General features: G+C 40.7%; 1 protein-coding gene across 2 annotated transcripts; it reads left to right on the forward strand.

Annotated features, from left to right (window-relative positions):
* The first annotated feature begins 29912 nt into the window (after positions 1 to 29912).
* Positions 29913 to 51333, forward strand: TRIB2 (tribbles pseudokinase 2). 2 transcript variants are annotated; one of them, XM_032683344.1, is made up of 4 exons: positions 29913 to 30191; positions 31381 to 31799; positions 35788 to 36080; positions 48982 to 51333. In XM_032683344.1, exons 2-4 carry the CDS (start codon positions 31530 to 31532, stop codon positions 49448 to 49450), a joined length of 1032 nt encoding a protein of 343 aa, XP_032539235.1. In that variant the 5' UTR covers positions 29913 to 30191; positions 31381 to 31529; the 3' UTR covers positions 49451 to 51333. The 2 variants fall into 2 exon arrangements, with proteins under 2 accessions (XP_032539235.1, XP_032539234.1); XM_032683343.1 differs by lacking the exon at positions 29913 to 30191 and adding an exon at positions 30417 to 30484.
* Positions 51334 to 72089: the final 20756 nt, after the last annotated feature.

Raw genomic sequence — 72089 nt, forward strand, 5'->3', positions numbered from 1 at the left:
TAGTTCTTGTTTTTGTTCTGTCTTATCAGGAGAGAGATGTAGTCCATGGAGGGAGATGATGACAATAAGCTCTCTAGAACATACCAAGCCGGGTGATTCAGCAGTGTCTCCACACACTGTAATTAAAAGGCAGGCAGACACACATTTGCAATAATGTGAAGGAAAGTGTTTTCTAATTGCTGGCTTTTTTCCACCTGAAATACACTTGTTTAATCTATAGTACAACCCATCCCTTCCTACCATTATGTGTCATCAGTGAATCTGAAGGTTTATTCAAACTCTGTACTATACTCCCCCAACCATTTAATACCAGGAAACTTTAAAGTATGTGTTCTCATTTTGCAAAATTATCTCAGGCAGTCTATACAAGCCTTTTCAATATCTTTACTAAAAATTCAGAAAGAATGGACAAATCCATTTGAAATTAGGGCTGAGAACATTTAATGATTATACATAAAAATCATGTTACCAGCAGGTCCTATGTGGAGTATATGCATCTATTTACACCTCTCTATGTAGGCGGAGTGGTTTGTTCTCACATATCCTTGCAATGATACATTTACATACAGAGCCTACTCACAGTCCATATCAACTCTGAAGCATTTGGCACCATGTTGCATTCTATTTAATGTTAACACTTATGTTAAGAAAGGATATACCAGGAATACAGAACAGCAGTGTAAAAGCATTGCTTTCTTTCAGTTTCTCTCCCTTTCTAGCTTGCTGTCACCATATTATTCTCTGCAAACCAACACTAATTAATATTAAATTCTAAATTTTCTTTCTATAGAGCATAAGTAAGTCCTTTTTTCCTCTTTGCTTTTATTTTGATAATTCCAAATGCTCCAGTTGTCGTTTATTGCTGGTAGATGTCATTACTTTGTGAAGTTTTTTTCATTCACTAGTATTTGCACAGATGAATATATTTAGCTTTGGCTTTCTTGTAATGTTCCACAGGCAAACTTTTCATGACCTTTGCTGAGGCAATTATGTTGGCTAAATTAACTGAAGAACCCTTCTACTGCTGCTGATTCAGGGGATCTTGACTTTTCAACCACTCTTCAGCGAAGACCCAGGAAACAGTTTCTAGATTGAGATTTTGACCTGAAATTAAATAAAAAATGGAAGCAATGCAAAGAGAAGTAATAATTTTAGTGATTATTTTCCTCAGAAATATAAAATAAACATTCCTTTTAAACAAAGGGATTCTTTCAGCTGTAACTTAAAACATGTAGAATAACTGTATATAGTAAAAAAAAAAAAAAAAGGGTGAAGAGTTACCCAAGGAAGAGGAAAGTTCATTACTGGCATTTTGACCACTATTGAACGTGCACTGATAACACTGAGGTTTCAACTATAGCCTAACAGAGGCTCCTCTCCTATTATTTGAATACTTTGTGTTAAAGATTATTTTACTGAGGAATCATGATGGAATTTAAAGTCTAAAAACCATTATTCCCATTACTAAATAATTTTCCCCTATGATCAGTGTTGACTGAATAAAGCCTGAGGTTGTAGAGGAGCTTGCACAGAGGAAAATTTTGCTGCAGCTCATTTTGTTCCTAACTAATGAGGGGTAAGAGAGCTCTTCTCTATGATGACTCCACTTAGTGATGTTCAGGTCCAGGTTTTTACTGAAAAAGCCCCAGGCAGTGGAGCTGTAACAGGTAGATTAGGTGAACAAACCTCTGCTAGGTTTCTGATGTCTACTTAGTTTACAATCAGCAATAAATATTAAAGATCATCCTGGCAGGTCACACAAACAGCCTCGGGCCATATCTACAGTGGGGATTTATTCTTTTATCGGTCATTAGTAACTGTCCCATGGAGCTGCTGCACCAACACTGTCCTCAGGCTCCACAGGCAGGGCTGGAGCGTGAACAAAGGTAGCTCAGATTGGCTGCAGGCAGAAAGGGCAAATCACTGCTTGTATACAACGGGTGTGTGTGCCTACCACAACCCCCCAAAACAAACAGGGACAGATACCCAAATGGGATTGCTTTTTCTGTTGACATAGATTTACCACTTGGTTTCCAATCTTCCTGGCAATTCCTCTGCACACATTTGAAGCACTGAGAGTACCTAATGCTGAAAGCAGGCTTGGTCCTGCTCTTAATGAAATCACTAGAAATGTTGCCACTAACATTGACAGGTGCAGGACTGGGCCTGTAGCACACATGTATCATGTTTCCTGAAATATTAGCTAGACCACGAATTGCAGAATGCCACACAGCGTCCCTGCCAATTCCTGTCCCTTCAGGAGCTGTTTATGTGGAAATCACCTTGGCACTCCTGATCTGCTTTAGCTTACCAGAGGTTAAGGGACTTCACAGACTTTAATTGAATGAAGTCTATAAATCATTATCATTTCCTGCACCTGGGGTTGAAAAGGTGGCTTGGAAAGGATTTTACTTTTGTTTTGAAATTATACTTGCTTTCTTCCTGACTTCTTTAAGAAGACCTCAGTGCAAAAGCTGAAGTTTTCATTGTATTTTTAGATCATGATATTTGACAGCTCTTGGCCTTCTTTTATGTACAGAGCAGAATCTCCTGACTGTCTCACGGAATGAGCATTAGTTCCCACAATTTAGCAGCTAAAAGCTCAATACACCCACTTACTTACTTCCTCCAAACTACTATTGAAATAAAATAGATGTGAACAAGGGCACCAAGAGGTGAAGAAGTAAGAAATTTGCCTGCTTTGCAAAGGCATTTGAAAGCACACCTCCCTTAAACAGTCTTTTCTTCTACCCCATGTGAGCAAATTGGGTGGAGTAAACATGTCTGTGCAGTGATAATACAAAGAGAGCCATGTATCATTTCATCCCGAGGGAAGGAGCATCTGGTGCATCACAGATTTGTCAGGAATTAGGTTGGAAGTCACAGTACTATGCTTTTTAATCTTGTTTGACTTAAAACTGTGTTTTGTAATCAGTGTAATAGAAAGGTAGCACTGAGACTCAGGGATTAACTATAGAGAAGAAAAACAATAGTACACATAGTGCTTTGATGTGTTTCTATTTGAATTAGAAAGTGGCACTTTAACAGCTCAGAGAGCTGCATACAAACTCTCAGCTTAGCAGTCACACTGTCCAGCACTTGAACTTCTTGCAAAGCACTGTCAAAGCCAGACAGAAACAAACTTTGAGCAATTTAGAAGTGCAATAAAGGATTCAGTGTGTAATAAATCACAAGAAACACAAATCTTAATGACTGGCTACAGCTATCAGTGATGTCAAGCATGTGAGCAGAAAGGAGCATTCAGTAATGAAAATGAAATGTTTAATAGAAGATATTTAATGACAGAGTGCCTGTTCTTTGATTAGAGAGAGAGGAAGGGGATCAGGGCAAACACTACATATAACTTTAGACTTTGCTTTTGTGTGATTTTTCTGAATCCTGGCTTATGAACACAGGCAGAATGATCATGGAGACCTTCTGTCTGTGAAACATAAACTGGGATTTATCACCCTAGAGGAACTGCCACTGTAGAAATGCCTGTTTCAACATTGTTAAAAGCTGAACATATTTGGCAACAGAGTAAAGCATTAGGAATTCTTTAAAACCCATCTTTTGATCCAAAGTTGTATTGTAAATAACACAGCAGCAGCTGCAAAGGATTCTCATTTTCCACCATGAACTTGGTAGGCAGAGATTTTCCTTTTAAAAGAAACTTGCTGAGCTGATTCCATGAAGCTTATACACATTTGTAAGACCAAATAAAAGCAAAATATATGCTTATTATTTTTATTGTTTTAGTGGATCTGCTCCTACACATATTACACTAGCAAAGTGTATTAGAAGTAATAGAAGTTTTGCAAGAATTTAAGCTACAGAATCAAAGCTAAATGTACACTGAATGGTTCCTTTCTGCTGATAGTCAAGTTACATGCCATCAGAATTCCACGGAAAACCAAAAATGTTTAATTTGGAGTTTAATAAATTAAATTTTAAGGAGTGAATATTGGCCTAAAACCTGCCTCTTCATGCCACAAAATCTCTGAGAAAGCAGGTGGTTTGAAAAAAAGGGCTAATGAGACTACTGCTGGAAATCTGGTTTTGGATGTATAAGAGAGAAAGATCCCGAAGTTTAACTTAAGCAGAAAACCTAAGACTGTACTCCCTGAGGTATGAGCCAGCAACCAGTTCAGCTGTGGCCAGTTCTGTTTCTATCCATGTTCAACCACATCCCTTTCTTCAAGTGCTAAGCAACTTAATACCTGGTTCATGACTTAGCCTACAGAAATATGTGATCTAAACAAAGTCTTTTCTGCCTCCCAAAGGATTGTTCTTTCCTTCTAGCAGAGGCAGAGACTTAATTTTCCCTAGTAGCTTAGTCTTCAACTAAGAAAGCATAGTTCCTTTGCTCACAGAAGGAACTGAAATCCACACCATTGTTTATTAGGAAAGGACACTCAACACCCAGCTGCCGACTGGCATAATGTAGGTGCATGGCAGACACCTCTCTCCTCATTACTTTGATGTTCCAGTGGGCCTGTATCCATTAAAGACAATTGAGTAAAGTTGCTTTCTAGTGTGAAGACATGAACTTAGTTCTTATTCAAAAATATGAAATTGTTCTTTGAGTAAGGAGTACAACCCAGGTTGCTTCCATCTTCTAAGGAACCTGGTCTATAAACCATACACTTGGAAAAACTGACTCCACTGAACATAAGATAATTGTTTTTTCTCACCTAAGCTGACTTCCATTTTTTCTTTTTCAGGATCTGGAAATGATCAAGTCACTCCATGGTCCATCAGCATCTCTAGGAATTGACCATCTCAGACATTAAACTTGCCACTTCCCCATTCTATAAGCCAACAGTTTTGCTTATAAATCAAATCCTTTTAATGGTCAGGAACATCAAATTGCCTCATAAAGCATGAGGGTTTGGGTGGGATGCCTGCAGGAGCTCTCCTGGCAAGGCTGAGTGCTTCCCATGCCCAGTAATGAAGACAGTCATATACAATAATACGCTGAAGCTGTACAGGAAATTGTAATTGCTGCTAAGAAAGTTTTACCCTACTCCTGGAAGCAATCAGAGGTGAAATAGACCCTTTTTATTTCCACATAAATTCAAAGACTTCTTACACAGGAAGAATGCTGGATCTCAGCAGAGAATTGATGCGAACTATGAATCTAGAGGCATATATAAGGAGGACTTTGATTTTCTTCTTTTATGAGATTCAGGGAACAAAGCAATTAGCAAATATTTTGTATACCTAACACAAAAAATATAGATATCTTATTTTCCCTTTGATCTGTCACAAAAACTTTGTCTTTCTTAAAATTGCTAATATGCACATACTTTAATCTAATTCTGACTTGTGATTTTACCTTGAACTCTTATTAATCAATAAAGACAACTTTTACCTGTTTCATGACTATTTTGTAGCACAGGTACCTTTTTAACTGTATCCACAGTAACATTAGGGATGTTTGGGTGGATGGCTTGTTCATTAGTAGAAAAGTATTATATCTCTAAGTTTTTTCAGGTCCAGTCTGAGCATATGGAAACCTGTGTGGATCAAATGGGTGACTAAAATCTAGATCTCAATGAACCAGTTCCACGTAACATAAAAATCTTTTTATCAGGAGCTAAGGCTAAACACGGTGCATCACCTGTTCTGGTTACTATCCATGGAGAGAGATGAGGCATATGCTAAGGAAGACTCCTGGATCCAGTCAGAGAAACTAGTATAGTTTTTTCAACAACGTTGTTGACAGACTGCCATTCAAGAGTGTTATATGTAAATGAACAGAGAAGTAAACACAAGGAATATGCTACAATCTACTTATATGTGAGATTCCACAACACCTATCCTTTGACTTTTCTGATTCTCAGATGGAGATCAGAGAAGTCACCCTTCATGCTTCTCTTTCTTTCAAGGCAAATTCAATGAGGCTATGTTAGTTTTCACCTGATGGGGATTTGGCTCACTGAATATGAGACTAATGGCTTCAGAAAAAGCTTCAGCCTTGGCAATGATAGTGAATAGTGTTTCATGTTAGTTATGTATACCTCACACACTTAGCTCTAACTTACTGTAAATAGAACGAAGAGTGCTTTGTTGCTGAATAATTTATTACACATTAAATACGGCCCAAGGCAATAGAGTTTTCAAGTTCTACAAAGGCCTTATATATTTCCTGCTGTTATAATTATGCAAAGGAAGTACTGACAGTCTGAATTATGAAATATAGATTATCTATTCAGCAACAGTTCAAAGATGTATTGTATATGAGGGTAGTGAGCAAAGATAAGGGATTTCAAACATCGTGTGTACTCTTACGGAAGGTACAGGATTTATTTAAGTACCTCCTTGCTGCATAGCAAAGTTTTAGAACATGAAGAGACCTTCAGTTACCCCAACAAACAGGTATGGATGACACTACTGACTCATATACCCTTTAAAGCCACATTTTTTTCTCTTTTCTTTGTTTCTTAGTCTCACTTTATCCTTCTTTTCATGTTTAATGAGACATAAAAATACCCTTACTTCACTGAACATCTTTCATCCAAGCAGCTCAAAGAATACCACATTAAGGCTCACGACACCTCTCTGAGGTACCCAGGCAAGAGGTACCCAGAGATTTTTTTCATGTGCTATAGGTGTATGTATCTCTGAAATGGAGGGTAGTAACTCTTCTGAGAAGCAATGTATCTCAAAATTACTCTTAAACAGCATAATACATTAATCTAAAAAGGTGCTGCAAGACAGATCTTTCCTAAGTTAAGAAAAATACTCAATACTTGTGCTTAAATTAGATGTGTAGATTTGTTGAAGCTACATGTTCTTAAAATGGCAGGTGATTAAAAGTTTCATTTCTATACCTCACAGAAGTAAATATTTTAGGAAATCAGGATCAATGGATTATGAAGCACCAGTGGAATCTGAAGAAAATACCAAGCAACATGGATGGGTTTTCAGCTATGGACAAATTTTAAGAATACAATTTTGCAATTACTTCCATCAGAGTTCAAAATGCATTATAAAAGTTATGAAGCACATTAGCTCTGTTTTACAAAAGAGGAAGCTATGCACAAACAGATGATTTGATTTCCAAAGGTTGACAAAAAACTAGCTTGGCACAAATGGGAACACCCTGCTGGCTTTCCGACTGCTACTTATTACACTGGGTCATAATTCCTCTCACATACTTTTTACATAGACTTAGGTGCTCTCTTTTGAATCTGGCAAAGATATGAATTGATCTTAATGCTGGAAATTCTGATCTAGGATTTATGCTTTATTTTTTAAAAAATCTTCAGGCAGGGGACAAAGATTTTGAAAATTATAAACATGTAGATTTAAATATATTTTGATTATTCAGGAGTGATTTTTCTCTGGGTGTGTTTATGTTTCTATGCTTTTGAAATGGAAGGCTTTCAGAAAGCCCACACCTTTGGTAGGAAGTTTGCTTACTTTTCCAGATCCTCTCAAAACATCTCTTTCCAAATGGAATTATGAAAGTTTCCTATGATATGTTTGAGTGACGTATCATATTACCCGTGGAGATGATGCATCATAAGATTTCTGTTATTTTACAGGATAGGAAAAGAAATAGTTTGACAATCAATGACATGCCGACATTCTAATACAAAAGCTACTTGTTCTGAGTGACATTTACTATATGAATATCAGATCAAATGCACTTTGTTCTATATACGTCATATATCTACCCTTAGTCATGGAACTTCACCCTTGCTACAACACTGTATGAAAGGAAAACAGTCTGAGAAAGCAATTCCAGCTTTCATAATAAGGGTAGGTTGGATTAAGTTTAACTGAATCAGAAGTGCACTGCAGCCACTGGGAGGGGAGAGTGAGAGAAGGCATTCTTGGCACCTGTGAAAAATAGCAAAACAAATGTGGTTTGACTAAATGGAAGACTTAGGGAAGGGGGCTTGATTTGTCCATACAGAGTCTCTGCTCTTCCTTGTACTTAAGCATTATTACTGAGTCTTTAATTATATTGATCGTGTACAATTTTTTTTTTTAAATTTTGCAGAATCGCTGCCTCATTTAGTGGGTGGTACTCAGTAAACAAGGCAGCTGTTCAATATTCCTTTTTATCCACTTCATTCACTGTGTGTGGTCTCATGCCTTATTTAGTTCACACAATCCCAAATCAGCCCTGGGTCTGGAATTATTCACCAAATAGTATGTGATTATGCAATTAAAGACTGTATCAAAACACACAAAAGGGTAGAATTAGGATTGCACACAGCTTAATTTAAGTTAGTTGAATTCCCTACATTTTGTGTCCTTGATTTTTCCACCTTAGTAAACTTCTTTATGTAGTTTTGTTTTTATTTTTGCTAAACTTCTGAGGAAATATCTGCGGTGGACCCTCACAAACCTCAGTTACTAGAAATGCAAAACTGTGGCCTAACTTGTGAATGGTTTGCTATGTGGAGCTAAAAAGTCTTAATTCTCAGTGTATCCCCATAAGAGTCTTAGGACTTTCTCTGCGGGGTCATTGCTTGATGCAGCAGCATTGTTATTTCCTACGCCATTCTCCTAGTAGAGCCTTCTGAGAAACAACCTCACCTTTGCTGAAGGAGTAAAAAAGGCTCATTGTAGATCTTACCTAATATAACACTGTGCCTTACACAAGGAAACCCACACGGATCTGGAGAGAGATGACACATCCCGTTCAACAATCCCTGGTCAGATGGGGATACCTCAGACATGATGGCATCCCTGATCACAAACTATGGCCTATGTTTGCAGATTACCAGGGTCACTCTTTGTTCCTCACTCAGCAAACAAAAGGTACAAGCTGACTCTCTATAATATTAGACATAAAAGACTTATGCTGTCACCTACTTCATTTACACTGTGGTTTTCACTCATTTTTGCCTTATTCCCATGTACAAGGGATCTTACTGTTAGCGTGGCTGTTTTATTCATGCTGCTTTTTTTTCCCTTCTATTTAATCCAAGTCTAATTATACCCAAGTATGTCTAATTATATCCCCTAATAGTAGGCTAAATAATTTCCAACCATTTTTGGCTTTTACCCTGTTCAAATATTTAAAACCAGGGCCAGAATCTCCTCTCATTTCTACTAGGTTATGTCAGTGAGTAAAATTTAGCTTAGACCAATGGAGCCACAGACTCACAGTAGTGGTGGCAACGTGGTGTGAGAAGAGGGGAGCAGCTCATTCTCCAGGATAGTTCTAGGATACAATCACTTTGGTAATTGAGGCCTAAATGGGTTCAATTTGGCAATTTTCCATTACCCAAACTTCTGAGGCTTTGTGGGGTCTGGGAGAGAGGAGGTGGAAGGGAGCAGGAGGATTAACTCATCAAAGAGTAAACTGATTATTTTGAATTTTAAGTGAAGAGGCTTTGGTAAATGAATGAACAGAGGGCTCCAAGCCCACACTTAGAAACACTGATTTGTGGGCACTACAAAGGGCTAACTGTTAATTAATTATTGTCAAATATGTTGTGTGGATTGTTAAACCACAATTATTTTACACTGGGGTCTAGCTGGAAATGCTACCCTTGTCCTTGCTTTATATGACCTGATGCGAGACACAGATGAACATTCATCTAACTTGTGTAAAGTAGCCTGTGTGTTGGCTGCTGCTCACATTTTTTTCCTCTTTATGTTGGCTGTCTTCCTAAATCTATTGCAAAATCCAGCGTCCTGCACTTACCACCACTGCCTCCTCTTCCTGCTGTTCCACCTCAAGCTATGAATAAAGGCAGGTCAGTGGATTTTCTACCACTTTACATATTTAACAACTATGTAAATTTACTTCAAAACCACCCACCACCCACCCAAGACCAGACCTTGACAGTGGCCTGAAACTATTCCCACAGAAGGAATCCTAAAAAATCACACTGATCAGCATTCAATATCAATTATTCAACACCAAAACTGAAAAGATAAAGTAATACCAAAGGAGCCTTTCTGTTGAATAGGAGCTGAAGTCCTTGTTTTGAAATAAACAGAGTCAGAGCAGAATACCGGAAGTTCTTGTTTTCTAACCTTGCAGGGAAGGATTTTCCCATAAATTTATTGGGAAATTACATCTTTGGAACAGGATGTTGAGGAAACAGTCAATAAAAATATTTTTAGCCAACATTAAAAAATTTCTAGATCTATCTTAGGAATCCCTCTGGAGATTTCATAAAGATTGGTCTTCATGCACGAATATAAAAGATTTATTGAACAACATAGTATGAAAATGTATGAAAAATACAGTATTTCAACTTTTGTCTTTGACTCAGACTGAAATGCCCAAGAATATACAAACGAATTAGTACATGTGTAAATTTAAATTAATTTTCAAACACAGCTTTTAAAGAACTGTGGACTTTGTATCTTTCCTTTTTAAAGTACTTTTGTAAGAAGGCTTTGTAAGAGGAATATCAAACCCAAGCCAGAGGGTTGGGTCCATTTTGCAAAGCAGTACACCTGGCCCACCCCATTCCCTGATAGTCCCTTTCCAATCAGCCCTTAGTCACGACCTTAACAAACACAAAAGTGTCGCCTTCAGCTGAAATTGACCCTGAAATGGAAATGCAGGAAAGAGGGCACAATATCACAATATGTTTCTTCTGCTCTTCTCCTCTTGGCCTCCATCAATTTCTGGTGTCACCCAGTACTAGCATTGTTTTATATTAATTTGATTGACAAATTCCCTTTTAGTCTCCAAATGAAGGTATGTGGACTGCACTGACCAGAAGGGTGGACATCCAACTGCTGTGAACCACTAACACAGCCAAAACTCACTAAAATTTTCTCTTTCAGTTGCATTTCAAACAAGGGATGTGGAAGAAGGAAGAAATTAATTACTTTATCATTACATTAATAATTATATAAATGTCTTCCATAGAATAGAATCATAGAATCAACCATGTTGGAAAAGACCTTCAAGATCATCAAGTCCAAACCTTGATCCAACACTGCCGTGGTTACTACATCACGGCATTAAGTGCCACATCCAATCTCATCTTAAAAACTTCCAGGGATGGTGAATCCACTACCTCCCTGGGCAACTCATTCCAATGCCTGATTACTCTCTCTGTAAAAAATTTCTCCTAATATCCAACCTAAACATCCCCTGGCAGAGCTTAAGACCATTATATAATTATGTTATATTATTGTGTATCATATTAGTCTTCTTTATAAATATATTTATAAAGTGTTCCTAAATGACAGGAAACTTGGAGTTGACTGTTCTTTCACGGAGAATTCCACAAATAACTTATTTTTTTCAAATTAGTTATTCAAAAGTCACTGTTTTCCAGAGGAATGAAGTTGCAGAGCTTCCATTGGCAAACACTATTTTTTGAAAAGGATTTTTTCTTCATCCTCCTATCCCATATTAATGAAAACAACTCACTTGGAAAATATGGTAGCCCAATGTATTGGGTTTGAGCAGCAAGGTTTTTGTAGGAGTGAGGCTACAGGGGGGACTTCTGTGAGAAGCTGCCAGAAGCTTCCCCTATGTCTAATAAGGACAGTGCCAGCCAGCTCCAAGACAGACCCACTGATGTCCAAGGTCAAGCCCATCAGTGATGCTGGTAGCACCTCTGGAATAGCACAGTTAGGAAGAGGAAATAAAACCGACCAGACAACAACAGAACAGAGAGGAGTGGAGGCAACAACTCTGCAGACCCCAAGATTAGTGCAGGAGGAGGGGCAGGAGGTGTTCCAGGTGCCAGAGAAGAGATTCCCCTGCAGCCCGTGGTGAAGACCATGGTGAGGCAGCTGTTCCCCTGCAGCCCATAGAGGTCCATGGTGTAGTAGATATTCGCCTGCAGCTCATGGAGGGCCCCATGCTGGAGCAAGGGAAAAGTTCAAGGAGTCCTCCCCTCGAGGAGGAAGAAGTGGCAGAAATGAGGTGATGAACTGACTGCAATCCTGAGTCCCTGTCCCACAGTGCCTCTGGGGGGAGAAGGAGGGAAAGATCAGGAGTGAAGCTGAAACCTTGAAGAAGGAAGGGTTGGGAAAGAAGGTGTTTTAAGGTTTGGCTTTGTTTCTCATTATCCTTCTCTGATTTCATTGGCAATAAATTAGGCCAATTTACCCAAGTGGGGTCTTTTTGTGTATGAAGATAATTGGTGAGTTATCTCCCTCTGCCCTTACCTTACAACTTGCATTTGTGCTTCTCTGTGCATACTAACTTCCATCCAGCATCATGGAAGTCTTATCTGGGAATTTCAATAGAATTCTATGATTCCCATGCACTACTTAATATGCATCTCACATACACTTTTCAAGTCTGGAGTGATTCTTTGCTTGAAGGTTTGCTCATAGTTCTATGGTAATTCCAAACTCTGCAAAGATAACACAGATGCTTTAGTCTCCGAGTGAAACCTCTGCAGGTCTGCAGACTGTTAGTGACAGTTTATCAGCTCCTGATAAAACCAGTAGGTTTATATATGGATCATGATAAATCTTCCAACAATATAATACAGCGTTCCAAAACTTTGGGCTCTTCAATAACTGTGCATTATTTTATTTTCAAAAAGACTTCTTGTATTCATTCCACTCATAATTTTTACAGTTGGCATGGTAACTGCCTAAAAATGTGCTAGAGGCATTACAGCTCCAAGCTTTTCTTGTAGCCTATGATGCTTAATCAAAAAGTTTGCAATACATCCCAGTACTGTAAGTGGTAAAGCTAAAAATATTGCTCTCTTCAGAGCACAAACAACTGCAACATGCTTTCAGGAAAGAGTTTGTGCTTACAATGAAATGGAAAAACACCAACACTTACCCCTTTATCCACTTCTGCACTCCAGCAGTGTGCAGCAGTCCTGGAAGTCTTGAATGTCTAGTATTGAGTAAATTTTTTCCTTACAGTACTATATTCTTTTAAGATTGAAGTAAGTATGTAGGTTGAAAGAGTTAGCTGTCTTTAATACGTGACAAAGATGCTATTTAAAACCACAGTACTGCAAATGAATACACATGGTGGGATTAGCACAGAAGCGAATAGTAGCACTGTACTCATGGGGATGACTTACAATAGCAGTAACTTCTATGTTCAGCTACAGATTTTGGGTCCAGACCTAATATATCATTCAGGTGGCCAAATATTTTCTTAACAAAAGACTGGTATTGTAAATATTCAATATTTACTAGAAGACACAGATGCAAACTTAAAGGAAGATGGAGACTGTGAAACCATCACAGCACGATGCAGAAACCTGTAATGCCAACTATGTGCTTACCTGCACATAGCTATCTTAGATAGATCTGCATCTGTCTAAAGGATGGAACTGGAATTAGGGCTATCATAACAACAAACCGTATGAACATGGAACATTCCTTACTAGAGTGAAATTCCTTGTATTAATAAGATGTACAAAGTGGTTCTAGACTTTGCTTCAACACATAGGGCAAACATCTCCTTGTAGGGGCAAATGACAGCCCTCAGATGGCTTGTTTATACTGCTAATGTGTGTGAGAATGTTGCCTATGGGCAATACACTTCTTTTTGGTACAATGGGTCTGTAAAACCAGGGATGACATGACACTTTCTTTCTAGAAGATTACGATAGTCCAAGTCACCCTGAACCGGCATTTATGCACTCAGCATAAGGACAGATGAACTCTCTGACACTTAAGCACACATACTCTCCGAAGGTGTGTGTGTGAATTCTAGGGCAGTGTTCCAGCTGTGCAGTCTCTAGCACACAGCAAAAGTGACACAGCTATTTGCAGGGTTTGTTATATCTCCTAAGATGCTGGTCTTCTTGTTCTCACTCCTTTTTCTGAAGATTTTCAAGCAGGGATATTAAGTCTACTCCTGTGTAAAAAGCATGATTAGTAGTGCACTGGTGGTAATGGTGGTGCAACTGATGCTGACTGAAATTGTTGCTTAGATTTTCTGGAAAATCCTATGCTGCAAAGCCTTATCATTTTAATATGTGGCAATGTGAATGCTTCGATGGCAGTTAGAGGTGCTTAGAGCTTCTGAGGATCAGGTTTCTCAGTGACTTGTGTAATTTGCATTTGAAAACCTTGCTTTGAAAGGTTTGGCCACAACACTGGATGTTGTACTCTAATGAGAATAGGAAAGGCTTTTTGGCGGTCATGTACAGTTCTAATGGGTGTGTGTGTAAGGTTGTAATTTCTTTTTTCTGGTCTGAAGCGACAAACAATTTAATTGCAATAGAGGAAGGTCATTTTTATGGTCCCAACTTTTTGGATGCAGTTACAATTTCCTTCTCTGTACATCACCAACCTCTTGAAAACCCTTTGATAAGACAAGGGTAGAAGAAACAAGCTCCATCTTCCACAAGCTGAAGTAAAGATACATCCATGTATCCATGTATTGTGGAATATAAACACAGAGACACTTGAGATCTCCAGAGTGTTTAATGAGTTTACTTCTGTTAAGGAAACACTATGTGCTTGTTTGCAAGGGAAACCTTCATTCAAACATATAAAAGGTAATGATTGTACTGGTGTGAGTTCAGTCTGTTCATACAGGCTTGTAGGAATAGGCTCTGAAAAAGCATCCTATTCAATTTTTTTAAAATCTAAGTTTCTTTCAGGAGAAATTTTAAGGTATTACTGAAACAAGATGGTGGCTTCCATGACAAGAAGAAACGCAGTGATCCTACTTCCCCTGGAGTTTGAGTGACAACCTAATACTGAATAATTATAGTCTTGGGATGACAGTGCTTTCAAATCACTGCCTTTCATTTGCATACACTTAAAATAAACTTAAAGTAAATCAAAAACCCCAGTATCTTCTAAAGGTCAAACTATTATGTTTTGAATACGTTTTCCATTTAAAATATGTTTATATATAGAATGTGTGAGATACTTTATCAAGGAGATTCCAGAAGTTATTGTAACTTCTTCCTTACTTTGCAACCCTTTGGTGGCAATATTCAACTTAATTTATTTGTTTCAACAGTTAAGAGTTTCTATTAAATGCTACCTGGGCTGCACTAGCCAGGAAAGCCTCTCTCCTTCAATGGCTCTGATTCCTGCAAGAAAATTCAAGATACAAACAGCCTCAGACCTTCAAGACACGTAACCATGTCTATCCTTAAGATGAATGTGAAGTTACATATGTTAGTAAAATATGTGGATATGGGCCAGGGCAACATCAAGGGACATTTGCCAGGTCCTACTTGAGCAATAAGGCAGGGTGTAGACTCTGATCCCATGCTTGGGTATGTTGCTAGGCACAGGGCAAAAGCTCTACACTATCACTCAACAAGGTGTGCTGTCATTGCACAATAACTCCATCCTGTGCACTGGGATGATTATAGAGTGCTATTTTCAGTGTGTGGAAGATATTTTATTTATGTATATTTTATTCTGCTGACATGCAGAGGAAATAGCTGCTTGGTAAATGTCATGTTATAGTAAGCGTATGACCTATTTTTAGCTAGACAATAATGTGAAAGGTGCTGTTCTTTATAGGCCTCTATGGGTGTGCATGGTCTTGCACACAAAGTCTGGATGGAAGACTTTAAAAAAACAATGCCTTGTTCCTGCTACGAGCTGTGGGCATGCAGAATCCTACCTATGTCTGAGAGTGAGGAAAGAGGAGTTCAGCATTTTGCTACCTCTGAGACTGAAAGTATACCTATAGCAAAAAATTCCCAACACATTTTGTGAGGAAATCCAGGTTATGTAAAAAGATAACACTGCTTCTTGGAAACAATTTCTCATAGGAAGCAGCACGAAATTGTTTTCAGCTTCACAGTTATCTTGTTTGTTTTGCTAATCCTCACAAAGATTAATAAAGGAATGATGAGACAACAGCAAACTGTAAGCACAGGAAGTGACTATTGCCTAAAGCATCTGGATATGATTATGTAAACACGATGTAATAAGAAAGCTGAGAGATTTAACTTTCGAAATCTCTGTTATTCCCTTCTAAAAAAACACCCTCTCAGAATATTTACCTTATTCCCTGAGTATCCTTTGAGCTGTTAAAGCACTGCAATTTTCACTGCAAGTTCCTTGCTACTATTGATCAATCTACCCTAGATTTGATCTTTTATCCAAACGTTTCCTGGCATGTATTCTGGTATCTGACCCTGTATTGAGAGAGAGGTGTCATTAAATCTGAAGAGGACATTTTGTATCTAAATGTTATATGTACTATTTTCCTCCTACCCACTGGTAAATACAATCAATATTTTGAACATTTATTACATGGTATGATTTCTTTGTCACTAAAAACAGTGACCTATTCTTTAAGAGCATGGAACACTCTTCACAGCAAGCCAGGCTAGTCACACCAGCTGACAACTTTGCTATTTACTCGAACTCCCAAGAGATAAATCTACTGTTCTATCATATATAAATGTTAGCAATTTTAACGCTAATTCTACTAGTTTTTAGCTTTTTTTCTCCCTCAGTAATTCTATTTGGTACAGAGTGCTAGCTGTGAAGGATAATTTTTTTTTTTGGTGCTTTTGTTCAGAGTCCCGTTTTATTAACAAATTACCTTGAATCTGTACTTTTTATAAAATACATCCTCAACTCATTTTAGCCTCTTTTTTGTTATCTCTCCAAAGATAATTATGCAAGAGACACTGAGAAAAGTGCAGAGGATGATCAACTGTTCACTAACTTAAGCACTTTATTAAAGCAAGAGAAATATGCATCTTTTCTGTCATTTTATACCCATCCAATAATGTAGAATGACAGGAGAGTCCAGAAGGGAGAAGGAGCAGGACTGGTTCCTGTCTGGCACTTCTACAGCATCCCCTGCAATGTGCAGAAAATCCTGCTTAATCTCAGTAGCTCTTGGTAGAACATGGTCATTGCAGAGGCCTCTTCAGTGAACTTAGGTGTCATATTTTGGTAGCACTAGGGTAGGCTACGATTTGGTCAGGTAGGTTTGTTTCATGAGGCCACCAAAAACATTTCTCTGGTGGTAGGAAAAAAAGAACCTTCTCTTTTCCTCTAGCTTTTGCTGTTTAAGCACAGGGCTGAAAGAGCCACCAATGACACACACGAGGCCAAACACAGACTCCATTGTCTTTTTTTTTTTTTTTGTCCCAAACAGATTTTAGCTGACATTTTCCAAAAGGAAACACATAAAACAAGTTTGAGACAGATGTCTGGCAAGGGTATTTTCAATTCAGTTTGTTGGAGTCTGATAAAGTCATAAACAACAAAAAACAAGGTTCCCCTTGTCTTGTTCCACTGTTAGTCAACCTTAACATCAGATAGTCAACTAACTTTGCTCATAATTGTAATAAGGAACTACTGAATGCCAGACTATTACATTTTTGCCCATAATATTAAGTTATAATAGATAATTGTAGGTATCAAGATGGGCAGCTGTTTCTTTGAATTAATATTGACCTTTTTTTTTTATTTAGGTAAGATACGAAAAATGTTAAAAATGAGTAGTCATTTATTATATAAAGCAGCAGCTGAGCGGTAGGTGGAGGAATGGTTGGTTGTTCCTACTCCTAAGCAAACACATACAGTTTCATTTTTTAAATTAATTTTATTTTGATGGCAAAAAAAGTGATTTCTAATGACACAGAGTTTCAACTGGTAAATCTTCTTTGCAGTTTTTCCTCTTTAATCTCTGAAAGCTGATGTAGTTCATTCCAATTGCCCACAGCATCAGCTTTATTCTCTTGAAAGAACTTGCTCTCTTTTTAGTTTTCCTTTAATGTTTTGAGCTCTTACCAGAAATGGTAATCTTCTTAAGGTGTTGGCAGGAGCCACAAAATTCACCAAAACTAAAGCTCATGTCTAACCAAGTATCCCATTATCAGGACCACCCAAGTGATTCAGGTTTGTCACAGACACAGTATACTCCTTTATATGATTTTCTAGGATTAGAAAGGAAAGAAAATTTGGGGTATTCATTAGTCAGGTTAGGAAAAGGTTTTGAAGATCATTGTACTTAACACAATATTGTAGTTGTTTTGAAGTATATTAAAGTCTCTGTTTATTACAGCTAGTCGGTATATCAGGGTTATTTGATTTCATGTAGCCATCCTAGTGCTGGGTCCCACGTGTTATGTTGAGGAACTTCCCTTGGTAATTTATGACCAACCTTTGCCTGAACTCCCCTCTTTCTGCATGCTGGCACTGGGTCCTATGGAGATAGAAACCCCATGGGAGATGGGAGATACTACTACACCTCTCAGTTATAAACATTCCCCCTGCCCATGACTTTGCAGCCTTGATGTCCTGTGAAACACTGCCCAGGTTGAGCTATAGAAACCCGGAGCTGCTACCCCACAATGGGATGGGGAAAGCAGAGCAACCCCCAGGACCTGGTCTGGGTATGGCTGGTCTGTCCCGCAGTAAGAGCCCAAAAATCAGGTGTGTCAGCTTCACTGTTACTTTTTTTTTTTTTTTTTTTCAGGGAAGTGAAAGCCCAGAATGGGGATGGCTCTGGAAACTCTGAAGCATTTGGATGGTTTCAGCAAAGGTTGGGAGTTGCCACTGTAGCATCTATTGAAAAAACAGTGGTTTGCATCACAAGAGTAGGATAAGATATAGTGATATTTGATATATTGATATTGAGCACAGCTCAAGGTGTTGACTAGTCCTGGAGTAGCTGGTATCTCAGCTTAGGAGAGATCACTTCTTTCACCATCTTGTACAGTAGTGATTATAATCTGCCAGATGAATCTTTCCTTTCCTGGAGCAGAAATCTCTGTGAATGACAGAAGATCATATTTGGAGGCTCCACAGTTCTGAAACTGGCTTATTTTGGAAATCTGCCAGTGTCACAGCCTGGCAAAGTAGAGGGATCAGAATTACACTTGCTAGTCTTATGAACTGGAATTGCACATGCTAGTCTTATGAACTGTTGCATCACTGCTGCAGGATTTTACAAGCTTTTGAGTTTAAGGGATAGCTCTTTACTTTAGTCCTAGTATTGTTTCCATTCATTTCCACATACCTAAGACCTGGAAGAAAATATGCACTCTCAAGTTTACTGCACTTTGAAAACGTAAAACTTCTCTGTTCAATAGTCATTGTCCATCTTAGCCGAGGAAGCCAGGAGAAAAAGTACCCATGAAATCCCAGTAAGTAGCCAACTGGAGACCCACATAGATGGATATATTAGATGACAACAGGTATTCATTCATGCCTTGTGAGACAGAAATAAAACAACCTTATGCTCATTTCCTCCCTACACCTCCACCCTTTTCTATGGTTAACAGAAAGGATTCCTTTAGTACACAAGTTATTTTAAGATCTTGAACAACTTACATCTTTTTCCATGTGTATAAATAACTCCACCTGTTGCAGTATCACATATATGTGATCATTAAAACAGATGCAAGTAAAAATAGCATACTATATTTCAGCTAAAAGTGATTCGAGGAACAAAGCAGATATGAGACACAGACTTTTCCTCTTTCAAAAAGATAAAGGGAATTCTCCAGTCTGGGGTGGATTTCCCAGTGTCAAAAACCTATCATGCACCCATCAACATTCTAAAAGTTACTGAAAATTTAAAAAATTAGAAATTTTCCTTGGTCAAGCTGTTGAAGTTCACAGACAATGTCTTGTCACTGCACACAGTAGGGATTGTCGAAGTGGTGCCAGGGATGCATTAAATTTGTTTCAGCTTCACAAATTCATGTGTTCCCTTTTCACTGTTGCATCTGAAAAAAAACACAGTTCTCCAGGAGTGCATTAATGAAGTGCTTTTCCCTCATTTTCCAATACAGATCCAAGACACAAACTGAGAAAGCTCAAAGTTATTTTGTGATAAAGTCGGCACAACAAACGAGAATAGGCAGCATCTGTGTCAAACTTTGCATGCTGTTCCTAACTACAGTGGAACAGCCATACTGCAGATAAGAGAGATCTGACAGCAAACTTTGTGCAACTTGTTCCCAGTCAACTACAAAGCCATGGTGAAAATGTGGTTATTTTTAAAATTATATTTTGGCTTCTTTGTTTGGTGGTCATATCACATTTTCAGCACCTAGAAATCCACTGCTTATGACAGTGTCTGAATGAAATGTTGTTACTGACGTAACAATTATCTCCTCACCCTGTAGTTTTCAAGTTATGACTTAATGTTGAGAAAACTGTGGGCTAAGTGAGTGAAATAACTTCAGTACCTTCAAAGGATGTGGTTAGAATAGTCTGCAGGGGTGGGAAGAGAGTTTTCCTTTGCAGTTGGTAGAGCAGCAACAACAGAGTGGCTTTCAATTGCTTCTGTAGTGCAGCTCAGGGCTTTTAGCCCCTGTCTGCTGCACCCACACACGATCTGGTGCAGTCACTTAAAAAGCATATAGCAACCTCTCAGCTCAAGGAGTCCTTTCAAAACAAGACTCAGTCACCCAGGGGGCCAGCAATCTGTAGAGGCTGCTTTTTCTACCCCCAAGATGGAGTATCACATTGGCTCTGCAGCACTGGGACCACCCTATGCCCACGGTGGAGAAATAGGATTTGCTTTTCATTAATTCTGTTACTATAAAAAATTCCTGTAGGATATTCTGTAGTTAGAGCACTGAATCATTTCTGAAACTTCCTATTCAAATATTTGTTTTATATGGCAATGGTATTAGTAATGTGTAAGTTTTATGCACTGCTATTTCCTCCCACACCCATTGAAAACTAACAAGAGCCAGCCTGTCAAAATAAGCATGTGAATTATAGATCAGCTATAACATGCTTCAAATAGCCAGTGTTCCAGCCTAGGTGATACTATATAACTTCGCTTTCCCTCCGCTTGAAAAACTGCACAGTCCACAATTCACCAAAAAAAGCCTATAAACTGAAGTCTGGAATTGCCCTATCTCATTTAAAATACTCAAATTTGGTACTTAACAATGAATATTTTTTTTCCATGGTTGATGGAAAGAAACAGAAAACTTCCTTTTAGCTCACCTTGTATTTAACTTATCCTTAAGGAGGGCCATCGCTGGCCCTGATTTCAGCTTAGGTGCTTGTTACACACTTCATTTGCAATAAGAAAAGGAGCCAAGGCTACCTCTGAACCACCAAAAAGCTTGCAGGAAGGCTAAGCTCTCACTTTCTAGTCTGTCCTCTTTCCACGGACTGAATCCATATGTTGCCTTGGAGGTTGGCTCTGGCATTACTATCAGGAGCCAGCCGCTCCTGATACTGAATGCCTAGTACGTATAGGGCCCCGCAGGCTACATTCAAAATTATCAGCAAATGGGAGTAAGTAATGTGTCTGCAATGTTTGCTCATGTTGGGTAACAAAAAGGAAAACTGACTCTGAGGAGCTTTATAGGGGCCTTATGCTACAGTATGACTGGGTAATTAAATGGCAGAGGAAATCCAATGTTGATAAATGCAAAGCGGTTCACAAGGGGGAAGATAACCTTAACTGCATGACCCAACAATGGGCTCTGATCATGGAGGGGCCACAGAAATCTTGGAGTCATTAATACAACCATAGTCACAGACGGTCACATTCAGCATAGTAATTAGTAGTGATCAGAAATGCAAGTCAGTATCAACAACTATTAGAAAGAAATACAGAACAAACAGTGTGCTGCTGTAAATCCATACAGCTGTTGCATCCTGAATATTGAGTAGGATTCTGGTTTCCCATCCCAAAGTGTATAGCAGAAGCAGAAAAGAAACAGTGAAATTAGATATTTTATAAAGGAATTAATAAATAGACTGAGATTCTTCAGCTGTGAAAAGAGATAGGATATAATACAAGCTCTATAAAATCATGAACAGCAGGCAGAAAGTAAGTAAAGAATTACTGTTTGCTGTTTCTTCTAATACAGTAACGAGAGAGTATCAAATGAAATTAGGAGGCTTGAATGACAGAAGTTCAAACAAAGAGCTACTTTTTCATATATACAATTAAGTTATGGAATGCCTGGCCACAGGATGCTGCAGTTGCTAAGAGCACATGAGGGTTCAAAAAGCAAATCAGAAGAATTTGTGCTAGAGAAATCCACTGATGGATATCAAATAGAAAGGCACTGCTGCTGGTTCAGCAAGTAAATGGGTTGCAAGTCACTGGGAGATGAGCTGGAGAGACCACTATGAGGGTGTGCCATTATATGCTTGCACAATCCTGTCCTCTGCCGTGGACATTTGCTGTTGCCCTGTGTGTGAGAAAAGGCACTGTGTGAGACGAACCACTGGTCTGACTTTGTAAGGTCATTTTATGGTTTTAGCGTACCTACAAAACTCTCGTGCTTGAAGAGAAGAAAGGCTCATTTTCAGTAAGATCATATATCTTTTTGTCTGGTTGATGTCATCACTTAAGTAAATGGAGGGTAAAAAAATGCTCATGGAAATCCAAACAGGAAGCACTTTGCAAAGAGGCACAGGCTGGTGCCTGCAGAGCTGCTACTCTTCATGCTCCATGGGATCTGAAAGAGACCTCTGCTATCTTCGGCCAGAGCACAGATGCAGAAGGACAATGAAATGATATTTTTTTTTCTTCTCCATATTAGGGCAGATCTGATGCTTATCATTTGAAAGCTGTGACACACCTGGGCAGCAGCAGCACAGCACTGAGCCAGAATCATGACAGTAACTCTCTCTGCACAATGTTCTAATGATACCCAGGCCAGCACTCAAGGAAAACTCTCTGATTTTAGTACTCTCACAGAGTTCAGTCTTCAGTGCCAGCAGCATGGTCACACTGACAGTATAGCATGAAGCAAGGCTTTGTTCCAAACAACCCAGAATTGGCTCATCTAACCAGCCCTACCTCTCGGTGTAGGGTGACCTTCCCGATTAGCCTTTTAAAAGCCTTTCACTATATATGGCACTTTCAGTCTTGGCAAGATAAATCTGAAGGGAGAGCAAAGGGATGTCTCATGATGCAAGTACTAAAGCATTCTTGGATTTCCAAGAAAAAATACACAAAACAACTTCCTGACTCAAAGAGAGCTGTATCTGGCATGGGAAACTTCTACAGTAGACCTCATCCCGACAGGGATCACAAAATTTAGTTTGCTTAGGTGGAAATGATAATGACTTGGCTGTATGTTTTCTGTGCTTTTAAAATGCATTTTACATGTTTTACACACAAGCAAGATAAAGTCCTAAACAGTAAAATTTATACTCATTGCCTTGGAAGATCCTGTTTCACAAAGCTGAAAAAAATTAAGAGATGTATCAGCCAGCCTGGAGGAGAAAATTTAAATGAACAAAAATGTGAATAATAATTTACAGCAACTCAGAAAAATTTCATTAGATCTTCAAAAAGCCACAATTAAGAAAGATGTGCACGCTGGCTAAAACCAACATCCATCCGAGGAGGGACTGGAAGAAAGTTAATATTTTGCCAATACTTCTGCAGACAAAATAGGGCAACCAGGTAATTATAGGCCTGTCAGTTTGACGTCTATTCCAGGCAAAGTGATGGAGTTGCTGATAGGAAAGTCAATTAATAAAGTATTAAAACAGTGCAATTTAATTAATGGCAATCAACATAGATTAATGGAAGAAAGATCTTATCAAATTAATGTGCTATTTTTATAAGACTACAAATTTGGTGGATAAAAGGAATTGTGGTAATATTTTATACTTTGACTTTGGATGTATTTGCTATACAGTACTATGAGAGATTCTAACAGACATCAGAACTAACATGATGAACACATCTGGACAACCAACTTGTTTTAAAGCTAGCTAGTGTGGGACCTAACAACCTAATCTAACATGGGGCTCAGAGAGTGGGTTCTGCAGGGACTGCTTATCAGCCTTGTGCTTATTAACAATGCTTCCAGCAATGCAGAAGGAGGCGGCGCCTTTGCTAATTATACTCTCTGATGAACCAAAATTTGGAAGTGTGCAGAAGTGGGTAGTGCCTTTTTGGTATTGCTTGAGGAGCAGGTACAAAAGAAATACCAGGTGTTTCCATGTAAGCCAACATAAAGAATCTATTTAAGAACAAATATCTTAGGCCTTACTTCACATAAGAAGAGTTCTTCTTTGGGAAGCTGAGACTGAAAAATGAACTGTGGATCCTGGCAGACCACCAGTTGAGCCCCGGAGCCCTCCGAAATCATGTTGCCAAAAGGGCCAGTGCAATCTTTTCCTATGTGTAGAGGATAGCATCAAAGGGCAGTAAAGAGCTTATGTTACTTCTGCATTTGATATCAATAAAGGTACTGGAATAATGTCAGTCCTGATGTCAGCAGCTCAAGAGGGATGTTATCAGTAGTTCAGGGAAGAACCGCAAGAATATGAATTTTAAAAAATGGCAGTAAAATGGAGTGACTCCACAGGGTAAGTATATTTAGATTTAGTATATCAAAGCAAAAGCTAAGGAATAACTTGGTTATGGTTTGTAAGTGTTTTCACATGGAACAGACACTATCTAATAGGGGAGTTTTCGTTCTGGTATAAAAATATACAAGGAAATCCAATGGAAAGTTGAAGGCAAATTATTTCAGCAAGATTAAGGATAGGAAACTATTGCAAACATTTACCGTTCGCTGTGATAAGCTGGATGTCTTTTCTGACTAGTCCTTCTCAAGTCCTGCTCTTGTTCAAGAGAAATCAATTCCAGGTAAGGTAATGACCCATGTTTTAGAGTCAGAAATGGCCTTAAGGTGGTTTATGCCCTTTACATCTGTGAGTGAAGCTGTAACTATATCAACGTACATTTTTTAAGTAAACAAAATAAAGATATTTCTGAATGAAGAATGGGATCCAAGTTTAGTTAATAGGAGTTTCTTGTGTACATCAAGAGGTGCTTCATGAATGATGGGGATGGTGTTTCTCTCCAGCTCTGCTTTGAGGATCTGCTTATTTTTCAGTGCTGCCCAAAAAGCTGGCAACATAGGATTACAATGAGGTTTTGGAGAACAGCTCCTGGAAGCACATCCATTTGTCATGTTTTCATCTCACATTTGCCTCCACCAGCATCATGCTGATGGGTGCAACTGAGGAAGTAAAATCTGGCTAAGAGGGATCTGGTTCAGGTCATGCACTTGTCTGGAAAACAAATTACCAAGGAAACACATTCCTCAAGTGCAAAATGAGTGTTATACACCCCTAAAAGAAAGGAGAGCTTAATGGCAACTGGCTGGAGTTTGTTGAATCCTAAAATGTTAGGAATAACTAGTCATAATATTTCATATCTTGGCTTACATATAAGGGTTTCCCTGGAATGTGCAAACATAGCACTTCTCTCTCTGATCTTACCACCATGGCTGTGCTGTACTCATCAGGCCCATTACAAAAGAAATAAGCCCCCTGGTTTTTTCTTCTCTTAGCAATACCAGTATAGCTTAAAATATGGGAAATACAAAAGACGTGGCACTTACATCTGACCCGTGAGGGAGTGTTTTTCCTTTGGTAATTTCATAAAGCTAAAAGAGGGGGATGCTCAGAAGAGATTTCCACATGTAAGATTCATTTCCATTAGCAAGGGATAACATTGATATGGATATACATAACACAACCACTTTTTAATTTCTGGGATTGGTGCCATCTGTGAATAATGAGAGTCAGCAGTAACAGAGAAATGTAAGGTCTAACTGGGGGAGCCAACATCCCACAGCCTTGACAGTCAGATTTGGAGGGCAGTGTTGTGATTTAGAAGGTCAATTTGCTTTTGCTTATGTTATCTGAGACCATCAGCAATGCATCCAACATATGGATGGAGATTTCTAAACTACCATGAATGGTTAGACTGGGAACATACTGTGGTCACAGCTTCAGCTAAGATCTTGGGATGTAATACTACTGCTTTGGAATATCTAATAACTGGGATCCTGAACCAGAGACAAAGGTCACCGTTTCCAGAGCTGAGGACTGCTTTCCTCTTAGGCAGAACATTCTCCTATACACAGAGATTTGTTCTGAGGACAAGTAAGATACTTCTTAGGTCTCAGATGAATAAACATCTGAAAGCAAACCTCAAAACACTTCAGTTAACAGCTTTTTTTCTTTACAATTTCTGTACAATATAACTAGAAGGCAGTTTGCAGAAATGTTGGACCTGCTTCTCTCTATCTCATTTAACTGGCTTCTGTACATAAATTACTTTTTGGAGGGTTTTTTTTTATTGCACTGTAGTTGGTTGTAAATCTTGCACTGAGTTATTCAATAACACCTTTTCTTTTTGTTTTCTGAGTGAAGAATGAAGCCTAAGGCTTGATTCTGACTGCAGATAATGGCACATAGGTATTTATCCTTACATACTTTACTGTATCCTTATTTCACACACACGTAAGTCCCATACATGCAGTTCATGCAAATGGTACATTTCGTGTTCCTCTTGAGAGCAACTAATTTAATAAAAAATAATGGACTCAGATACCAAAAGTCAGATTCATGAGTACTTTTTTAAAGAACTGATGCTTGTCTCCATGTCTTTGAATTGCCCTTTTTGATGTACAGAGAAAAGACTTGTCCCTTTACTATCCCATGATTTACCACTTTCCTTAGCCTTCCTTACTCACACACTATAGTTCTAGTGTAAGTGATAACCAAAAATTATTGCAAAAAATAGAAAAAATATATCCAAGTTGGCATGGGGATCCAGCCTTGACAACTAGGGGGGAGGTACTTGTAAGCCTATTTTGAGCTACCTACTTAGATTAATTTTGCTGAAATTAGACTATCTTCTCAATATGACAGTTCTCAACATTTAATAGTTGTTTAATGCTCCCATTAGGCTCAGCCCTAAACTTTGTAAATCAGAAAAAATAAAATTAAGGTCTTTCTTTCACCACTTTAAAAATTATTATCTTTTTTGTTCTAGCTTGTGTTTGTACATTGCTGGTAATATATTTTCTGTAAAGGGACAAGGAGCAGACTGACCTGGAAAAGGAAGTCTTTTAAATGTAGAACTGTCTTTGATCACTCACAAGACTTTTGCTCTGATCTAAGCTCATTGACCTCAATGGAAGAAAGACTGCTATTGGCTTGGAGGGGAGGATTGGCTCCTGTCCACACAGCGTCCATATTCACAAAAGCAGATGTTAAAAGATAAAACAGATTGAAAGTCACTGTTACAGAAAAAGATACTTTTCTTTGCATAAGGTCAGATTTATGACACATTTTTAATTTAATTTTTTCTTAGTCTCTGAAACAGGAAACTCTAATTTCTATACCTATTTTTGCTTTTTACCTGCAGATAAACCACGGATATAGAATAGAGGAGAGTTTGGTGGATATTTTCCGTAGCATGAAAATCTAAGTCCTTCTCCATAGACTCTTCTGGGATATCGAAGAATAGGAAAAAGGAAAATAAGGCTCCAGGAAAAACACACCCCCAACTGTATTTCATTCAAAAAGAGACATTCCAGAGAGGGAACTCAGCACTATAGTAATGGACAATGTCATCAAAGAAGTGGATATTTGCAGAGTCCTTTTCAAAGATAAAGAAACTTCTAATTGGATTGTCTCTCTTGGTGACAGTTTCCAGACAAGGTAGATCAGCACAATGAAGTCCAGAGATCAAAAGTCACTCAGTAAACAGTCCTAAAAGGAATCCTTCCCAACTCACTTGGGGGAAAGAAGGCAATCTTCATTCTGATGTGTCTAAAGAAAGATCATGGGGAGCCATGATAGTTTTGTCACATGCCATTCTGCTGGCTACTTCTTTGGTACTATTGATTCAGTAAGTGTTTTACAGTGCATATTCAGAAAATTTCTCTCATTGAGTGAGAAAATATAATGAAACAATATTTGCCACTACCAACACAGTTTATTTCAAACAAGAGTTTCTAAATAGTGTGAACATGACATTTAAGCTTGGACCAGCCAATTGCATCCCTTTAGCCCCAACATTGTGGCTGATGTGTCTCAAGTCACACATCTCATTTGGTTAAGCACCACAGCTACGGGAGACTGGCAAGCGTTAAGCATAACTTCACTGCTGAATTAGTCTTCAGATTTTGATCCGACTTTTATGACCTGATTCCTTCTCACATCTCACTGTATGTTGACCTAGCTCTACAACTTCAACAGAATGACACAGACTTAGACTAAAACAACAGGCAGAGGATTATGTACACCTAATGCCTCTGTGAAGCACATAAAGAGGTTTACTCATTCAGAGCTTATTCCTTTTACTTTGGACTAAAATGGCAATATTTTCATCGACATATCTGAGAGCAGAAGCAAAGTTTACAAAGTGTTAGGCTTGAGGAAGGATGAAATAGAAAAAGGAGTGAAATAATTAACACATTCTGAAAGAGTAAACTCACCACATGAATAGATGACTGTCATTCTGCACTACATGTATCCTTCTATACTTCTTAGGGTAGAATTAAATCTAGAACCCAAAATTTATAATCTCTTCCTTCCAAACTTGAATATTTATGGCAAGTGTATCCCATTCTACCCTGAATCAGTTCTTCAGACTTGGATCACGATTCTGGTTGGAAACTCCTGAAAAAAATCAGGAGTTTCCAACCAGAGCCTTAGGACAAACTAGACTTTTCATCCCTTTCTCCTTTCACTCCTTTCTCTTTTTGGGCTTGGATGCTCTGGGTAGCCTTTCCAGAGGTGCTAGGGACTTTGGCTCCAGCTGATGCTTGGTTATTAAGAAAGTTAAACAGAAAGCATTCATCTAGAGAACAAAGGTTGATGCAAGAGCCTGGGTCTCTCATGTTTTGTCATAGTCAGAAGGAGCATGCAGCAGGAGAGGAAGGGAAAATTGTGTAAAAAGCCATCTACTAAGAAAAGAATGTTTGATTTGGATCACAGGATGTGATACTGGAGAATGTATTGCATAACTTTATGGCTTGTCCTTATTTGCAATGATTCAGTATTCAGAACTGCTCATCCCATTTCTAAAAATGGTATTGAAAACTTACAGAGTATTCAGAGGTGATGGGAACAAGTGAGGAAAGGGAGGAAAACACCTTTTCATTTTACAGCAAATAGCAAATACTGGGTCTGCAGGTCATCCTACAGGTTGTTCAGATCACTGGTTCTATGTTCTTTCTAAGTACTCAAGTGACATTCACCAGGTCAAATCTTCTCTGTTGTCAGAGGCTCAGCTTCTCCATGCCAAACTGAAGATCATGACAACCCTTTCTTAGTGACATTTATCTTATAACTTATCTTATAACAGGATAAGTATAGCTCTTACTGTAGAGGACAAGACATGAGGCTGATGCAGTGCTGTGGAGAGACAGCTATCCCTAACCATAGGCACTTCTGAAGCCTCCCCTGCCAACACCAGCCCCGGCTGAAAAATCCCTACAGCCTCTTTGGAGCCCTGTTCAGAGGAATTTCTCTCTGTCCCAAAGCAAGCACGTCCAGGACAACCTTGTCCATCAGGGTTATTTCATTATTACCACGTTCACTTTTTCCTATCCCTTGAAGAGAGGCATCACCCAAACCCGCGGGTGTTCACCCCAAAACAACCCTTCTCCTATTTCTGATCTTCCCCTGTGCAGACGTGGGAAAAGAGAAGTCAACACATGAACAGTCCCCTCAACACTGCCCTGCAAAGGCAGGACAGAGCTGTGCTCTCCCCACAGCCCTATTCTCTTCTTACCGTCTTGTTTGTTTGGTTTTTTTTTCCTCTCTGTTTTTAGTGGGGGGAAGAGGTGTGAGTATTTGGCTTGGTTTGGGTTTGGGGTTTTTTGGTTTTATTCTTCGGTTTTTGTTTTAAAGGAATTAACCACCAACACCCATACAAAAACTAGGGACTAAATGTCAGGTTCGTTAGAAGTTCAGGGAGCCGCTCATCAAACTTTAATATATGTCCAAACTCCTGTTATTTAAACAAAAGGAGACAGAGTAAAAAAAAAAAACAAAAAACAAACAGCAGCCTGCAGTGGTGCTGGGCGGAGACAAACCGACCTCATTCATGGCTTTTTCTGTGAAAAGGTTTACGTTTTCCCCTTGTCTCCCACTCGTCCCTCCATCACCTCGTCCCACCCCCCTTTTAAGTTTGGGACGGATTAAGACAAGTCTGGAGCCGGGAGAACTCCTCCCACCCGACAGCACCGGGAAACAACCCCTTATGCTCCCCTAACTACGCGGGGACCGGCGCTGGCCGGAAAAAACCGATTGCTTCATTGAGAAAAAAAAGCCGGCCCGCACACGCGACACTGCACCGGCCCCGAGCCCGGCGGCGCGGCGGACTCTGCTTTTAGGGGCGACTATACCATTGTCTTTATTCCTATTTTTTTTTTTTACATTAAAATTAACAAAAGCATCTCAGACCCAACCGCAAGAGCAATCCCTCAGGAGGCTGGACCTGCCGGAGCTGTGTCAGCGGGGGAGCCGCAGCCAGCATCACAGCGCTGGTGAACACGCACACCCCCGTACACGCACACACCGAGAGCCCTGACCCGGCGGGCCACCCCCGAGCCCAGCCGGGGGCTCGGGGGGCTGCGGAAGGACGTCTCACCTTGTTTACCCCGAGCGCGGCGGGCGCGGAGGGCGGTGGCGGGGCGGGGCGCGGCGGCCGGGGCGGGGCGCGGCGCGGTGGGCGGCGGGGCCGGGCCGGGCCGGGCCGGGGCGGGCGCGGCGGCAGGGCAGTCGGGCTGCGCGCTGGGCACCGTGCGGGCGTGCGGCGGCCGGCAGCGAGCACGGAGGCAGCCAGCGTCCCCGCCACGTAAGTAGTCACCGATACGTCGTGGGGGGAGACGGTGCCTCGGTGGAGGGGAGCGGCGCGGCCACCCCTCTCCTCCTCCCCTTGTCCTACACCCCCCCCCCCTAAAAGCGGAAAACAAAAAATCAAACAAAATCTGCTCCCTGCATTTATTTTTTTAAGCGACTCCAACTGAGTGCCCCCCATGGCCTTTCGCCTGTCGCCCTCCCAACCCCTGGAGTAAGAACTCGGCCCCTTCTCGCCGCCCTGGTTTTTCTTTTCTTTGTGCGGGAACCCGATTGAACGCGGCGAAGGCAGGGAGCCCCTGCTCACAAATCCGCTGCGCAGGGGGAGCGTGGGAGCGCTCTCCTATTCCCTGGTTGCACTTTTTGTTCTGTCGCGGCAGCACGCTCCTTTCCGCCGGCGCGGAGCGAAGCGAGGCGGTGCGCGCTGCCCCGCGCTCCGCCGGGTCCCTACGGTGCCGGTGCGGCTCAGCCGAGCCTCCCGCCGCGGTCCCTCTCCTTTGTCGGCCCCTAAGTTACATGCTCCCTGGCTGTTTCGCGGGGCATTCTCGGAGCGCTCCGGGCGCCAGCGGCGAGGCTCCCGCGCCATCTACAGCCGGGCCGCGGCAGCGCGGCGCTGCCGGGCCGTAGGGGAGCGGAAGGAGGGTCCCGCTGCGCGCACCGCGCTACCGACCTTTTGTTACCGCCCGCGCTGCGCGACCCGCGGGAGCGGCGGCCGCCGAGCCCCGGCCACGCCGCCCCGCGCCGCCCCCTTGTCTTCTGTCCTTCCCTTTCCTCTCCTCCCCGGTGCCCGGCGCCGCTGCCCCGCCGCCGCGCTGCTCCGCTCCGCGCCGCTGCGCGCCCGGCCGGCGGCGGGAACAAAGGGCCGCGGGCTGAGCGCTCTCTCCCTGTGCCCAGGACGCGGCGCTGAGGCTGGTCGCCCGCCGCCGCCGCGCTCCCGCTCCCGCCCCCCCCGCCACACAAAGGCAGCCGCAGCTGGACGGGCGAGGAACCGCGCTCCACGCCAGGGCTCCGGTGCAGCGTCTCGGCTGGTCTTCTCCATACTCATGAACATACAAAGGTCAACCCCTATCACGATAGCACGATATGGGAGACCGCGGAATAAAACCCAGGATTTTGAGGAGCTCTCGTCCATACGGTCCATCGAGCCAAGCCAGAGTTTTAGCCCGAATCTAGGCTCGCCGAGCCCGCCAGAGACCCCGAACTTGTCGCATTGCGTTTCTTGCATCGGGAAATACTTATTGTTGGAGCCTCTCGAGGGAGACCACGTTTTCCGAGCCGTACATCTGCACAGTGGCGAAGAGCTGGTTTGCAAGGTAATGCTTCTCCTTGTTCTCCCCCCTGGTTCGCCGCTGTCGCGCGTGGGTTTCCCGTACCTCTCAGGAGGGCGAGCACGGCCGTATACCTCAGTTATTGAACATTGGAGAAACAAAAGGCAGGGCGACAGGATTAAAGGCGCATCCTGTAACTTTTCCCTCTCTCCAGACAATAGCCACGTTATAGCGGTGGCCCAGAGCCAGATCTGCCTTCTGCCCCGGGGATATTGTTCTGGAAATAGCCGTTTTTGAAATAGGTTTTAACGTGAGTTCAGATTAGGCGAAAGCCTCATCTTCTCCGCTCTCACTTTTCAAAATGGAGTAGGGAATCCCCAGCTAGTTTTAAGGTGTTGCGACCTGCTGGCTTCCGCGGTTTTTTTCCTGACCCCGATTCTGTGAATTGGGGTATGGAAGAGGATGGAGAAACTGAGGGCGAAGGGCAGATTGCCATCAGCTTTGTCTTAAAAGTGATTTAAAAAAAAGAAGAACCACATCTAATTAATCAGCCTGAGCTCTCTCACGGTGGAGGTTGTTTGCAAACAGCATCCTCCCCCATTGCACAACTGAGCAAGAATAAAACCCGCACACCTACGGTTTTTAGAAGTGCAGACAAAATAGCTGTCCCACTCTTTGTAGCCTGCTGGCTTTTCTCTGCCTCCTCCCAATTTGCTCCTGCTGTTCAAAGGTGAGCTATGGGAAAAAGAAACCCACATACGTGCACATCTGTGGAGGGATGTTTTTCTCTTTTCAAGCTGAGGGGATGTTATCCTTTGTTCCCAAATTGTGATTCCCATTGTCTGTAGTGAGCCAGACTTCTGTCCAGCAAACTGAGGCAGTACGCAGTAGTAGTTTTTATAACTACGTAGCAAATTGCAACCTTGCTGCACATGCTGTAGTGTTTGTATTGTTCCCAAAACTCAGAATTGTGCCATTTGGCAAATTTCTAGTGTCAAACTAACTGCAGGGTGGAAAAGTAGATGTATTATAGCTTATTAGTGTTCCAGGGATTAATAATAGTATTGCTGATTGTTTCATACTTTCTCATACTTGATTCATAAAAAGTTATAGACTAGCCTGTAGCAGAGAAGTGAAAATAATTGTTCCTGCTTGCTATTTGTAAAGATTGGAGTTCAGAGGGCGATTTAAATATGCTTACTGATTGAGTTATAAAACCTGATGTTAAGGAAACATAGGACTTTGTGTGATTATTTAGGGTAAAAATGGCCCTTTACTTTGCAAAGGACTAATATTGCCTGCTGAACTGAATGCTTTGTTACTAAACTGAAACAGAACATGAGAATTTCGAGAATGAAAGCCCAGCTTGATGCAGTAGTACAGTGCTGCACTCTAGGACGCTGGCATCTTTTCATGAAATAAACAGATCCCACAAAGCTGCTGCTCTGCATGAAATTCTAGGTGAACTTGCATAGCAAGTGGTGAAGCGGGGGCTATGCACTTCTTTGTTTCCTGTTTGGTTTGCAGGATTAAGGCACTGTTTTGATAACAGTATGAACAGCATAACTGCAGCTCAGAAAGAGTGGACTGTTATTTTTTTTCCCTTCCCTTTAAGCTGTATGTTTTTGAGCTGATCCTGACATTTGAATAGTATCAGTTTTTCCATATGTGCGAGGCACTACTAGCTGTACTCCAAAAATACGATCTTAGCTTGAATTGCTAGTTTGTGAACACGTAGTTGTCAGTCCTAAACTGGGCTTAATTTAATACATGCTTTAAAATGCCTGCAGTATCGTGAAAACTATTTGTCAAGTAGCCTACCGGCAGAGACCTACTCTCTGGTATCTTATTGAAGGTGCTCTTAGAGATTGCTTGCAGAAACATTGCGTTGGATAACAGACACATACTGATGATTCTCAAGATGCATTTGGCTGCACCCACTGACTGTACAGATGCCGTTATTTGCTTCAAGACTCTGTGGCATCCAAACAATGGTAACTTCTCACTTCCAATTCCCAGTGAGAAGTAAATCAAACTGCAGCTTATTAGACATTTTCTGAATTGAGGCCAGGGATCTTAAAGGCTGGGATACAAAGAAGCCCTTTATAAAAGGTATTTGAGACTGTAGCAGTATGATAGCGCTTCCGTCTACCCGCTTTCAAACACAGTACTGGTACATATCCAAAACTACTTATTTAACATAGTTTGAGAACCACAAAATGTAACTAATTTACATCAGGATAATCTGGTTAGCAGAGAATTCTGCAAAGAGTTTTTTTCACATGAGAGTTTGAGCTGCATGAGTGTTCCTGCTTAAATTTTATTTTATAGCAGCTGCTTTGTAGAAGAGCCATTCACTTACAATGTAGTAGTTACAAGTTTTGAGATCCAAATGTCAATGAATTCTCCTCTGGAATGAATTACACACCAGGGATTTTAGCAACACCCCCTCTCTGCCCTGGTTCTGTGTCCCTGGTGCGCCATGTCATCAGAACGCCTCGGTGCTAATCCTCTCCCAGTAAAATGTGCAGGGGCTGTTTGGCAGTCTGCCTTTAAGGCTGTTTTTCCCTGTGCCAGAGTATGGCAGCACAGGTATGAGGTGAGGGGAGATGTGTGAGGAGGGGGTGTCCTGGTTTCCTGGGTTTTGAGTCCTTTACTGTGGAAGGAGTTCGCTAGGATTGTGCTCTGAAGCATTAATTGGCTTGTGTTTTGAAGTCTTGGGTAAATTTTGGTTGAACTGTCTCTTTCCCTCAGTTTTGAAAGCTTTTTAAGGCTTTAGAGAAAGCAAGGAGAGATTTGCTTCTTGGAGAGGATACAAATACCTGGTACTGGTACACAAATGTGAGAATACAGAAAGAGAAAAAACAATTGCAGTTTAAAACAGTGGTTAGAGAACTATACCAGTTCTTCATTTTTATGTTCCGTTCAAAGAACACATGACTACCTTAAATTCTTTTTGCCAAAGTAACAAAACACCCACGAGTAAGTTACATATTAATCGAATTTTTATGCTGGTGGAAATGCTAATTCCTTGCTTTGTAGTCCTCTGGATCAGGTATAATTAAAAATAAAAGTCACTCCTATCGATACTTTGCTCATAGTCTCTTTTAGCACACTGACTTCTATTACTCTCAATGAAGTCTTTCATTTTCTTGTAATGTGGTCTTTTCTCAATTGACTCAAATACTGGTTCATTCGTCATCACTAGATTATAATAACTTTTTATTTGGGTTTCCCAGCAGCTTTTTTAATTCTTACAGCTCATTCATAAGATCAGTGATAACATACTTAGTAGTAAAGGGACACTTTGCTTTTAATGGAGCACTTGATTGAAATACAGAGGGTTCAGGGTGGTTTTGTCTCTGCCTTTTGAAGGGTGTTTGACTGTGCTCCAACAGGCAGAGCTATTTCCCGGGTTGTCCTTCTGATCTTATAAACAGCCATTGTGGAACTGAGACTTGGAAAGTGAAAGTGACTTTGCTGTTTGTCAGAGATGAAAGGCAGGAAGTAAATAGGAATAGCAATAGATGGTGCTTTAAAGCTGAAAATCCTTAAGGCTTTAATGGGTTAATAAAATCAAGAGAGGCAGGCATGTGTATCAGGGTGGATTTAATGTGACAGCTTCTCTCAATACAAAGCTGCTGGCTGTATTTTCTATGAGTTTGTTTGGATGGAAAACAAAAGATGAACATGTTTCCTTCTGAGTACTGCCCTTATGCACCACTGGTCTTCACAGCTTAATTTAGATTACATTCTTAGTTTCATCATCTGTTAGCTGATGAAACTATGCTTGCTACCAGTTTTGAAGACTAGCCTTTCCTGTCAAGATTACGAGTATCTTTTTTGTGGGGTTGTACAGTCTGTTTTGTCTTGTCCTCAGGACCGTGAGCTTGTGACATCCTGTTTACATCGGTGCAGTTTCAGCAGCAGCCTAAATTGTACTTAGAGATGGTTCTGTTAATAGAATTAGATGTACCATGACTTCACCGTCCTTCACGTTGCTAACCCTGGCTTTACTGTCATTGTTCTGCAGGTGTTTGATATTGGCTGCTACCAGGAGTTATTAGCACCATGTTTTTGTCTGCCTGCACATAAAAATATCAACCAAATTACTGAAATAATTCTTGGGGAGACAAAAGCGTATGTGTTCTTTGAAAGGAGCTATGGGGACATGCATTCGTTTGTTCGTACCTGCAAGAAGCTTAAAGAAGAGGAGGCAGCCAAACTCTTCTATCAAATAGCTTCTGCTGTTGCACACTGCCATGATGGTGGACTGGTACTGCGAGATCTCAAGCTGCGAAAGTTTATTTTCAAAGATGAAGAAAGGTAAGAGTCTCCCTTAGTTTACAGGTCGTAAACTTGTCAGAGGGTGCCCGAGGTCAGATATTCAGAGCTGTAGGACATTGTGCCCTTCATTGTCGCTGTCCCATTAGTTTGTGGTACCCTTTATTTTCCTTTGCAACCTGATCATGGGATGGATGTGCCATTTTACCTTCCGGCTTAGGTTTTGGAGTAAAGTAAGTATAGACTGATATTTGCATCAGTGCTTGGCCTATGAATCTCCACGTAAGGAGTACCCTCATTCCTAAGGAGGAGAGGTTTCCTGGAGGAAGGCTCTGAATGGATGTCTGGTGCAAGAGCTGAGCTGTCATAAATGCTGCTGGTGTTAAAAGAGGAACAGAGCATAAGATCCAGTATGTTAAAGAGGATGAGGGACTGAAATGTCTCATTTCAGTGAGGAGGCATGAAAAGGAAGAATAGCCAAGTATTCTTTGTAGGACTGCTTTGAGGACAGCTTCTTATTTTCCATGCTGGAAGGGTCTGGAGGCTGCTTCTAAGAGTACTATGTGGTCAGTAATCATACTAAGACTAAAAACTGCCTTGCTGGGTGCTTGTTTGCAGTATCAGCTGTTGTGGTACTTGGGGAACTATCTTTTTTTTTTTTTTGAATAAAAAATGTCTCCCTGCACACCCTCCTGTATAAGTGATTTGGGGAAGGAGTATGGGAAGACAGGGAAAGAAGAAATGGATGCTCTTGGTGTATTGAAGTGCCATTTCTGGTGTGGAGCTGTAGCTATACTGTTGTACCTGTGGAACTTACCATCTCTTTATTTGTGGCTACCCATTTTCTTTGTTTTGGTTGATAAATTTACTTGCAACTTCCACACAAAGTATCAGTAATAAACAGAGTAATGTCAGACTTTGACAGAGGGATTAAATTGTAAGATGACCATTACAAAAAAAAAAAAAAAAAGGAAACTAAATGGGGGGCAGAACCTACCTTTATTCTTCTTCATCTCTTGGTAGGTGTTGGGGAAGTGTTTTACCCTTTTAATTAAATTCTATAAATTGTCCAAAAACTTGTTCACATTGCTGCAGAATGAAATGAATGTTCTGGAGAGCTTTGTTACAAATAATCAGTGCATATTAATTCCAGTTGGGGCTGTTTGGGGAAGTTATAAGCAACAGCCAAGGCAGATAAGTTTTCTACAATCACAGGAAGTCTGTGATCCAAAAATTAGAAAAAACTAATACATAATTAATTCAGGAAAGAGAAGTTCCTGGCCTAATATAAAAATGGCAACCATCTATCAGGTTTAAATATTCTCTACTTAAATTTTATAGCAAGCTGAGTTTTGCAAAATAGACTTCTCCTTTTAATCTATTTGTGGACTGAAAAATAAAAAACATTTTCATTCCTTAATTCAGTTCAGATGATTCTCTGCAAAGCAAATAGCTATTCCTTATTTTTCTACCACAGACCTGATATATATGATTACCCTTTCATCCTTTTCAAATAAAAAAGCCTGAAAGAAAACGAGCTTAATGTCCATTCATAGCGAAATGCAGAGTGGATAGATGTAAACTGTATTTTCACAACTTTTACTCCCCGGTTTAATAATTAAGCACCATTATAGCACCTCTGATGAAGATAAGAAGGAAACTTGTACAAAACAGTTTAGGGAGGAATTGTTTTCTATTGTAGCTGATAATGTCCTAACGTTATGGTGGATTTTTTTTTTTTCCTGGGGATATACGTAAACTTGTGTGGTTTTGCATGAAGAACAGGACTTGGAAAAGCTCCTCCAAGGGAAGGCAGCATGAGCTCAGAGCAGTGCAGTGGGAGCAGACGTGGGCCTGTGCTGAATACAGTTGAGCTCCTACCCTGCTGCTTACTAGGAACTGAATGCAACATGAGGCATAGGGCCAAATCCTTCAGCCACCCAAGAAAAGTGGTGTGTACTATAATAGCAGTGTTGGCCTTTATGAATGTTTTTAACGTAACTGTCCTCTGCAAAATCACACAGTTACTCACTTTGGAGTACAGTCTTCTAATTATACAATAATATGCTTTAAAGGTCAAATAGGACTTGCCAGTTATTTTTAAGATAATCATAATGCGGTTTTCTTCTGGATGTAATGTTGGTTTGTAAGTAGAGAGGTATTGTAATCCTTTCTCTGCTAAATAAACACAGATGAAATGTGAGATAGAAATAGAACCAAAGAGCAGTGACTGTCTTTTTTCACATGCTCTGATCATCAGACTGTAATCAGTCATCACTTTCAATCTGCTGCTATATTTAGGCTGAAAAATCTCCCTGGTCCTTCGGAGTTCACAGAGGTGTTTGTGTGTTGCTTGCACCCCTCCAAGCTCATGTCTCCCTGAGGCTGCTGGTGCTGGTGAGATTACCTGTGTGCCAAGGAGCCTACCCTTCAGGAGCTGCTGTCATCAGCAGTGCCTAGGGGATGGCCACTGCACCATCCCTTGCTCTTTGGTACTTGTAATGAACCAAGGAGTGGGAAAAAGATCAAAATGATGTTTTGAGAAGTGTATGTGAACTCTGCTGCTGTGTGTTACCTGCTCTTTAGTGGAGTTCTTTCTTAGTAGTTCTTTTCCTATTTCTTCATGGCTGTTTTTCTGCAGTTCACTTTAGATGCCTACCACTTTGAAGCTTTCTCGTCTTGAAGACTCTCACAGCTTTTATTTTGGTAGAAAAAAAGATGGGAAATCCAGCATGCAGGCAGCACATGAATGGAAAACTTGCTGCTTTTATTTTTTTTGTTTTGTAAGATGCTTGTCTGCTCTTGGCTGAGAGCTACCAGACTGGAGAAACCAGAGGGAATGTGAGGGATATATGGAAGCAGTTCCATTTGTTTAAAAAAGAAAATCAATTAAAGCATTTCTTAGTACATCTCCTTCCATTGATCCTAATGATATCCTGGTAGTTCAGTATAAAAACAGAACTCCTGGAGTTTTTTAGGTGGGTGCATGCAGTGTTGAAACTCTTTCTACCCCATTCCTATTATCTAAATTACAGCAGGAATTTGCAAAGATTCAGGCTCCTGATCTAGCAGCAACATGAGTGCTCTTTGCTTCAACTGATGTCACTGCTAAGAATGCATGTTATTTGGATGTTGCAAATCACTGTGCCTTGGGTTGTTTGTAATGAACTGGGAGGTAAGAAGGTGGAATAAAGTATTTTTGGAGGCTGGTAGCACTGAGCATTTTGTAGGGGTCTTGGTCTTACTAGTGACATTCTTTTAATGTGCTAAATCAAAGATGGACTGTGATGGTGTGTTACACTACTGCACATGTGTAAGTACATCAGCACTTAAAATGAAATTCAAAATTCCAGTGTGGAAGCAGAAACAATTTGTCTGTATTTCAAAGTAATTTATAGCTTCTTTAAATCCTGAACTGCAGGAAGTTTTAAGATATGGTAAATTGCATTCCATGAAAATGATGTGTGCTGTTGCTACATGGGTTTTCTGTTTTGTATAAAAGGTTGGGTGGTTGTGGTTTTTAGAGGGAGATGTGTCTGTAGATCCCTTTGAAAGCTATAGGTGAAATCACCAGTCTTGTAGTATTGAAATTTCAGAGTTAAATTCCATAAACCTACAGCTGATCTTGAAGCAGAAATTCTAAGACATTACAGCATGGCTGGAAATGTTTTGTAAGACTGGGTTAGGAAGCAGCAGCACATCCATTAAGTGAGTGTAGTGACTTCCAGAACACTGAAAGTCTGGAAAACAACACTGACTTGCCATGCTGAGTCTCAACAGACTTTCCAAAGTACCTCTAAGATATTTGAATACTTCAAAAATTGTGACCTTAGACTTCAAAATAAAACTGGAATCCAAAACAGTGGAGATGAGCTATGATAAAACATGTGGTCTTGTGTGTTTTCTGCTTCCAGTCATGTTGTTAATTATTTTTTGTCCTGGGTATTAGGCCAGGTCAGTGTTGATGTTAGGAGGCTCTTGCTTTGGAGTATTTTTTCTGTGTTCATGGCATGGTATTTGCTGTTTTCCGTGTACAGCCTATCGTCATAGTAGGCCCTTGGGCAAAGCAACTATACCCTTCTCCTGGCTGGTGTCCCATAATGATGTTGCAGAATGGGCAGGTTTTTTTGGGTTATGCTAAAAATAACACTATACACAGTATATAGCTAATAAAGCAGCTCATCAGTTTGATACATAGCAGACGCTTTAGAAAGAGCCACCTCAAAGATCTCAGAATTAAATGAAGCATTTCAGTGTTGGTTGTTTCAGTGGTTTGCTTAATACAAGAACATTTCTGCTGTCAGGGAATTATTAATTTCTTTAGTGCATTTTTAAGCCTTTAATTATATTAAAATATTAGCTGTCGTAATATTTGAAGCTTAAAGACCTTGTACATTCATCATACTTGTTGAAGGGAAAATTAAAATAATTTTGGTATTTAGATATTGTAATTTTCCTGTATTCTTTGAGTAAATATAAGGCAGGTGGGATTCAATAAAAATAAATACAATTTGACACTTTTTGCTCTGTGCCAGGGGAATGCAGCCAGTACAGTGCACTAATTTAGGAAACCTGTGTTAGCATAATATATTTACTTGGTTCTCCTAGAATATTTTTTCATTTTCCTCTAGAATTTCTCAGCTTTGAGTGGATGATGCTTTTAGGTGACCTAGTTATGTTGTTTGCAATCCTCATGATACAAACCTGATCCCACAAAAAATACAAACGCATATATCAACCTTTTTCCACAAAGACCTTTCATTTTCTTATAGTTAATAGTAAGTTTCCTCCCCAGCATTTGTCAAGTTGTGATGTGATCAGCAGCTTTTTCACTGTGGTGTTAAAACTTGCTGTTTTCCTCACAATTCCATAGATAACAGGTAAGCTAACACTTTGTCTAAGTCCTAGAAAGAGAGTCCTTAAGTAGAAGAAAATCAAACAAAATAGTGCTCTTTAAATACCAGAAGATTTAGAAATAAAAACAGTCTTCATCTGTGTTATCATTTAAGCACTACCCTGAATGGAGCCACAGGACCAAAGAGTGCACTTTCTCCAACAGTGGAGAGTCACAGATCAGATTTCAAACCAGAAATTATTATTCTTAGAATATGGGGAGGAAGGCGAATTTCTTCACAGGCAGCAAATCTCTGCTGTCAAGCTTAGGATAGAAGATGAAGTTGTTGCACAACTGTTTTCCACTGGAGGGTTCGTGCCCCCTTTTGCCTTTATGTGGTTTCGTTACTAAGTCTCTGTTTTCTCACTATGTTCCTGGGAGCATTTTGGATTTGTTGGGTGTGTAGTGCCCTTCCCAGCCGGATGCAAGAGGTAAGCTGTCTGCAGATGCTGAACATCACACCAGCCCTGTGAAGTGCTTAACTCTCCTCCTGAGGGCATAGATAGCAATGGAGATTAAGTGTTGCACCTAAGGTTGTAAATTAAAGGGAAAATTGGCTGGCTCTGTGATGAGGACTGAGCTCAAATGGACCTTGAGTCAGCTCAAGGCCCTTCAGTGAGACAATGAGTGGAAAGAACCTTTGCTGTTGTACCCAATGGTAGAGTTTGCAGGAGGTTTTACACCTGGACCGTGCTATCCTTTGATATGTGGTTCAGTTTCTTCTTCATGTCTTTTCTTCTTCACTTTCTCAGTTCAGACTGAATGCTGTTATGTGTTGGCTGTCATGGTTGGATGCTGTCCTGAGATGCCCATGACAGGATTGATCTCTCTAATAAAAGATGCTTTGTAGTCCCTGGAAGTAGATGTGTTTTAGGACATCTCAAATTGGGTTCAACAGCTGGGGTTCATTTTGAAGACTTGAAAACCTCCATCCATAGACGTGGTGCAAAGTACTCCATGTTAACTTATGAGTGGAGACTGAGGATGTCTGTGCTGGGGCTGAGGAATCGAGACAGAAACCCGGCTAGGCATGGCTGCACTGGGTTGTCAGAGGGAAATTCTTCTGCTGCCGTTATCGCACTGGGAGATTGCTTCAGACTGGAGAAGGAGAGGAAAGGTGGAGATTGTAAACAGGAGCCAACCTGGGGCTTATTTAATCTTAAGCACCTGCTTTTTGGTAGATGTGAATTGCTTGGAGACAGGGTTGCAGACATCTAAGCAAAAGGTTTTCAGTAAGGTTGTGAAATAATGGCGTGGTTCTGTCTTAGAGATGCTGAGCACCCGTCACAGGCTCAGAAAGTGCAGGGCCGTTTTCACAACATTTGATTATGTTAAGAAAATAAAATTGTGGTCTCCTTTCCCTCCCTTTGGAGCTTCATTATGTGTCATATGAAAAGACCTAGAAAAGATGGTGAACGTGGCATATGGTTGACAGCATAGCCTTTTAAAGCTCTGATCTCCAATGCAATCTAAAAAGATAACAGTGAGGTGGTGAAGTAGCTGCCCTGAGCCAGATGCTTATCAAAAAGTGGACTGCTCAGAATATTGTAACCAAGCCCCTCTGTGGAAGGATCTCCATTGGATTTGAGAATCTGCACCCCAACACACACATCACTACCCTACCTACTTTCTGGGGAACATGTTTTCTCCTTAGGCAATAATGGCATGAAAGAAATGCAGTATGTGGCATACAGGACAGGCTGTTCCCAGTAATCCTATTTGAGTGTTATAAAGCTGAGGTCTTTGGGGGCACCAACTCTTCCTGGAGGTGCGTCAGAGTATTTTTAAGTGGAATTCTGTAGGGAAAAAAAAAAACAAAACAAGTTAAAAGCTCTAAGTTGCTGGGTACTGCATGTCAGGAAGGGGGTGCGGGCAGGACTGAGTGTGCTGATAAGCATCCCTGTGGAGGAAGGGTGGGGAAGATGTAATTTTTAGAGGCTTCCTCATTCTGTGGAAGTACCAGTGAAGGAATCTTCCCTTAGGAACAAGGTTCATCCTGTAAACCTGTGCTGCCTTCAAGTCCCTGTTGTCTTTCGAAACATATCCTTGAGCCTGTTTCATTATGCAAGAGACTGTTTGTCTGACAGCCTTTGTGCAGCATTTGGTTTTTTTCTTCCCTGAAGTTGTGTAGGATGTTGTGTGGTGAACTCTTATGCTCTGTGCTGTTACGAATTGGAAAGGGATCTTTTGGTGAAAGGAGCAGGATTTAAATTGATGGCATAGCACCCCCCCGCCGATCCTGTGAGCCTTGCCGCCCCAGGAGGAGATGGGTAGTTGTGAGTTCAGAACAAGTCCTCACACCAAGCTGCAAATCATCTGCTCAGGGTTTCGTTAGCTGCCTTTGCTGTCTCACTGGTTCCCTGATGGCAGCCTACTTCTGCATTATTTAGGAGAGATTCCCTTAGTTTAAAAAAAAAAAAATCAAGTAGCAACAGATAACTTTCCAATGTCAAGCTTCTTTTTTTTTTTTTTTCTCTCCTTGTGACTCTAATTGTGTAAATGCTCATCTCGTCTTTATGGTGGGGTGTGAGCAACTGACCTTGATTAAATGACTTGTGAATTATTGGCCACATAGGAGCAATCCCTGGTCTATTGGGCAGTCAATGGCATGAGTGCCTCTACCTAGGGAAAGACATTCCTGGCCTCAGTCAGAGTAGTGTTGAAATATGAGATAACACTGCTTGAATGCCTTCAGTTTTTATGTGTAAGGGGAATATTGTGAGGCACCTTTAGAAATTGCCCTTTTATATTTACTTGCAATTATAATAAAATGCAAATTCAGGTGGCGGTGACGGTTTTTCCTTGGTCTCTGGAGTCTGCATAGAATCTGTAAATCTGGATCATCTTATTTGACCCAGCCTGAGTAACAAGTGGATGATGTACCGGGAGTGTCTATAGTAGGATGGCTCCTTCAGTCTCCTCCCAACGCAACTGTCATATGGGGAGTCTTACTGTGTGAAAATTGTGGGTCTGGTCTGCAAGTTAGTGTTCCCAAAACGGTTACAGTGGCTCAGCTTTGGTTCAGGTGTTATTTCTTATACAGATGGCTTTGGGAACAGACTAGAAGCAACTGCTTTAATTGATTCAGGCACAGGCTCGTTTACTACTGATGGCCTATTCAATGCAATGGAGATTGTATTTTCCTCTGAAAAACTCAGACTATCAGTTGATATCTTTGCTTTAAATGTTTCAGATTTATTTTTTTTTTTTCTCCTGCCTTATGAGCTTAGAGCCCTCTGAATAATTCCATTAATTTTGGTATGGAAATTTTGTTTTCTTTTGGAGACCAGGTGTGAATGCTGGATTCTTACAGCCCTGGCTTCAGTGTCAAAAGGCAGGATAGCAGTTTGCCAGTAGTCCCTAAGCTCTATAGGGAGGAATAATGTGAATCAGTCGGAAAAAAGTGTAGGACACGCAACAAAGCCAGAGATGGTGCTAACTCAGGAGGTTGCATTGAAGAATCTTCTGGAAGACGTTTAATTGATTAGGTTTTGTTACATTACTGAAGAGCAAAGTCTGAATGCAGTCAAGTAATGAATGGCATATTGATAAGAAACTCAGAGTGGTATTGTTTTTCATGGGTTTCCCTGACGGTTTCTATGGGGACAAAGACGCATTTCCCGTCCGAGTGCTGCTGCTGCCCTCTGATTGCACTTCTGTGGTTTCATTCACCAGTAATGGGAAAGCATTCATAGGCAGAATAGCTTCCCCTTTTTAAATAGCCATGATTCAGGGTCGTATTTTTTTTTTAATGCATTAGACTAATGCAGTGTTTTATCAATGATCTGATAGATGCATAATGCTCTTTTTCCAAGTGCTTATTCAGGGTCTGCATTAAAACTTGAAATTATGTACTATAATTACGTAAGCCTTGACAGAAGTCTTTGTTGCCCTACAGTGTGTGTACAAAGTGATTCTCATCCGGCTGTAGCAGTAGTTTACATTTGAACTTTAGGGATTAGTTTTGTTGCAACTGTTTGTCGGACTCAAATGCTGGTGCTTTTGGAAAACCTTTTTTCTTGTAGAGGTTGTTCAGTTAACTAATATGAGTTAATTATTTAGAGAATTAGGGTTTTTTAGAAAAGTGACTTTAAAAAAGAATTATTTTTGTTTGTCCTTTTTCTGCGCTGTGATGGGAGGCACTTCAAAGGTGATTGTGATTTCACATCTTCATGTTTGTTTTTGTCTGTCCCTTGCCTAGCAAATGTCAAATTTAGCATTGTCTGGTTAATCTACAATTGGATGCACTCTGCACCCTTTGCTGTGGAGGTTCTTATTCTCAGAATCTACTTGCAGTTTTCAGGGTCTGTTTGTTGTTGTTGGCTTTTATTCTTTTCCCTAGGTACTTGATTTCAGTGCTTCCTCTGAGGGAGAGCATGTGGGGGAGAGAGAGATTGCATCTCATTCAGCATGTCTCTGCATTTCTGTGTATTTAGACTTCAGAATCTTCTGTTTCCCATTCCCCTCCACACTCCCCTCTGCTCTTAAAAAAAAAAAAAAGCTCTCTAGCTTGTAGAAAACAGCTCTTTTAGGTAATACTTGAAGTGTGGAGGAAGGGAAGGCCAGCCAGAGCTGGAAGCTGTTTCTCACAGAGATGGGTGCTGCACAGTGGGAAATAGCAGCTCCTGAGCCAGGCTGCTCCTTTTTGATTGCCTGAAAAAATGTGAAATGAGTGTTAAGAGGGTGGTGATCCTTACCATTTACACCTGCACGATGCCCGGTTGTAGTACCATACAGAGTGTTCCTCATGCGAGGCTGAAGTGGGTGAAGTTGTCTGTCTCTGGTGAAAATGGGCTGGAGTTACAGTGCTGGCTGGTGGTGAGGGGCGCTGGCAGAGCTGAGCCACGGCCCTTGTCAGAACCATCTCGGGAGTGCTTTCTGTTACCAGCTCTGCCAAGCCGGCGAGCCATGGTGCCGGCCGGCACTTCCTGTACTCCTGTGCTCTCCTTGCTGTAAGGATGGCAAACCGGTATTGTCACCTAATGCAAAGACACCGGACCTTACAAATGAAACTCTGGATACCCGAGTTGCTTCTGGGTGTAATTGGGAAGGGAGAAAGTCACACTGAGGCCGTGCACCTGGCATTATGTGCTCAGGAGATGCAGGCCCTGCAGTTTGTGAGGGAGATGCGTGCTCAGTGCTGTACTTGCGCTGGTTGCAGAGGAGCCATTTCACCACTTTCACCTTACGCACAAGGGTGTTTCTGGGCGAGGGTGTGGGGTCTGAGGATGAGGAGTGAAGGCTTTGTTTTTGTTTAATTTGGGACCTTTTGTTTCCTCAAAGCCTGTCAGCTTGGCAGGATGAAAAACCTGGTTTGAGTATTTTCTTCATTTGGCCACAGCTTACTGAGGAGCAGGCAGATAAGGGCCAGCTGTTGTTCCATTTGCTTGCTTAAACAAAACCTGCTGTAGCATGCATGGAGGCTGCAGCACCTTGCAAGGAAAGCAAGATGAGGCTATGGCTTTTGTGTGCTGCTTCTTTTTTATTATCAAGAAATTATTTCTCCTCTCGGAGAAAAGATGAATTTTTTGACACACCTTACAATCTGCTCTCTATGGTTCTGTACCATGTCCATTGTAAAAAATGAGAGATTAGGGAATTCCAATAATTTTATGTAATATAAAAGCTTCTCATTGAACTGTTTTTCTAAATTCTTTGGCAACTCCCAGAAATGTAAAACAGGATAGGAAAGTAAACAACATTTCCCTGCGCTGTTGACATGGGGATGGCAGAGGAGCGAGTGTGTGTGGGGTGAACTCCCTCTTGGAAGTTGTTTATAAATAGCATGCTCTGCCCTGCTCCCTGTGTGTGTTCTGCTTCTGTTAGTTAGCAGGAGTGAGTTGATGCTTTCCTGTCTGGCAGTTCAGTGACTTAATGCATGTTTGAGTAGCTGGCCTCACTGTTTTATTGCTACACATGCTTTTCTATGGAAAAACTGAGGTGGGCAATGCAAGTGGAACCACAGCTCATGTCCCTGTCTTCCCTTTCATTTCCTCCTCTCTGTTCTCTGCCCTCCTTGGCATGCTTTTTTCCTCTGGGCGTTTCTCCTTGCTGCTCTCCCTGCGCTGTACAGGTGCAGGAACACGTCGAAGCTGAGCACCGTGAAAGGACTCTTCTCTAGTCAATCTCCTGTTGTGGACCCTCTGAGCTCTGTACAGAGGGAAATTGCTGTGGTCTTGGTAATTGTAGTTAAGATTCTCCTTGCAGCCAGCTTCCTGTGTGAGGTATTGCTGCTGTAAAGTATTGTTTGGGTGCTAATGAGGGGATTGTCCACGACCAGAAGTGCTGTTAGACTGGCAGTGGGTAATTAATGAGGAAGCAGGTGTGTTGAGCAAAGCCCATCAGCATGGAACTGGAGGAGCAAGCATTGGCCTATTTAAGGAGGGAAGGAGCTGCCCTGACACACTGTGCTTGGGAGGCAGGTATTCTGAATTTTGTATTAATGACTCCTCATTTGGGGCATGTTGCCAGAGGGGCTTTCACCTCTGCTAGTAAACGTCTCTAGCTGTTGAAAAGGTCCAAGTGTTATGAGAGTTTATGGCACAGTTGCCTCTGGAGTACTCCATGGAGTAAAATGCTTTTCTGTTGGTTCAAAGAAGATAGGGCTGAGCTGCCCTGGAACCAAGTCTAAGGCAAAGCTGGCCGAGATGTCTTTTGGAGCTCAAGTCTAAGCAATCTTGTCTTCAGTGAGCATTTAAGAAACAGGGCTCTCCTTGTTTGTTTTAGTGCCAGTTAAATGATGTACTTTAGTCAAGAGACAGAAGTTGTGCTTTCTGGGATGAAGTTCAGTCCTTGCCTGTGAATGTCTGTGGTATGGAAACATGGCCATGACACAGGGCTAAGGCTGATTGTAACAGACCAGTGGGGTTGAGGGATGAGGACAGTAATACCCAAAGTTGAGTTGCAATTCCAAGTTATTGAAATGAAAACCTGCACTGCTGTTAGGTCACTGCCATCCAGAGGCACTGGACAAGCCCTGTTGCGCTGTAGTGATTCTGTTCTCAAAACCATCCACTGCTGGCAAATAGTTTAAAGGGTAATTGGTAATCCTTTGGATGCCTCCAATGGGGACAGATTTTTAAGTATAGATGGAGACCCCAGCAGTGAGAATTGAAAGGAAAGAAAGGTTATGTTCATCTAGTGCTATGACAAGCAGCTCTACATCGCTTTTTCTGCTGCTGTGAGATATCCATAAGGGAAGAAAATTGTCTTGCAGAGATAATTACTGCAGCACAATGACTAGTTCACAGTGCTTTGCAGGCAGCAGTTTGAAGTCTAGATAAGGCATGCCTGTCATCTCCTTGCAAGTCCTCTGCTAGCTTCTCTGTTCATTCCAACATGAGGAGCTCTTCTGGTTTAGCTGGATAGATAAGCTTGCTGTTAATCTTGGCAGTGTTCAGCTCACCTGATCTCCCTTTACCCAGAGGTCTCTCTGGGGAGACTGTAATCTGTTAAAATTACTCTTCCTTAATGCTGAGATAAAGAAAAATGTTGGTTGGTTAGAGGTATCATTTAGGGTCAGAGTGACCATTTTTTTCCTGTTAAACCTTGTGGAATTACAGGTGCAAGGAGCAGCTTGCCAGCATGTGAAGGTATCAAAATAATCCTGTGTAGTTAGGGCTGGTTTTGTATTTGGGCATGACTCCTACATGGGTGCATTAGAGTGCAGCCAACACAGAAGAAGTCTTAAGGTTTCTATCTCCTTTTGGAAATCACATCTATTTAAAATTAACCAAATGCATGAATACGGCAGTTCCTTTCATCTTCTTAAGACCTTGTTAATGGGTTTACTGGACATAAATGTATTTGAAATCTTGTACCTGTATGTGTGGCAATATTACCTATATGTCTCTAATATCTCTAGCCAGTATGGAAGAGATGGTATCAATTATTTGTAACAACTGCTGCGAGTGGGATTTTAAACTGATTCACTTCTGTGGTAGTTGAATTTTGTAGAGTATGACTATTGTAACCGTGTAATTGCAACAGCCAGGAATTTGTGTTTGGTGTTTGCTTACCTTGATGGTTTGGTTTTCTTTTTGCCCGCAGGACTAGAGTGAAATTGGAAAGCCTAGAAGATGCTTATATTTTAAGAGGAAATGATGACTCTCTTTCTGATAAGCATGGATGCCCAGCCTATGTGAGTCCAGAGATCTTGAACACAAATGGCAGCTACTCTGGCAAAGCGGCGGACGTATGGAGTCTAGGTGTCATGCTTTATACCATGCTAGTTGGACGCTATCCTTTCCATGACATTGAGCCTAGTTCCCTCTTCAGCAAGATCCGTCGTGGGCAGTTTAACATTCCAGAAACTCTGTCCCCCAAGGCAAAATGCCTCATACGTAGCATACTGCGTCGGGAGCCATCAGAAAGGCTGACTTCACAGGAAATTCTGGACCATCCATGGTTTTCTACAGATTTTAATGTATCGAATTCAGGATATGGTGCTAAGGAAGTATCAGATCAACTGGTGCCTGATGTCAACATGGAAGAAGACTTGGACCCATTCTTTAACTGAGCACAAAGACTGGTGTTCAGAAGGTACACAACCTGGAGATGGACACATGAAGGAGCCCTTCCTGACCACGTTAAATCACATCCTGCATCAGCCTAGCTTGGTAGCAAAAGACACTCAGAGGTCCTTGGGTTGAGAAGGAACCTCCACAAGGAGCTAATATAACAAATGTAGCATGGGGACAGATTGGGGGGGGTGGGGGGAGCTTGCTATCAGGTTAGATTGATTTGGAGGAGAAAAGGCAGCATGGAGCAATTGTAGCTTCTCACCTTTTTGGAGCCAAGGAGACTGCACATGCCAATTTTGGTGCAGCTGTATCACTCCTGTTTCTGTTCCATTAAAAACAGTGGTAACTCACGACAAATAGAAACTTTTTTGCCTCAGCTCACATCTTGGCATCGCACTGTTAGATATTTAACTTCAGCCATTATTCAGGGAAAGTACAATTGGCTAACATTTTTTTTTAATCAGATGTCTAATAATTAATGGGATTAATATAAGAAAAAAATTAGGTGCACAAAGACGGACATGAAAAGTGGGTGCTAAAAACAAACAAAATTTCAGTTCATGTCTCTTGATAGCTATTTTCAACTCATTTCTTCTAAATAAACTACTTAATATTCTTGTCAGGAAATGACATTTTAATGCTTTGTTCCCTTAAGGGGAAGTTACTGTCATTTAACAGGCTGTTCTGTTTTGTGTCAAATGGTTTGTTGCAGGAAGCTATTATAACTCGAACTTCCAGATGCATTACTGCTATAATGGGGGGGGGGGGAGAAGAAAACTGTATAATTTTTTTTTTTAAAGATATGAGATACTGGCTTCCATATCTGCCATGCTGCACGTGTATGACTAGAGAGGGCAGAAAGCCCTTAACCGTGTCTTTGAGAACCAATCTCTTGTTTCCTGACTGGCCCACATGTAAATAGAGGGCTCTTTATTATTGAAGAAGAGTATTGTGGGTTTTTTCTTTGAATTCCTTTCAACTTGGGAAAAGAATTGTTTGGTTTTGATTTTTGTTTATGTCCAGACTAAGAAATAAGAGGGTATTAATAAGCTGAACATTTATATTACAGATATTCCTCTTGAAACATACACAGTAATATGCACCTTTTGTATTGTCAAGACTTATTCTATTTATTGAAGAAAATGTCACAGTAGTGATGTATTAAGCCAGTACTTCAATTACGGGTTGACTTGGGATGACATGTTACATGCTGTAGTTAACACACTTCTTTTCTGTTCAGGTATTTCTGTCCCTAAATAACTTTTTATTTAGCTTCTTTTTTTTTTTTTCTAGATAGCTTTATTTGATTTAGACTGGCAAATGTTTTTATTACTGCTTTTATATTGCTGTATGATACTGAAATCTCTTGGCATAAATATTTGTGTTTCCAGTACCTCAGTTGTTCTGATATTACTGCCTGTATACGTTTTGTGAAGTGGTCATGTTTTTTGGGTAGGTACATGTGGACTCTGTAGTATGTAAATGTTACTTGAATTTGTACTTAATTATAGTATGTGGCATGTGCGTACAGCTACTTGGCATTTGACGTATGGATGCTATTTGCCTGCCTTGCAGGAAAGTTATGGTCCCACTCTCAAGAGGATGTTTCACAGTTCTTTATCAAGAGACAAAGCTAGCTGCAGCTGACCTGCCTTGGTTCTATTTTGGTAACTAAGAATATAAAGGAGTAATGTTTTTACACTCTGAAGATGGTGCTGTGTCAAGAAGGACTTTTTTTTACTTTGTAAGTACCTTATAGGAGGAAAGATTGGTGATGTGCATGGTGGGGTTTTACTGCCTCTGGTGCTTTGTCATGTATTTGGTTTAATGTTTTTGTCCTAATCTCTTCAATAAATAAAATTGTGCATATTTAACTAAACATCAGTGGTGAACGATGTTCTTACACTCGGATGGTTGTTGACAAGTTCTTGCCAGTCATGTGATCTGAGCAAGCTTAGCACTTGGATTTACAAGGTAACACTGTAAACCTTTTCATCAAAGATTTTACCATTTGCTATGAATAAAACTGGCCTTTATTTTGTTTTATTTTGGCTTGTCCCAAGCCCAGTTACCTTTTCAAGAAGGGTATTGAAATGTGATGAGAACTTTGGTGGTGGGAGGCTCTTTGGCCAGCGAACAGATACCAAAATGGAGCGAGCTGGCACTTGCACTTTTCAAAATGCCAGAGCTATGTACATCTTGCATTTGCACCTCAATTCTAGAAAGGATGGATCTGAATTAGCACCTCCTGATTTTCTGTCTTTAGTTTAAGGCCAGATTGTGTTTCCGTCACTCATCTTCAGTAACAATTAAAAGATGCAGATAGTGACATCATCTGTAAGTGCATGCAGGGTAATAACGTGCTTTGTGAATATGAGGCAGGACAGATGAATTCTGATCCATTAAGAAAAGACAATTTGAACTGTGCTTTGATTTGAACCACTGTGCAGGCTGTTTTCAGCACTTTTATAGTTTGAAAAATCTAAGGGTGGCTGACAATTACCCCTAAAGAAACCCTAGAGCCCTAAACCTCCCCCGTGCAAGAGTATTGCACCAAAACTGCTAACACAGTGTTTACTGTCAGTCTGGCTAACTTTGTGCTATGTGATTTCATCCTAGGTGATTCAATGCATTGATAATTGAGTTGGTAGGTTGAGAATTAAGACTGTTGATTATAGCACCAACAGAAATGCTATTAACATGTAGAAACACATGAAGATCAGTTTTTAAATGATCTGTATGCCTGCAGCCAAAGTTTAAATTACTTGAAATTCTTTCAAATCAAACTCCCACAATAAATGTGCTTTAAAGAAAAAAGCAGATTGTAATCAGTCATAGAGAGAAGGGGAGTGCTGAGGATTTCCCTCTCCCCCACTAAAACTTATGTGAACAGCTTCTGTTCTGTTTGGGTGGAAGTAGTTAGACCTTATTTTCCAGCAACCTGCATGCTTGCTTTTTCACTGCCAGTAATTATATGAAAAATGCAGCTGACTAATGATTGCTCGTTTGCAGTGAATTTTTTACTTGAGGCTAAAGCTTTCTCGGGGTTGCTGCAGAGGAATCCTTTGGCAGCTGAAGTCAGCTTTATAAAATGCTGAAGGGATGTCTTGTTTTTGGAGCTTCTTCGTCCCTAAAGTGAAACCCAAGAGGGGGATTTGTGATTCAAACAGCTGATTTCTGGCTCTTCTTTTTATTTTACGGGCACTGCTAGTCTAGTACAGGTATAGCACTGCTTGCTGCAGAAATGCCTCAAGACAGCTTTCTTAGTGCTGCTCTACCCTTGATTTGGGTAGCAATTGCAGTGAGATGCAGGATTTTTCTGAGCGGACTGTCGGATAGTCTTAGTTGCCTCTTGGACCTGGGGAAAAGGATGGTCAACTCATAACTATGCAGGGTGAAAAGCCATGTCTACAAACAAAACCATTTCACAGAATATGACCCAATGGCAGACTTAGGGAGCAGAGGTCCTCCACCCCCTCTGTACCTCTCCCAAACGGGAAAAAAAAAAAAAAAGTTGTTGGTTTTTTTTTAACTACAACTATATTCTATTCCTATATATTTTTGTTATTGCAGCACTGTGTGTGATTTCCAGCTACAGGCTTTTCTTCAGGACTGCACAAAAAAGGGACAATTATTCCTTTGGCACCATGATGTCATATAACCTGATCCCTTAGCCTCACTGAGGTGTGCATGTGTTATGGAGATAAACAAATCAGTTAAAAATGCATTATCTTGTAGATGAAATAGCCCTGGTAAACTTCTGTTTCTGAAAAGAAAAAGACAAAAGCCCAACTCAAGCCCCTAAAACCCCCAAACTGCACCTTCCTGGTAGTCAGAGAGGAAGGATATGAAATGTGATGCCAAGGAAGAATTATTAAGAAGGGGAAAAAAATAATACTCTTCATCCTGAAATGATTGTGTTGAAATTTGGAAATGTATGAGTGAGCTCTGTGACTAATAGCATAATGAATACCAAAAGAATTAGTAATGTTCAGTTCTTTATTCTTAAAGTTTTGGCTAAGGTTTCTATGAAAAACTTTAATAAGTTAATAAGTGACAGTCTAGCTAGCAACTTAACTGGCTTGTAACTGTCCTGTTCTTTCAGTAGAAGCAAATGTTGAAAATTGGTAACATGATGAGACAAATTGAAATCAAAGTGTAAGTAAAACAGAGTATAAATGACCTGTAATATGGTGTAATTCCCCTGGACCAGGAAAAACAGCTGAGGAAAATGTCTTAAAAAGAACCAAAAACCCAAAACCAAACTTAAATCATGCTAGTTCTGCAACTGACATTTGCTTTTCCCAATGTTCTTGATAGTTACATTCTCAATACCAGTTTCTGTGCCTCCATTTTGGCTTTTTTGACTTCTGAACTAAGCAAATTTATACTATTAGCTTGAAATTTTGATTCTCTGGAGATGCCTTACCAGAGGCCTCTGTAAAAGTGTGAAACTCTAGACCGTATTTGACTTGGAAAGCTTTAAGTATATCAGTGAATATATACAAATGTGAGAGAAAACACATTTACAGTGATCGTAGTGTAAATTCTGAGAAATGAATTTGAGATTATTTGCTCTGATGTAAATGAGTAGAATCCATTTCTTAAGGGCCTAAAGAGGCCTGACTTCTCTGCTGTGAGGTGTAATTTATTCTTTTTATTACTCAATTTAAATTCATTTAGACTCCTCACAGAAACTGGCTCAGTACAGGAGTGGATATCTTTGTTCTGGCTCTCCTGCCTCCTTCACCCAGCATCTGTAACCAGCAGGGGAAAAAGGAAATAATCTTGGCGTGGCAGCTTGTGGAAAGTAATAGGTTAGTTGCTGCTGTGCTTATTTCTGCTCAAGAGATTAAAGCATTGCAAAGCTGGTGCTGACGTCATTCCAAGCACACAAAAAGCTGACGTCAGTTGTTCAGTATATTGCAAGGTGTTTATCTCCATCTGATTAGGTTGGCAAAACGGGCACTGCAAAAGCAGCACACAAAGAAGGAAAGTCTGTTTGTCCATGCTTTCCACTCTCCCTCTGACATAGGAGTTCAGTCCTGGAAAGATTGAAGCACATTGTGCTCGATAAGGCTCCTGTAAAAATCTGTGGTGCTACCATTGGGCTCAGCTTTTTCCCATCTAAATCTCCAGACATCAGGGTTGAGTACACAGTTTGTTTGAGGTGGGTGTTGGGGAGGGGAGCTCAGGTCTGAACTTTTAGCCTTTTCAAAGCCCATCAAAGTGACAGGGTAAGAAGGGAGGCTGTGAAGCACAGTATAGACACTCCTGCCTGCTCACCTAATTGTGGGTCACTGGTCAGCGAAGAACGCAGAATCGCTGCCGGCCGGTGAGCAGCAGGATGAGAGGCTGCTGCCCCACCTGCTGCCCCTGCCTGCTGCCCAGAACATGCAGGCAGCACCAGCAGCTGCCATAGGAGCCCAAGTTACGCTGCCTCTGCTTCCCCCGTCTGCAGGAGTGTGCTGGAGATGTGGAGGGCAGTAACAGAAAGCAAGTATTGTCCTTCAGTTGTGACCAAAAGTGCCCTTAAGGGCGGAAACTTCAGCCCATAACTGCAAATACCTGCAGTAAGAGGACACCTCGGAATAGTGTACTCTATGGGTCAAATCGAGTTCTTCAAAGTGTGGGGCAGAGGTGGATAAGTGTCTGCTCATGCTGAGACCTGACTCTTTCTTCCAACTTAGTTCATTGTTTCTCTCATAACAGTTTATTATTAAAATTTGGCCTCAGTCGCTGGAAATAAGTATAAAATGCATTTTAGTCAGAATATCATGGGTTGAAAAAAACATTCAACTCTATGCAGTTGTGGTTTAATCTTGAGAGCTCAGTATCAGCCTGTTAGAAGAGGGGAGTGCATGCTTACTGGTCACCAATGGGCATTTTATGACTTCATATTTTGTTTAATTCTACTTTCTTCTATGTGTAATCACCACAACTGCAGATTATTGGTAATTTCTAAATGTTTGTAATTGCTAATCAAGAATTTTAGTTTTCACATTAGTAAGAAATGTGCCTGATCCATGCCTTTAGAGCTGCTGTAAGATGAAGTGTGTCTGTGGGTAAAAATTGCAGCTCTTCTGGGTACTGAGTTTCTGACAGGGCTCCAAATGCGTTAGGGTAAAAGAATTTTATTACATACAACCTTTTTATTAGAATAAACGTTGCTTCAGAAATTGCATAACGTGCCTACTCTCCTTGGTAGCTCAAATCAAGGCCAATCAAATCAAGCTGCTCAAGATGAGTAAGTACATGCATATTTTACCAGTTGTTACTTTTTAAAAACTCTCTAATTCAGTCAAAGGAACATATCTTGGAAGAGCAATAGCATGATTGCAACAGAGAATATGTGGCAGAGAAAGAAAAAGCATCTTCATTTTTCCTTTTTTTTTCTATTCAGCATGATGAGAGATGTTGACAAATCCATTTTCTTGGTTCTGTGTAGAATATCGAGTCTTTACCCTGACTGAGTAGCTGCTAACATGAATAACCAGTGATCTCATGTAACCTCAGGACAGCAGTGAGATTTGTCAGAAAGTTCTCAATGTGCTGTCTTTAATTTGAAAAAGGAACATCAGCAATGTGAAATGCGTGATTCAGAGAAATCCACTGACATTTTGCTATTGTCTGCAGCTGATAAAACTGGAGTAGTCAACATTGCCTGATTTCATCCCTGCTGATTGATCAGGCCATGAGTATAACCGGCATTTTACTGCAGGATGAATTTTTTCCTGGATAAATTTAGCTGCGTGTAGAAAGCCAGGACATGATCAAGGTTGCATTTATGTCCTCAGAGCACAGGAGATGCAGAGTGATTATGCCATTCCTCTTTTTTTTTTTAACCTTTATGAGTAGTCTTTATGCATAGGTAAATGTAAAGAAGATAAAGCCCTTTGCCCCTTCTGTAGGAGAAACATTACTGAGCTATTCCACAATAATACTGCATGCCAACCTGTTCAGGGCCAAGTGATATTTTGAGTTCTACTTATTTGCTAGTTGAGCAAGGGTTAGGCTGTACCTCATTTTTTCCATCAAGCATTCTGGGATTGTACAACTGATTTTGCAAAATGCCATAATTTAATAAGATCTTCTCCTTCTTCCACAGTTCTCCTTCAACAATGTCTTCACTGTTTTCTGTAGTTGGTAATTTTTAGAGAAATTAAGTTTTTAGGTTTTGGATAGTCTTGCCTGTAAATAAGTGTTGAAGATAACAAATGTAGCAGATAAGGGTATTTTATGCAAGCGATCATAAACTTTTGGTAATCTGTTTTCCTAAATTACAGAACAAAGATGAAAATCCTTCCATCATTGTGTTTAAACAGTTTTATCTTCTTTTTCCATCCTTCCAATACACTTTACTTTTATTTAGAATAACTGCAATTGTAAGTGACACTTGCTACCATGGGGTTTGTGCTGTCAGGTCACTCAGAGTGCATTTGGAGGCCACCATGGTGAGCATACCGTAGAAGTAAGGGAGAAATGTGTGTGTTGTGTATTATAGCCAAAGGTTATCTATCTCAGAAACACCAGACTCTTCTAAAGCGTAGAAGGCCTCTCATCTTCTTTCTAATTGTAGATTGGATTAAGAGACTCTAAATGTTTCTGCTCCCATCCATAAGTAATGTTTCCGACATTGTAGCTGTTGGATGCCAATTGTTCATAGAAGTGGAAACCACATCTTTCGATACTTCTTTGCAACTTCTTGACACCATCAATTTACTGTGAGTTCCAGTCAGCTGAATCGATAACAGATATAATCCCCAGAGACCTGGGAAAGACCACCTTTCAGGAGGTTAGTAGGTAGGCTGTAGGCTTCGTTGTCTGGGGGGGAATCACAGTGCACTTGCTGCTGAAGTAGACCAAAGACTGTGATATTTAGGGCAATTTCAAAGTTTGTTCCAAGATCGTTTTCACAAGAAAAGGTTACCCTGTCAGAGCACAGCAGGGGAGATTGGCTGCACTTCTGGAGTCATACAGTCAAGCCCAAGCTTTGTTCTGCCTCAAACTCTTAAATCAAGTTCTTTGCAGAGGGACAGAGAAACCCACTGCCAGCTTTACACGTAACAGGGAGGACAAAGACAAGATTTGGACCACCTAATGCTATTGAAGCTGGGAGTTATGTCTTACACAAGTGCGATTTGGGGGCAGGATTTGTTCAGCTAAATGTTGACAACTATATTTCTCTCTGCTGACTATAAAAGGAGCTCAGCATGACTAGCTTAGGCGTAGATGTCTAAAGTTAAATGGGATTAATTCTCCCTGCTTGCCAGAGCCTCGATTCATTTGCATACACAGAAATGTCTTGTTCCTTTTGAGATACACCAGGTACCCAAGACATCTACACAGGACTTTCAGATGTGACACAGAAGCTGTGGAAGAATGACCTCTTGTGAAGAGACAGCTGGAGATGTGGTGGGGTGCCCCCAAGCATCTCAGATGGCAATGGGTGGACACATCTATATGGACTTCTGTGTAGGGTGGTCCAGAAGACTTTAGCTTTTGTAAATCTGAGGCTCAGAACACTATTCTGTCATTAGCTTGAGAGTTTCCTAGGTGTCAGCACTTGGCTATTTTAAAAAATGTAAATACATGTCTAATTCATGTGGGAAAATGCTCTCCTTCCCTCTTCCGAAATGGTCACTTGTGAAACAAGCTTGCGCATGTTGGCCCAGAAGGGTTCAGGCCAAAGGAGCCTGACCCTTATGTAACACGTGAGTAAGTGCTCAGCCACGGGCACACATGGGCTGCTTTAAGCCTTTTACATCTGGCAATCACTGGACAAAACACAGAAAATAAACCTAACTGCAGAGAGAGCATAAATCAACATCATAAAAAATAGTAATGATGAATACATCAAGATATAAGGGGGACTGAATAAAAGATTGAGAGCAAATGCATTTATTTACTTTTTATAGCATGTCACTGTTTTATTTTCTTCCTGTTACCCCTCCATGTAGGATGTGCTACATGGACCGCACTTAACCACCTGTTCAGTAGAGAAATTAAATGCTCTAGAAAAGCATTTTCTATTTCTTCACTTTGGTGTCCACCAGTGGATGTTCTCTCTGGCTCCAGAAGCAGCTGGTGTAACTCAAAATAGCTCATTAAAAGTGCCTTATGATCCTTTCTGTTGTGTACATGGCACTTTAACCTGTTTGCTCCTGGACTTCCTCCTCCTGCCACAACTTCCCTCAAAAACAAGTTGTTTTTTATGTGGGAGAGAGTTTTGTGTGTTGTCAGAGAGGAAGATTCAAATTGGGCAGAGCATCATAAATACAACACTTGCAAATCTCTCTGGTTTTAGGCAGTAGGAAAATGAGTTCCTAGCATTTGCTAGTACTTATCCAGACAAGTGTGTTCATTAAACAATGTTAATGTTTTTCTTCTCTTAAAAGCCAAACTATGGTATGAGGCAGCCTTGTGTTTAACAGTTGCTCACTGGCTAAAAATCCTATGGCAACCAATAAATGGAAGCCAAAAAATGTTGCAATATTATTTTAGAGGACTCATCTGCTTATTTTTACAGTTAGCCTTGCATAACCTTCTACATTTTTGGACTCTACCTTATGTAGAATATTTCTTAAAGTTTCCATTTATTTCAATTGTGCACTGCACATTAGGAAGACTCCTAAAAGAATTAGAAAAAATGAGTCACAAATACTTTCCCTTTATGATGTTATTCTGCCCTTCTATAACCTATTTATGTACTGCCCTTACATAATGCTTATTTGGTGTTACAGTTTGCTGAGGATCTGACACTAATTTTTTTAATCTGCAAAGCAAAGATGAAAACAGTGTCATGATGGTAGCTTGAAATGTGTCTGCTTCCTGGGATTTAAATATGCGGACAAAACAAATGATGTCTGGCTTCCAGCTGATGACCAGAGCTCACTTTCTAGCTCAAGCCATCACATACTCATCTCAATAGTGTGTGGGGTTTGGGATGGTCTTTTTTTCTTTCACTGTGGTTGTGGAAATGCGTGTTTATAAACAATGAAAAGCACTGTAATGGTAGGTTTAAAAAGACACATGAAAAAAATCTGTTTAGTATCAATCCAGCTCAGGTGTTTGGTGTATGTCCATCTCTGTGTTACTCTGGCATAGCTAATAGTTACCAGCAGAATAACAAAGGCTACATCTGTAAGATTTGGCCTTGATGCACATAATGGCTGAGCAATGATATATTTCACTCTCTCCTCCCACAAAAATAGCAACAAAGTCCTCACAGCCTGTTAATCTGTAGCCAATGGTGTTGCAGTACATGAATTACTTCAAGCCAGCTCTCTATAGACTGACTGGTTCATGCCTGATGTTGCAACCCCATCACACATGATGAATTACACATGCAACTCTTGCAAAATTGTATTCTGAGTAAATAAAGGCTTAGAACTGCGTCTTCCTTTAGCAAACGGCAATCTCACATAGAATAGAGATGGATGAGTTTTTGTGCCTGCGTGTGTGCACAAGGCTGTGCGTACACATACATAAATGAACAGGCCTAAATCAGGGAGGGGGTGGGGATGAAACCATTCCTGCTTCTCGCATATCTCTGCACCAAGCTGAGTGAGAAGCTGAAATAGGAAAAAGGATGTATTCCTCAGTTGCTTCAGAGCATCACAGCTTATTTCTCCAGCAAGAAGAGCTGGAAAAAGGTTTGGCACTTCTGTAGGCTAGAGATTTGCAGCAAGCTGTGCCTGCTGTTTAAAGGGAGAGAACTGATGGGAGATGGCAGCACCCTGTCCTTCACCTTTTCAGGAAATCCTTGTCCATGCAAATATACAAGTTCTATTATTGAGAATTTATGTTGCCTTGTGCATATATAGAAAAATAACAGGAGAACCAAAAAGTTCAGTTCTTGGATTCCTCAAATACCCTCAGGTAAGTTCCAGCACCCTGAACTTTAGATTTCTGTGGGAAGGATGTGTCAGTTCCTGACAGTTCAAGAAGACCCAATCAACCCAGCCTGTGGAACCTAGAGAGTGATTAATCTCATCCCAAAGCAGACACTGATATTTCATCAGATGAGTGGTGCCCTACACCCATTGCCTGAGAATTTTTTTGTTTTTTAAAACCGGAGCCGAAACATATAGCTCAAATATAGAAGGCGACATCATAGCCATCAAAAATCAAAAGAACTGTATCCCGCTTCTAGCCTCGCACAAAGGCTAGGAAAATAAATGTAATACTTTACATTCCCATTGGTTTCCATGGGCCTTGAGCAAAGACAGGTATTTTTATACACTCAGAAGTGTGCATTTAAAGATAATTAGAATATTTCTCTTCATATGCTAATCCTGTTAAAATGTGAACTAGGATTGCAAGATCTTTGGGACAAGAACAATGTTTTTTTTCCTCTATATTTCTATATAGCAGCATAATAAAGTCTGGATATGTCTAGGACTGGAGGTCCTTATGACTACTGAAGTTAAACTAATATATTAGAATGAATAGTTTTAGGATCAAGTATAATATATTTTATCTTATGAGATCAGCAGCTTCCTATTCTTCAGACAAGGCATCTCCTCTGTTCTAATTGAATTCTTTGTGGGTTTTTTTGTATAAAGGGAACAAATATTATCTATGAACTTTAGCTGCAACTGACCTAATATTGCAAAACCTATTTCTCACAGAACCTAAGCAGGTTTTAACCCAGCTTTTGAAAGTAAAGCAAAATATAATAATCTATTTCAGCAACTATACTCAGAAGATAATCTATTCAGGTTAAATGAAAGCAATGGAATAATTTTCCTTTTATGGTCCTGCTTTGAAAAAAAGTTAACATAAAAATCTCATAAACTGAGGTATTGTTTATCATTTTAGATGCTCCTCATACACTTTGGAATATCAGTTCAAGAAAAAACATCCAGTATATTTTCTGAAGGTTTTCTTTAAAGCAATATTGTTTTTAGTTATATCAAACATTGCATTACATTACACACTATATTACTGTACTTCAGGTTTATGAGAAAAAAAGAGATAATAGAAGTTTTTTATAAATTTAAATTTACTGGTTTGATAAGTGTGGTTAACTGGTTTAAAACCAAAGTGACTGTGACATTGTCATCAGTGATCCTTCTTGACCCACACTGATGTTTTGTACAGACCTGTTGGGTTTATTGCTGTTGTTCATTTTATGAATATATTTATTTATGCTCAGTCCTGACAAGTAGCAGAAATACTGCCAGGAACAAGGCTCTTGTCATGATAGTCATAATCATGAAGCTCTGGTTGCAAGGTGCCTGTACCACCCTAATGAGCTGCCCCATTGATTCGTCTCCAACATTTGGACCCTATCTCAAATACGCCAAAGCAAGAACTCTTCAAGGGTGTCCTCAGGCTGCAGGCAGGCTGCAAAGCCCCTGATTAGGGTCTCAAAGCAACTTCTCATCTGAAGTCAGCACTGGCAGACCCAGGTGGGCACCAGTCTATTGTGTGCAGGGCTGTGGAGTTTAGGAAAGTCCTGAGAAGCAGTACTGCATGTCTGCTGCACAGCCCCAAAACCTAACCTTTGCCTACTTTCATGCAAAAATAAGCATTGTGAGGGCAAACTCAGTATCTTCATAAGATGGAGGTATGATGTCCTCTTGTTTATAAACAAATATGGTGTTTCTTGCAGTAGGATATGCTATTGTAAAGCAATATTGTTGTAAATTGCCTCTACTTAGTGCTCACTGGAGGTTAATGCAGTACACATTTACAGATCTCTTAATTATGGTAGGTTAATTATAACAAACCCCTCTTTGTTCTGGGGTTTCTATTACTTCATATTTCTACTCAAAATGAACAGCCTTCATGATGGGGAGGTTGCAAAATAGGGTGAGAAGAGTAGAGGTTAATTTATTAAAAAAAAAAGTGAAATTAGATAAAGAGGAATACAGAGCACTCTCTCTTCCCTTCTCACAGCAGGATGCATTCGACGGTCCCTTTTTTTGTTGCTACTGTGCCTCTTGTCCCACCTCCCATAGCTATACATAATTCCTGGTCAAAGCATTCAAGAATATCACACATTCACACATGACATCTTTCCAGGTTATATTGTAGCACTTTCTCCTCTTGTCTTTTAACAAATGCTCTGTAGTTTTAGTATTTTTTTTAATACTTCATCTTCTGGTGTGTTTTCTTCTGTCTCTGGTTTAAACTTTATGTCTCTTACGACTGTACAGTAAAACTAAAATGACAGAGATGAAATGAAATATTTTCAGATGTGCTATTTTTTTTTAAAGTTCAGAGTTTATAAACAACCTGTGTATGTTTTGGAGGCCTGACTTGTTTGTTATTTTTGGTGCTGAAGCTGAACTGCAAAAGCCAAGAAATGTTGTAAGCACAACTTTAACTACTGTTATAGTCTTATTTCATTCAGCTTCTGAGGGCTTATATTATATGGCCACTGACAGGAATGCGGGCCTGACTGAGTACTTTTCCTTAATTTGTTCTACACCATCACCATTTTTTTTTGACATCTGTGTTCAAGACAAACTTTCACTGATCACCCCAGATGAGATACAGAAGGACAGAAGAGGAGACTACAATTTATGTAATTCCTAGGCCTCTCAGAAATTATATCCTTTAAGAGCAGTGGATTTTAAAAGTTTTGTGGTTTAGTGGATTTAATAATATACATTATTGCTTTGCAACTCAGTATTCTTCAAAATATCCCAAATGTCAGGACTAAAATATAATAAAAATAATTCACATTATCAGAGCAACTTGAAAAAAACCTCAGTTGGCCATTTCACACCAGGGACCTTCAGGAGTAATAATGTTTTATCCCATTTCTGGCCCATGACATGTTGGAGATAGCTGTTAAGTTCCAGACCTGTGTTCAGAAATAACGGCCTCATGCTGAGTTTTGCTATAATTCGGGCCATGGTGTTGAGCAATTTACCACATAATAATTTAATACTTAATTACATTTGTAAGAATTTTGTATTATTATTTGTTTTTATGAATGAGGTATTTTAAAATTATATTCCATCTATGCAAATATTGCATATAATTAATAGCATACAGTACATATTATATATTAAAATTATTACATCATATATTCAAATATATTTTTGTATGAGTGTAATTAGAAATTACTTACATGTATTTATGTTTAAACAAAGCCAAAGCCCATTCTGTGGTCTCTTCTGTTCAGCTAGGTAAGGAAAGAGTCCTCATGCTGCATGACATAGGGCTATTTCATCAGCCTGCTCTGTGTGTTCCTTTCATATAGCAGGGCTAATCAGAATCACTAATGAGAAAGGAACAGGTTGCAGTTGCCTCATTGCACAGATTTTGCTTTCACAGCAAGAAGCTTCCAGGACAGAATGACTCAGGTGACTGAAGGTATCAATGCCTACATGAAATAAGATAAAAATTTGGGTGGAAGGAATGCAGCAAATTGATAGAAAGAACTTTGATCTCCATAGTCATCCAATATCTTCCTGATCTGAATCTATTCATTTTCCCTTTTCCCTTTTCCCTTTTCCCTTTTCCCTTTTCCCTTTTCCCTTTTCCCTTCCCTTCCCTTCCCTTCCCTTCCCTTCCCTTCCCTTCCCTTCCCTTCCCTTCCAGAACCTTCCCTTCCCTTCCCTTCCCTTCCCTTCCCTTCCCTTCCCTTCCCTTCCCTTCCCTTCCCTTCCCTTCCCTTCCCTTCCCTTCCCTTCCCTTCCCTTCCCTTCCCTTCCCTTCCCTTCCCTTCCCTTCCCTTCCCTTCCCTTCCCAAACCTTCCCTTCCCTTCCCTTCCCTTCCCTTCCCTTCCCTTCCCTTCCCTTCCCTTCCCTTCCCTTCCCTTCCCTTCCCTTCCCTTCCCTTCCCTTCCAGAACCTTCCCTTCCCTTCCCTTCCCTTCCCTTCCCTTCCCTTCCCTTCCCTTCCCTTCCCTTCCCTTCCCTTCCCAAACCTTCCCTTCCCTTCCCTTCCCTTCCCTTCCCTTCCCTTCCCTTCCCTTCCCTTCCCTTCCCTTCCCAAACCTTCCCTTCCCTTCCCTTCCCTTCCCTTCCCTTCCCTTCCCTTCCCTTCCCTTCCCTTCCCTTCCCTTCCCTTCCCTTCCCTTCCAGAACCTTCCCTTCCCTTCCCTTCCCTTCCCTTCCCTTCCCTTCCCTTCCCTTCCCTTCCCTTCCCTTCCCTTCCCTTCCCTTCCCTTCCCTTCCCTTCCAGAACCTTCCCTTCCCTTCCCTTCCCTTCCCTTCCCTTCCCTTCCCTTCCTTCCCTTCCCAAACCTTCCCTTCCCAAACCTTCCCTTCCCAAACCTTCCCTTCCCTTCCCTTCCCTTCCCTTCCCTTCCCTTCCCTTCCCTTCCCTTCCCTTCCCTTCCCTTCCCTTCCCTTCCCTTCCCTTCCCTTCCCTTCCCTTCCCTTCCCTTCCCTTCCCTTCCCTTCCAGAACCTTCCCTTCCCTTCCCTTCCCGAACCTTCCCTTCCAGAACCTTCCCTTCCCGAACCTTCCCTTCCAGAACCTTCCCTTCCCTTCCCTTCCCTTCCCTTCCCTTCCCTTCCCTTCCCTTCCCTTCCCTTCCCTTCCCTTCCCTTCCCTTCCCTTCCCTTCCCTTCCCAAACCTTCCCTTCCCAAACCTTCCCTTCCCAAACCTTCCCTTCCCTTCCCTTCCCTCCCTTCCCTTCCCTTCCCTTCCCTTCCCTTCCCTTCCCTTCCCTTCCCTCCCTTCCCTTCCAGAACCTTCCCTTCCCTTCCCTTCCCTTCCCTTCCCTTCCCTTCCCTTCCCTTCCCAAACCTTCCCTTCCCAAACCTTCCCTTCCCTTCCAACCTTCCCTTCCCAAACCTTCCCTTCCCAAACCTTCCCAAACCTTCCCTTCCCAAACCTTCCCTTCCCAAACCTTCCCAAACCTTCCCTTCCCAAACCTTCCCTTCCCTTCCCAAACCTTCTCTTCCCAAACCTTCCCAAACCTTCCCAAACCTTCCCTTCCCAAACCTTCCCTTCCCAAACCTTCCCTTCCCCTCCCAAACCTTCCCAAACCTTCCCAAACCTTCCCTTCCCTAATTCTGCTTCATATTTGCTTCCTTTGGCCTTCCCCCTGTCCTGTAAATGGTGCTGTTGGTCCTGAATCACGAACTGAGGAGTGCAGTGATCTGATGAAATAAATTATTGCTAGAGAAAAATCACTATTGCACAGTTTCTCCCCTTCAAAATCCACAGTTTGAAAGGGAAATATCCCCCCTTCTATTCCCCACATGTTTGAAGAGTCATACAGAAACTGGAAAGAGCAGGCAATTTTGATTTTTGTAAGTGCCTTAATACAGTTCAGGTTTTAAGCTGTAGCACAACCAGTATCCCCAACTCTTATTACATTGAATCAAATTTGAATACACTGTATCAGAATTCCATTTAGATTTTGTAAGATTTGGTCTTTTGAAATCAGAATAAATTGTAATGTTCCAGTCAATAATTTGTCCAACAGACAGCAAGTCACTTGATTTTACTTTAGTATGTCTCAATCTATTAAACAATAAGGCTTTTCTTTGCTGAAGTGGGACTGGTTTGTACACAGTAAGAATAAGCTCATTCTAACAGCTTTGCTTTGCTTTTCTGCCTTAGAGAGAGTTTGTAAATACACTGTATTAAAGCATGTTTGGTAGCAACATGTGAACCATGCTGATAAAAGAAGAATTGACCCAAACTACTGAACCTCAATCTAAAAAGATCAAAACACATCAGGCAATTTTTGCTTATTTTTTTGTAGGATGGTGTGTCTGTGTGTGTTTGAGGTAGGGGTGTGTAGCTTATTCTTTTCACAGCCGTTTAGTTGTTTGTTTGGGTTTTTTTCCCAAGACTGTCTGAAAACAGGACTGTGAAATGCTGTATGTCAGGGAATTCTTATTCCACTTTTCTTCCTAAGAATGATCCAGAAAGCCCACAAGAAGGATTGCTTTCATCTCCTTTGGCCAATATAATTAAATATTAACGTCTTTATGTGGTGAACTGAATAGGATGTTGGTAATTACTAATCACAATCAAGAAAGGGATTAAATATGAAGCTGTACATATCCAAGATACTTTCCAGGTGGAGGAATAGGTTTGCTGACTTTAACCTTTTGTTTATTGATTTTCTCAGTCTTATTTCTCTTCAATATACTGCAGACCAGATGCTGTCAAAGAGCATACACTTTGAAGGACAAACTGTCTTTGGCACAAAGCTCGTTAAACCAGCACCAGGATAACCCAGCTATTTCAGATTAAAATCAGACTGATTCCTCTATTTTTAGGAGTATTGTCCATGCCTTACAATTTTGGGGTTTACATACAGTAGTATTGCAATCAGAAAAATAAATTTACTGTGGAGAATGAGTTGCATAAATGTCAAGTCATTAACAATCTGCTGGCCAATTGCCTGAAGCCTTTTTTGTTTTCTTCATGGGACATAAGTACAAGTACTTATTCATACAAATGAGTCTTACACTCTTAAGTAGACCTATTGACAGTAGAGGTGAATTGAAGGTGGAAATAAAGGCAGGTTGTGCAACAGTGTCTTTTAAATTTAGGAATAAAGTTCTCATTGTCACAAAGCTGATGGTATAATTCACTTGCTTCTGGCAATATATACACCCCTATACAATTTTTAATTTTTAAAAAGGCAGATGAAAGAAATCAAATTCAGAAGCAGCAAATTGTTTTGCAAGTAATTTCAAAAGCAAGGGATGATGTGGTTAGGGCAAAGATAGAGGTTCTTGAAATGTTTAGTAAAAATATAAAATTGGATCTGTCTCGTTGGAATCTCATTTCTCTGGAAGAACACACTAGTTTAGAGAAATTGTTATCTTACTCGATATACCAAACCCTAAATTCAAGACTATGGAAGACAGACATGACAAAGTTGACAATGACACCATCCAAAAACAAGGAAGGGGGCTGTAAAGGAGCAATATAATATCAAAGAGCACTCTAGTGAAAGGGAATATTATACTTCTTGCAGTAGCAGGAATAAGCATTAGTATTAGTTTGTTCAATAATAAAAAAATGAAACCAGAAGAAATAGACATATTTGCAATACTTTTCAAGCAAACATTTTAAGGGTCTCAAAATCAAATGAAAAAGGGGTAAACCTACTTTGAACTTTCTTAAAGTGGAACCTTTCGGCAATAATTATTTATTTTTGTAATTCAACCAGATCACAGCAGGGGAACGATCAACTTGAAATGATTGGTGTCTGAGAACGTCTCATGTGCTGATTTCTGAATTTACTACCATGAAGGTCATCTCCCCCTTCCATGGCTGTCATTACATGGGATGCTTCCCTGTCTTGTTTCCTTTCCCCATCATCTTTCCTTTCTCCTCACCTAATATGAGTACCCCCTGGCTTCAGAGTCCCTTTCTGGAGCCACCAAGCAACACTTATATTTCTCACCTAAGGTGGGATTCAGTTATCTAAACAAGGGTGTCTGTCCCTGCTTGGGACACCTTGGGTTAACTTGCCTAGCCCTCAGCTGCTGGTTGAGAAAGTGAAGCTGTTCTTTAAGGTCCATGTAAGGTCTGTCACACCAGCACAACTTGTGCATCTCAAATATTAAGACACTTGCTAAATTCTCTGACAACGTAAGTGTTTACATGTGAGTTTGCTTTCTAGGCTACCAGTGGAATCCAGAGAGCTGCTCATCTTGTTCTAGACACCTCCATGTGGTCCCATAATATACCTCATAAACCCTGATAACATCTTCAGCTTTACTTATCACCAATTTATAACCCCTCATTTCAGTCCCACATACTTGCTCCCAGGCTACCTGTTCCTTGGCTCAGCAGCAAGACCCACCCATCAGCCCACCAGCACCCTACAGAGCCTGTCTTCTCTAGCCCAGTACAGTTAGAGTTCTAGGTGTTGACTAATAGCTTGGTAAGTGTCAGTGGCAGTCTCTCAGCTCTTTGGGAAAGGATTGAGAGTCCTTTGCTGAAAGGAAGGTGATTGTTCTTTCTGTTTGAGTCCACCAAAATATGTACAGAGGACACCGCAGCAGGTGGACAAGAAAATAATTCATGCAGTCATTTTGAAATGCCATAAAATTTGTTTCTCTTGTCTAATACCAGTTCAATAATTTTGCCTTTCTGATTTAAAGTTGGAATACCTGGTTTGCATTTTGTGAGTCAATTATATTGGAGACAACATAAAATGTCTGTGCAGTGACTGGAACTATGTGAACTTTCAGCAGAGGACTTGTTTCCCAGAAGTTACCTTGACATTTCCTCATCTTGTCATCTGGTTGTTTAGTTTTGGTGTCTTCTAAAAATATATCTCCTCTTTTTTTCTTCTCTAGCACCTGGAACTGACAGCTACTTCTCACAGAGGGTATTTTTTTTTCTACTTTACATCCTCTTTCAAGGTGAATTTTAATAATATCTCATGTGCTACAAAGAATCTGTCTCAGTAATTTTAGTATTTTGTAAAATATCCTTTTTTTCAGCATTAAAAAAGCCCCACAACAACATATCAGGAAAACCATATTCAGTTTTTTTCCACAGTGGAAACTGTGAATTATTTATAACAGTAGTTTGATTATATTAAAAAGCACAATCCCAAGTCTACAGTACATTACTGGCTCCATTCCTTGCCTAAAACAGGCGTGTTTATATTTTCTTCAGTAAATATGTGATAATTAAATGCAAATAGACCATATTTTTCAAATGAATTCCCAACCCTGGAAACTTGGATGATGATAATCTTGCCTAATAAATGCACAACTGCAAGTGAAATCAAAGTTTACTGAAGCAGAACATTCTTAGCAGTCAGTAGCAGCCATCACTTAGTGAAAAAAACATCCAGGATTAATATAGACACATCATTGAAAAATGGATAGCCCAAAGGTATTTTATAATCATGGAATATACCTAAGTATTAATTGAAAACACTGTGCACTCTTTATGGGATGTTCTCAGCTAATCCATTCCTTTAAATTATTAGGCTATATTGAATTCATGCCTAAGGCTATCATCAGCTCTCTTGCATGTTCCCCATTGTGTGTGTTATCCCCTGTTTCTAGGTCAGCTTTTCAGCCTTTTCCTTTCCCCTTGTGGAAGAAAGCAATTTCTCTCCCATATGTTTCCTTTATGAAGAGACGTAGGCACGTTCCTTGGCTGGCCACACCTGGTCTTCTCCCTCTCCTGTACAGTCTGAGATCTCAAGTCTCCTTTGAGGCTAGTGGAAGGACTTTCGTATTTGCATCCCATGAGTGGCTCTGTTTCCCCCCACTTTTTGATGGATTGGGTCTCTCTGACGTCTTTCCAAATCTTCTGAGCTAAAGACGGAGGAATATCCAATCCCAGAGAAATCATCAAAGAAAGGACTACTGTCTATCTGGCCTGCAGTGAGAAACTGAAACCTCCTCTGCAACCATCCTCTTTCTCTGCAACCATCCTCATTCCCTCCTCCTTTTCTCATTCTTCCCAGCATGCTCCACTTTTATACAACTGTTTTATAACATCTGAAAATATATTATCATCCTTAAGAAGAGCCCTAAAGTGTGGGATCTTGTCTCAGTGGCAGGATGCTGGCAAGAAGCCGAGCATTGTTTTTGTACTACCTGCCCTCCCTGTCCCAAATAACTCAGTTTTCCTTGCTGGCATTCCTGTAGCTGCACCCCCAAGATTGTATTCCTAACATATTTGGAGAGAGTCCTAAGAATATCTCCCCTTCTTTCCTTATGACTTCCTCACATGAAAGTATTTTCCCCCTTTACCAAATTCGTCTTACCAGTTAAAGACAGAGGCTGCATTTTGTTCACTCTTAAGGACCTTAAGAATGGGGAAGAGTATTGTACATCCCATAGGAAGCATGAATTTAAGGTCTGATGTCTATTCCTTTTGTAGTTCGCTCGATTTCATGCGTTGCTGTTTTCTTGCCCGAACCTGGGGAAAGAGAGCAGTTGCGGGGGAGGGGAAGGCAAGTTCCTGGAAGAAGGAGTAGCTGACAGGATGTTGCTTTTGTTGGAAAAGATCCGTCCTGTTGACAACAGGGAGGACCCGGTAAGGCTGAGTGCTAGCTACCAACCAAGCAGCATGCTGCCAATCAGAGTGCAGAGGCCAAACTTTCCTTCTTCCTGCCAAGAAAACACATTTGAATAAGGACTAAAGTATGATTTCAATTTCACTCCAGTTTAATGCAGACAGCAGAAAAACATAGTGACTCACAATGCATTCTTGACCCTTCAATAAATAAAATTTCCTCTCAGAATTTTGCAATTTTGAATCTGTAGAGAGACAGGGTGAACACTTGGTCCTAGGATGTACACAACACACCAGCTGAGTTTTCGTTCTCAGAAAGGCCAAGAAATGAACATGTTGGAAGTTTTCAGGAAAGGCCACAGTTTACGTTAATGTTCTGTTTTCTTCACAGATGCAGACATAAAAACTATTAAAGGGCAATAGCTGATCCTATTCCCACAGCTATAAATCTTAACCAACCTGCCCCAAAGCAGCTACCTCCTTACCCTCATGTTTTGTAGCTCTTTCCATGATGGATGAAGGATGCATGAAGGATGCATTGCCACAGACAAGGCTGTAAAGTTACTGTGTAAGCTACAAATTTACTATATAACATTACTACACTAGGTAAGGGACATTTTTTTTTTTTCCCTTTTAGGTCCTCCCTTGCTTGTGGTCCTACTGCCTGAACAGCTTCTCGGTCACATAGCCAAGGCCAGATGACCCCCAAAAGTTGGCAAATGTGTTGGCTAGTAGCACTGTTTGTTCTTTATCTGTATCTGAAGGTGACCAGGAAATATGAAAACCAGCTTAATTTTAGATTTTAGATGCAAGCCTGAGGTTTTCCCTTTATGTAATGCTTTCTGAAATGTCCTGAAAGGAACTGAAGAGTTAGGCTGAAGTCCAGGAAAGGAAATGAATGGTAGAAATGATACATAATCTCCCCTGACATCCTGTTAACACAGCCTTGTGCTTAGCCCAAGAGCTCTGCCTTGCAGATCTGGCAGGGTGAACCAGACCCTGCCTACAAATGTGTTTTTGCAGCCCTGTCCTGGTTTGCTGTTTACTAAACTCTTTACTACATGCCAAGGTCTCTGGGTTTGCTGCCGTGACACCGAGCTGGGAAAGCCATGCTCAATGTGCTACATCCCATCCCCTGGTGCTTTCCCTGCTCTGGAGCGTAGCACTTTAGACTGGCATATGTTCAGATCATATAGGCTCATGTCTCTTCTCAGACATTTAGAGCCTGGCTCAAAGTCTGCTAAATGCAAAAGAAAGACTTTAACCGACATTGGGAAGTTTTGTTCAAGCCCTTTGGGAAGAGCTGGGATGAAGGACAGGAAGTACAACATACTGTGAGGTTCCCCTCCCAAATAATTATTTATTTATGAGTGTATTTATTGACTTCTTTGATGTTTTAATCATTGTGGAAGCACAGCAACCTGATGGATCTCTATTAACATACATTTAAATACAAAAGGGGCAGTTTACTTTTCAGCAGTTTGAGCACCTGCAATTCACATTAGCTTCAGCTGGAATTCTGTGTGCTCAGCAAATTAAGCATTCAGTAAACAATGTTATAACAGCATTGACTTTAAGATGAAATCATAAATGCATGAAAACGGGACAAAACCTATTTGTGGCTATATTCAACCTGTTATGCCCCTTGGTCCTGAAATAGAAGGCTGAAAAAGATCTCAGTGGCTGTGAATTAGTTCAGCTCCA

The sequence above is a fragment of the Chiroxiphia lanceolata genome, chromosome 3 (assembly GCF_009829145.1).
Source record: "Chiroxiphia lanceolata isolate bChiLan1 chromosome 3, bChiLan1.pri, whole genome shotgun sequence".
NCBI classification, from domain to species: Eukaryota; Metazoa; Chordata; class Aves; order Passeriformes; family Pipridae; genus Chiroxiphia; species Chiroxiphia lanceolata.

Bases quoted from the DNA above. Each gene is read 5' to 3' on its own strand.
- TRIB2 (XM_032683344.1), top strand. From the start codon at position 31,530: ATGAACATACAAAGGTCAACCCCTATCACGATAGCACGATATGGGAGA. The intron at 31,800-35,787 runs GTAATGCTTCTC...ATTGTTCTGCAG, and splicing joins GCGAAGAGCTGGTTTGCAAG to GTGTTTGATATTGGCTGCTA. The intron at 36,081-48,981 runs GTAAGAGTCTCC...TTTTGCCCGCAG, and splicing joins ATTTTCAAAGATGAAGAAAG to GACTAGAGTGAAATTGGAAA.